The sequence below is a fragment of the Eschrichtius robustus genome, chromosome 6 (genome assembly GCF_028021215.1).
Source record: "Eschrichtius robustus isolate mEscRob2 chromosome 6, mEscRob2.pri, whole genome shotgun sequence".
In the NCBI taxonomy this organism is placed as follows: Eukaryota; Metazoa; Chordata; class Mammalia; order Artiodactyla; family Eschrichtiidae; genus Eschrichtius; species Eschrichtius robustus.
In genome coordinates, this window is record NC_090829.1 from 130,339,153 (window position 1) to 130,411,241 (window position 72,089).

Sequence of the window (72,089 nt, forward strand, 5' to 3'; positions counted from 1 at the left end):
GTTAATATAAATCCAAACAGAACACCCATATAACACTAGTCTGTTTCTTTCATCTCAAAAAGTTCTGGGCTTTGTTAAACCATTATGAGTGTTTTGTACATCAGCTGTACTCATGTTAACTCATGGATATAGTGAGAAACTGAGCATTTTTTAGTTACTCAACTAGGATGTAAGGGGATTCTTCAAAGACTTAGTCAGAATTCAGAGACTGAAGAGTGAACACAAGCTCAAAGAGAAAAGATAAGCCCCCATTTTTCTTTTTAATTAAGTTGACCTCACTATTAGAATAGGTAAAATTGTATCATATTAGTTACTGATCTGCAAGATGTTAGAAAACATGTTCAAACAGTTAATGTGGAGACATGACACACCTATTTTATTGTTTTCCACCTTTACTGAGATATATGTAATTGACCTATAATGATGTGCAAGTTTAAGAGATACAGTGTCTTGATTTAACAGACATATATTGTAAAATGATTACCACCACAGCATCAGGTAACACCTAAATCATATCACCTAAATACTATTTCTTTTTGTGTGTGTGGTGAGAACATTCAAGATCTACTCTCCAAGCAACTTTCAAGTATGTAAGATAGTATTATTAACTATAATCACTATGCTGTACATTAGATGCCCAGAATCTATTCATCTTATAACTAGAAATTTATACTCTTTGACCAACATCTCCCATTCTCCCTACCTCCCACTCTGGTAACTACCATTCTACTCTTTGTTTCTATTGGTTCAGCTTTTTTAGATTTCACATATAAGTGTTATCATACAGTATTTGTCTTTCTCTATCAGACTTATTTCACTTAGCATAATGTCCTCAATGTCTATCCATGTTTTCCCAAATGACAAGATACCCTTCTTTCTCATGACTGAGTAATATGCATACTACATACATCTTCTTTATCCATTCATCTATTGACACATTCATCTGTTGACAACATCTGCTGTTTCCATATTTTGGCTATTGTGAATAATGCCACAATGAACATGGAGGTGCAGATGTCTCTTCGAGACACTGTTTTTAATTCCTTTAGCAGTAAGATTGCTGAATCATATAGTAGTTTTATTTTTAATTTTTTGAGGAACTTCCATACTATTTTCCATAGTGGCTGCACCAATTTACATTCCCACCAACTGTCCATGAGGGTTCCCTTTTCTTCACATACTCACCAACTCTTGCTATCTCTTGTCTTTTTGATAACAGTCACTCTAACTGGTAGGAAGTAGTATTTCTTTGTGGTTTTGATTTGCATTTCTCTAATGATTAGTGATATTGAACATCTTTTCCTGCACCTGTTGGCCATTTGTATGCCTTTTTGGGAAAAAAAAAGTCTTTTCAGGTCTTTTGCCTATTTTTCAATTGGATTCTTTCTTTCTTTTTTTTTAAATTAAGCTTATTTTAAAATAAATTTATTTATTTATTTATTTTTGGCTGCATTGGGTCTTCATTGCTGTGCGTGGGCTTTCTCTAGTTGTGGCAAGCGGGGGCTACTCTTCGCTGAGGTGTGCGGGCTTCTCATTGCAGTGGCTTCTCTTGTTGTGGAGCACGGTCTCTAGGTGCGCGGGCTTCAGTAGTTGTGGCGCACGGGCTTAGTTGCTCCGTGGCATGTGGGATCTTCCCGGACAAGGGCTTGAAACCATGTCCCTGGCATTGGCAAGCAGATTCTTAGCCACTGTACCACCAGGGAAGTCCCTATTTATTTCTTTGCTATTGATTTTTATGACTTCTTTATATATTTTGGATATTAACCCCTTAACAGATATATGATGTGCAAATATTTTATCCCATTCCATAGGTTGCTTGTTCATTTTGTTGACGGCCTCCTTTGCAACACCCATACTTTATGCCTAGAGAGATACGGGTATTGTTAGTGTTATCCTGGCCCACACTGTTTCCTCTCACCTAAAACCATTTCCCTCTCAGCCACTGACTAGAAATTCTGCTAATGGAGATATATTCATTTGTGTAAGACCCAACACACGTGAGAGAGATCATGATTTTTATACCATCAACATTAATGACCATAGAGTAGGCTTTTTATAATATATTTTTAAACAGCAGGTGAACACAGGAAGGAGCAAGAAAAATCAATAAGCTAAAGTCCTACTTATAGAGACCAAACCGTTGTGGGCTTCATGATGGGACTTCAGGGAGTTATTGTGAAGCTATCACAACATAAAGGGAATGAAATGAATAGCATAGTTTGTAGAACACGGTATATCCTCAAATTCTAATTCTCTTTCTCCTCACTTAAGTCCTTCACATCCCACAGACCAAATGGCAAACCACCACATTGGTATGCATAAGTACAAATTCTCCTTTGTTAAAAAAAATTAAAAAAACAAAGCTATCAGTTCTCTATGTATGATAGTCTACATACAGGTATCCTATACTGACCACTCTAAATCTATCTTTCAGATATTCTGACCTTTTATCCCCACCATAAATCATGCATTGATTAGACTAAATCTATCTTTCTAAGTACATTATATTTGATTTTTTCAGATACTCTCTGATTATTGACAGACCCAAGCAAACACATTATTTCTATCTCATGTAGCTGGGGATGAGGGACAGGGGTAGGAAAGTGGAATTGCCCCCTCTCAGGTGTTTAAGGGTATTTGTGAGCAAATGCCAACATCAAATGGAAGAGCTTTCCTCTCTCCTGGGCCAATATGGGCCCACAGAGGCACCCTAAACTTGCTTGCACAGGTGGGGCACTAGGAGGTCGTGTCCTCTCTTAGTTCAGACTCTTCTTCTATCCCTTGGTGATGGGGGTAGAGCTGCAATAAGTGGTGGAAAGAGGAGAGGTTGACAGAAGTAACCCCTGCCCATGTGAGAATATGGCCAAAAGAGGTCCCAAACTCACTGAACAGGCTGCAGGGTGGAAGAAAGCACAGTATCTTTCTGTGATCCCTGCTGTGTAAAGCAAGTAACCTGATGCTGAGGTAAGAGGTTGGAGACTGCCCATATTACCACCTCCAGTGCCCTGGAGAAGTCAAAAGTCAAGGAAGTAGTGGCACTTCCCTGGGGGACCAGTGGTTAAAGACTCTGCAGGGGGATAGGGTTTGATCCCTGGTCAGGGAACTAAGTTTAAAAAAAAAAGAAGTCAAGGAAGTAGCTGTGGACCTGCAGAAAAGAAAAATGCCCTGTTGGTTTTCCCCAATAGTTAGGTGAATGTTGTGTGGCCATCAACCACCTTGAGGGAAGTTGCTTCCTGTCCCAGAACGCTGGGTTTTGGTGCTCCCTGGAGCTCACATCACCTAAAGGATTGTCCAGGCCTGATGGACACCGTCTCTTCACACTCCAAAATTGAGGACTTGAGAGCATTTTTTAGGTCTCAGAAATTTAACCCTCTTTATAGTCTTTAAGTTTATTCTTTGACTTCCAATAACATTTCTTTAATTTTTAAAAATGTTTATATTATATTGAAGTATAGTTGATTTACAATGTTGTGTTAGTTTCCAGTGTACAGCAAAGTGATTCAGTTATAAATTACATTTTCATAAACATTCCATGTGAAAATAAAATAGGGGCTGTGTATAGCTCTTCAATCAGAGAATTTACTTTTTCAGGATACTGTTCATACTAATACACAAATTCTGACAATCTCTGCTACAATATAAAAATTTTAAAATATTTTACATGGTGGTATCTGATAAATAAACTTATTCATTTAACGCTTTCAGATAAATTTAGGAAAACGCCCTTGTGTCATATCTACTAGAATGACTAACATTTATTATAGATTACATAATTCTCAAATACTGATGTTTGAAGGTGTATGGTCCTCGCATCATATTGTGTTGTTATCTTTTCCATAATTATAAGATGTTTTGATATATTTGTGTAACAAACAAAATTTGTATTTTTAGGTAAGAAAATCTGGTGTCAATATACATTTTAGACTTTGTATGAAATTTCACCTAAAATTATACACTAAAATGATACTTCTTGAGTATACCTTTTCTAACTTTAGAACTTTGCATTATTGCAACTCATAAAAAAACACAGGTAGTTGTTAAAATATGAGAATGATTCACTGTGAACCTCTAGTAACTTACTAAACATGCTTTTTAAAAATAGCTTACCATAACATATTCACTTTCTTTATGTAAATTACAAGAAGCTAGTATAATGTGTTTTTCATATTACATTTTTTCTTTTGTTACATGTATCATCACCTTAAAGTTTGTGGATATTTAGTGTCTCAACAATTGTTGCTCTTTACAAAATTTTCCAAATTTTGATTCGGGGCAGAGACTTGAAAAGAGCAATTCTGCCCCCTGGCGTTCTGTAAAATCCAGGGTAGCTGCTTGTTTCTGGGAAATCGCCAGTACTTTCTTGCCAACTTGAAAGTTGTAACTCTGAATCAGAATTCTAGAATAATCAGCTGTGCCCCCCCAGCCGGTTCTTTTTTTTTTCCAAGTTTGCACAAACCAATCATGGAAGCTGGTTACTTTATCTGTACCTGTGCCAGACTTAGAACTCATTCCTCAGGATTTTTACTAAGATTTGTAGAGCCAAATAACAAAACTTTAATTGAAACCATGTGCTATTCTGCTTGAAATTTTATTTTATTTTAAACATATTTTTAAATTTAGGATGTATTTATACATCTGAATTGCTGAATTACTAGTTGATAACTTAGACCACAGAGATTATATTGTGCTATATTTTTAAAAACAATCATAAGAACAATAAAAGAATACAAGTTCATAATTTTAAAAAATTACATCTTTTAGGACCTAGGAAAAGTTGTGTGTGCTTTTTGAATTCAGATAATTCATAGAAGGAAACCACCAAACTTTTGTAAAATGATCATTTATGGGATTAAAAAACAAACACACAAAAAAGAACCCATCAATAACAAAGAAATAATCACCAAATTAATTGATGTGTCTCTACTCTTATAGTGGAAAGTGCTAAGAAACAATACAAATGTTTAGAGGTTTCCAGTTTATCAGTCTTCCGTAGAAAGACAGCACAGAAGATGAAATGCTATAAAAGTTGGCCTGGACTTCTGAGTCTGTTTTCCCTTGACACTTAAATTTCTGAACATTTTGTATCGTTCTGTTCCTTTTGTGTATTTATCTTCAAATTGATGATATGTTAGTATTCATAGAACCAGACTTATAATTGGGTATTTTTATCCTTAGGAGTCTATGGAAGAGCCTCATCAGAAATTTATATATACATACATATACAGTGGTTGGGATGGAGAGAAACCATCATTTATTTTCATCTGATTCTCAAAGAGGTCCATGACCCGCCCCCTGACCCCCCAAAAAAGGGATAAAAATAACCGTGAAAAAATACTTCTGATTTCTAATACAACTCTAACGCCTGAGAGCAAATCATAAAGGTTTACATGGTATGCTACTGCCATCTTGTGTCTGCCTAGTATCTCTCAGTTTTCATCAAGAGTACTAGTTGGAGGGATGAATCAGAAACATTCTGAATCCAGCCTGGAGGGTTCTGCAGAGACTTAAGGGAACGGAACACAGAAAAAGAGTGAACTTCAGGCTGTGGGTCCCTTAAACCATCACTAGAATTCTAACACATAAGTACTTTAATGAAGTATAGGCTACTCAGAATTAAAGATTTATCCTCAATAGTTTTACTCTTATGCGACTCTTTCATGCTTGGATCAGAAGTTAGTCCTGACAGGGTTCCCATAGAACATCTAGATGGTAACATGTTACAAGTGAAGGCAAGAAGACATCACAATCTCATTGAGATGCTGCAAGGAATTTTCAAATCTTGGAGCCTTGACATTTTCTCTATCTGGGAGAGTCTGGATATTCACTCAACATGAGTCAGTTTTCAAAACTATTAAAATTTAGGCATTTCCGCTTGAAAAAAAAATTAAAAACTACAAAGAGGAAAAAAATGCTCTGGTTTATTACACAAAATTAAAAGAGTTTTTAGGCCCTGTGATTTCTGGTTATGTGGCCAAATTGATATGCATTGATTTCACTACTGCATATGTGTCCAAATGTGATTTTAGCTCTTAAATATTCCTGTAATCTAAGAAATGTAAGATTAATCATAGAACATCAGAATGAAAATACAGAAGTTCCCACTGGTAACCTACCAATTCAATGTTTACCTGCCAATTCCACAAACGTATGGCCCTTTATACATTTTTTTTAATGTTATCAACTTGTCAGCTACATGAGAGGATGATTAGAGAGAGTTGGCAACTGCCCTGAGTAACAAGTGTATTCTGGACTCAATGAAGGAATAAACTATTAAACTTCTTTCTCACAATTATGACTACAAAATCATCTCAGGAAAATTTATAAAGGCAATGGCAGATATTGTAAGGTTATTTCCAGCCAGCACAGAATTTCTATTTAAGAGGAAATTTGAAGTAGCTCTTTGATTGAAAAGGGATCCTGGGAACTAGACTTGAACCTGATTTGGGATAGCAAGAACAGTAATTGGGGGGGTCTTATGTGGAGGGCATCACTCAGTGTACTTATACTAGATTACAAAGAGCTCTTCTAGAGAGGTAGCATTTGGTCTCATGCTATATAGCACTAGAGTCAAAAGAATAAGCAGAAATATTTAGTATCAAAATAAGCACAGATAAAGTCATCTTTTCAGGAGAAATTTAACATCATATTGTATTTTTACCTGGGGGATGGTGGAGACAGATGAGTGTAATTCAAAACTTCCATTTGAAAAGCATTACTCATATCCTCTGGATCAAGTCACCCTTCATCTGAGTCTTTGATCCTATAATTAATTGGCTTCCTCTACATGATAGGACTTCTCAAGGCATCTAAGAATTATCTCCAACAGGAGCCTCAGTTAAAATAAAACATGCCAAGATTCAAGTCTCTGAACCACTCAGGTTCTTCCACTAACAAACATCTCTGAAGTCAGTGCCATGTACCTGTTTGGGGAATCTCTTGCCGGAGGGAAGGCTAGCTCTCCACGTTGGCAGTGCTATTGTTGGGATACTGTATTGCTCTAGGCTTGCCCATCTGATATGTCTGTCCCGGAGGAAGAGCTGCAGGAACTGATAGATGGTTTCCTTCCACTTCATGCTTCTTGACCAATGAAAACAAAGCGGAAAAATCAGTAATCACATAACAAAAGACCTCAGGCATAAAAATCTTTCATTTTGGACAGTGGAAACTTGATTTTGTTACATCCTCCCTGAATTTTGCTTAGAAATCAAAAAATAGTACTGGAAAAGCCCTCAAAAGACCACGTTTCCAGTGTCCTGCCACCAGGGGCCTGTTTTATGTGCCCTTTGTTTCCCTGGCCACACCAGACTAAGCACATAGATGTTTTCTTTAGCAATCTTTGCAGTGCTTTCGTTCCAGGGTAACTGGGCTCTCTACTCCACTTTCTTATGACCTGATTCCATAGCTGCATCCCTTTTTCTCCCAATGACATTGGCTGGATTTTCACTTGAAACTTCCTTTATGCCCACAGTGACCTTTGATGCTAACCTGTTAAGTCCTCCTTCTGATGTGGCTCCCATTGAGCTTTCAGTTGCTGTTACTCTAAACTCCCTTGAGTACCACCCTCAGTACCACCTTAGTATCAGTGCCCTACACGCCAGCCTTGCAAAAAAGATAGACTTCTCAAGGCCTCTTTCAGCCTCACTCTTGGTGACTTTTGCATTGTTTTCCCAGCAGCTGGACCAGGCTACATTAAGCAACACTACCAAGAGTCCATTCCTTTTCCTCCAGTGCTACCCAGCGGTCAACATGAAATCAATTCACCTCAGTTCCTTTGTGCCTCAGAATAAGCTCCTTGGTGTATCCAAAGCACCTTGGAGGAGTTAAAATAACCTTTGACCCCACTCTGGGTTACAGACAAAAAAATGTCAGTTCCAATGTTCTCTGAAGTATTTCTCCCAGAACAGCGATTAATTTTTCATGGAAGTCTTAGTGGCTTTTATTCCTAAACTGCAATCAGTAAAAGTAATATGCAGAACAAGGCTGTCCCCATGGGACCTTTGCTCACTAAAATGTATGAACATCAACATGAATGGTAAAATTGTACTTTTCTCTGAATTGTTGGAATAAGGAGTAATTTTTGTTTAAATAGGTCTCATGCTCATTCCAAAGTAAATGAGTGCACATGGGTATTTTCTAACTACCTTGTGTTTTTAAAGAAAATTTCTTTTGTTGTTACTTATTTACCAAAAACCACATTTTATGACTTCAAACCTTCTTTATTCTTTAAAGTTGACATGAATTTGGCTCTTTCTGATTGATCTCGATGCATTTCTGACTGTGGTAATATCAAGAGCCAATATCAATTTCTTTCAAAAAGGATCAAAGAAAGATTCATTTTCTGTTCCCACAAAAACAGTTTTTAAAAAGTGCTCCCCTCCTAGCATTTATCTTAAAGGAAATTTAAATAAAAAGTAGAGCAAACATCTTCATCCTTAAATACAATTATATTTTTACAATTTCAAAGAAATTGAGCTTTTTTCATGGTATCTGTATTCTACAATTAAATTAACATTTATTGTCATTTGCAAGAATGTATCTTGTAAAATAGGTTTATTGTCATTTACCTTCGAAATGTGTGATTCTGTATGGATGTGTATATGTGTGGATTTGGGGGTGAAGTGGGGTGTTAGCATGCTTTCAGAATTTTTGAAAAGAAGCCTTAGGAAACAGGGTCTTAATCTTCCTGAAACGAACAAGTTAGGTGCCCATTAGTATTCTTTCCCCGTAGATAAAAGAAGAAACCTAACGATGTTTTGGAATGCATTGGAAGGGGAAGGCCCACCTCTGTCTCATATTCCAACCCCACAAATTCATTCAATTGGTTGTATTTCCTTGTGATGTTTTTATAGGTCTGTAATCATTTATTTGCCATTCTGAAATCTAAGAAACTGAAAGTTTGGTTTTTTTCCCCAGTTCATTTGGTGGCAAAATCTGAATTGAAACTATGCACAGTCTTTATTAACTTTATCCCAATTAGTTGTTACATTTCACTGTAAAAATATGAGTATATTTGATTACAAGTTAGGGGTATATGTACCATAACACCTATCAGAATCTGAAGTTGTAAAATTTCTGAATTCCAAAACTTATCTGGTCCTAAGGTTTTTACATCATAGATTTGGACTTATACTAGACAACACAACCACTTCTGGAAGAAGAAATGCCCTCAAAGAAGGGCCTTATTGGATCACTGGTTCCTAACTAGCAATAAAGGTGGCATGAAAACTGTTTAGGGACAAAGGTGGGTACTAGAAATGATGAGGGGAGTGAAAAAAAAAAGAAAGAGATGGACTTCAGGTGACAAATATTGCCTGTATCAAAATACGACATAATTTCAAAAGAAACTTTGCTCCAGATCACCATCCAAGAAGCAAAAGTAAGATGCTCTTCTTCTGGACCATTCCAGCACTCTAAATCATTGATTCCACACTCTTGTATGAGGTCTTGGTGCATTTCCTTCAACATTAAGAGGGAGAGAATGGATTCCACTGCTTTTTAACCCTGTAAAAATATAACCATGATTTATCCTATTCAAATTTGAATTAACAGATTCTAAAATAAATTCTAAGGATAGAGTTTTAAAAGTTCAGGAACTCTTTTAGACTTTCCAGATATAAAGGTTCTCTTATAAAAAAAATAATAATAAATTTATGGCTATAGTAATATTATGGCTATAGTAAGAAAGAAAATGTCAAATAAGTTACTGAAATCTATAATGGTGGAAAACTTGATGGCTAGCAGGTAGCACTGAAGAAATAAATTCAGATTTCTGAAAATTTGGCCAAATATTTATTTCCCTTTCTTATATATTATACATCTTACATATTATATATATTTGAAATGTCATTTTGAATAGCTGACTTGTTTCAACTAAACATTTGGAATGCAAAAGAAAGAAATTGCTTAAAATCAGTATATAAGTCTTTCAAATAATATAAATTTATTCTAAGTTGTGCTCAGCATCTACAAATGTTCTGATAAATTATTTTAAATATGCCCAAAGCTTAAGCATATATTATCAAGAAATATTTTAAATAATTGAGACAGTTTCTTATGCCCTGTTCTTCAAACATTTTCTAATTTTTGGTCTAAGTGGAAAGTTTCATATCAACTATAAACAACTCCATTAAGAAATCAAAAATGCCTAACTTGGAATCGTATAATATACCTGATTTACTAGTAACTTGAGACACAGGTTTTTAAAGTATAGTTAGAAGAAAGAGCCTTTCAGTTACAATTTGACTATGCACGTAAAATTATAATCAAGCCCTGGTAGCACTCTGTTACTTTTTTTATTTTCCAGACACACATAGATAGGGTTTTGATTTGATCACATCCTCAGGAATTCAGCATGGCTCACTGTTGAGTGGAATCTTGGATTATGCTCGTTTAGAGCTGGAAGGGGAAATGACCAACAAGAGATCTAACAGAAAGCAGACTTTGCCATATGGCTCCTAACCATTTGCCCTTTGAAGCTCAGTAAAAGAGAGCTGAGATATGACAGGGATGTTTTTCCTTTGTCATGAAAGATTTGTCTAGGAAGACAGCAGAAGCCATGAATTTGACATGTTGATCAAAATACAAGAAGTCCAAGCAAACAGATGGGAAAGCAGAGGGCCTACAGCTGCTTCAAATGAATCCCTGCGGTGCTGAACATCTTTCAAAGGGGGTCAATATCAAAATAAAGCCTCAGAGTTCTTTTCCCCATCACTAAACAGCCTTGTAGGTCATGGCTCATGAGACCTTCTATTTGCTTCCATTCTGATAGACTCTTATTAGACATCAATGTTTGGTCAGTAATCTCATGTATAAAAGGAATATAATCAGTGCTGTATGAAAATTGGCTAATTAAACTTTCCTTCTTTGGCCTATTATTCCCAGAATTAGGCAATAATCTTTCACTTTTTTCTTCTATTTATTTGTTTAAAAATTCTGACAACTATGTATTACGCTATCCTGAACCTGGGATTTTTTTAAATGCATAATAAAATACATCAAGTCCGACCACTACTTGACTAAAATTTAGTAAGCTTTCAAAATTTCATTTTGAGCTATCACATGCAATCATTTTTTTAAGAAAGAAAACTCAGGAAATATTAATATACCCATATGCCACATTTTTTTTCATTCATGAGTTATATATTGTGATAAGAAAAAGGAATACACTCCTAAAACACAGGAACATACTTTATGAATAAAAAAATGTCAATTAGAAAATTGACACTTGTTGTTGGATTTTTTAGGCATTAAAATCATTGTCTCCCAACTCTGAATGTGTCATATTAAGATAATAAATGGTAATTAAGATAAAATGCTGGTACTACCATGATATTTGAAAATTATCATCCTGATGAAATTATACACTGGACCATATTGTAGAAGCACCCAACCAGAGGTAGCTCATCACAGATATTAACACATTTCAAATCTAACCCTATACTTTAGTATCATTGAATTAGGATTATCAAAGCCCTGTCTCGAGAAAATGTGAGATGAATTTATAGTAAATTACCAAAAAAATCAATAAGCAGTGACATGAGAAGGGTTAAGACAATTTAGAGCCCAAGAAATATAAGAACTAAAGGTGACTTAATAAGCAAACTTCTTTCTATCCTCTTTTTACCTGCTCTTTATGGACTACTGTATATATGGGAACAATTTAGGATTACAATGCAATACTTGGGTGGTCCTGTATCTATCATGTTTAGGTGCTAGAGGAGTTCCTGAAAGAGAAAGTTAGGGCTGATCCAATGGGGATGAGCATGGGTCAGAGGCAGGGAACAGCACATCAGAGAAAGAAAGAGCGAAAAGAAGGATGGCACCCAATGCAAGTTTTCCAGGTTGAGTCTTGGTTTTATTCTCATGACTTTTGAAAGTCATCTGCTAGGCTGACTTTGGGTTATAATTTGTAGTTTCAGCAAAAGCTAGAAAGTGATTGGTAACAGGACCACTGCAACACAATGGATAACAATTTAAGGCTAAAAGGGGACACCAGTTTTACCATCCTCATATCAATATGTATATCCTAGAGAGAGAGAGAATTACTTTTAAGTACTACAAATCCAGCACCTTTCACCAAATTAATTCATTGAAAATGTGAGAAAAACATATGACTTTTCTTCTTCAACTTTGTTCTGAACTGACTTGAGTTTTCCTACCCATGGAGCAATTCAGGAAAGATTCCTGTTGCCAACCTTTCAGGGCTAAATTTCTTAAGCATGACATACGAGGCAAGACCTAGGCTAGCATCTTTAAGAGTAAAGTTGCTTCAGTCCTGGGATGGTTGCCCTTTTTTCATTTATCAATTTAACTTTTTGTTTCATCTCTGCAGGAAAATGTCTGTGTCTCTCAGGGGAGAGAGCCAAAGAATATCTGCTTTTTCTGATATTGCATGGTCTCCTAACTATGACTTTGTCACTTTAAGATGAAAATACTGACAACTAGAGAGGAGAGTCCAAAGAAATAAATTAACACTCTTGACTGGTGTTCAAAGCTGTGACTTCATATGAATGTTACAATGATTATTCCATACTAAAGTAAAGACCCAAGCTGATGAGTGGCTTAATAATCTCCAGGAACTACATAAAGTTGTTTTATTAAAGATGGTGACCTGCTGTTCTCTGTCTCTTCTGAAGATAGAATGAGAATAGAGAGGCTCAGATTATACCCTCTGTAGAAGAGATGTAATTAAGATATTCAGGATTTCCTAATTAGTGGTTGTTATAAAAAAAAAGTTGATTTCTAAAAACGATTGTGATCAGCCACCTAGGAAGACGGCATCACTTTGGTTAAGGATCAGTTTCCCTTAGTGAAAGAAAAATACACCTGATGATTGGAATCTTCCACACTGGCAGCTACCATGCTTCATAGGACACAAGCCTATGACACTACAATTTGCCTCTATTGCATTAAGAGCTATAGGTTCCTCTTCCAGTTGTTTGCATAGAAAAGAACTTGGAATTCCCCACATTTATTTCAGATTCAGAGAGCAAAAGAGTATACATTGACATTTGTTAAATAATGTGTGTTATGACCTCTAATAAAACTCACAGGTTGTGCTAACCATACTCACAGGTTGTGCTAACCATCATGGAGTAGCTATGTCCTCTGAGATGACGGTAAAATCTAGAATCGTTCTACCAGATTTGGTATCAAAGCGCACTCCTGAGCTTTACCCTCTTCTCTGTCCTTCCTTGGCCACTCCCTCTCCTCTCACTGCCCTTTCTCATCCACAGCCAGCTGTGTGCTTGCACTGCCAGTCAGCCTGTCAGCAATGGAACAGGGATGCCTTCCAGGGGGCTTTACAAGAGCCCCTGAGTGTCTGGGAAATGCATCCATTGCCTCACTGCAGAGAGCCCCTTCCTACCTCCTTTTGTGGAGGGAGGGCAAGGATCCTGGGGTTCTCCATTCCCATCAGTCACAAATCATTTCATCACATGTGCTCTGGATGAAGCTATAAAATCAGACATACACTCAAGAGAAATGGTGTAGGTATTAACTCTGGGCTGGTTTCCGGTGGTATATACTCAGCTCCTTGCTTCATTTCCTCTAGTGCTCTGTCATAGAATTTAAAGGATTTCTAAAGACAATAAAGCTGAAAGCAATGGAAAGAAACTTGGCCAGGAAAAAAAGAGAAAATAAGCCTTCAATATTAAAATCCTTTAAAAGGGGATGAAAGAATTATATTAAATGGCAATTATAGTTCAGTAAGGAAATGACTCCAGGGCTGGTAAGTTCATCATGATGGGGGGCGGGGGAGAATTCCATGGTAGAGCTGTCAAAGAAAGGCAAAGCTTTGGAGCCAGAGCATAGCTACCAATATGGAATGCCACTAGGGCAAAATCATTGAGATCATAGTCTGGGGGAAGACCATCACTGAGGCTTCTCTTTCACCTTCAGTGGTCTTTCCCTTCCAGCACTACTCAATTCACAAAGGAGCTGAGAATCATTATGGTGACTTAGGAACATCTGGCCAAGTGTTTGATTCATTCAATGGCTTTCATGAACCTCACTGGACCTCTCAGGTAGGGTGCTTAGAAATGTTAACAATGGAAGAATTACCATTCTCAGTTACTTGTTGAGGGTTAATTACAATTCAGTTAATACATTCTCAGTCATCACTGTTCAAATGTCACCTGAACCAAACCAGCCCAGCCCAACAAAATGTTAATCACTCTTTACACAAACTACTTTTACTTTGTAGATAGCTTTTTGTGTTGATCACTTAAGTCTCTTGTCTTTCTTTCTTTTCCTTTCCTTTTCTTTCTCTCTCTTTCTCTTTTCTTTTTTACACTTTCTTTCTTTCTTTGCTACTCCAACCCTCTAAATTATGAGTCTCTTAAGAGAAAAGTAATTGTGTCATCTGTAATTGTGTTATATTATAAGCATCTGATAAATATTTGTTGAGCTGAAGAAAACTGAAGGTTGTGGGAGTCATTCTGAAGGTGAGAGAGAGAAGGACCAAGGGAACAGAGGAATATAGTTCCTCATCTGTAAAGTGTACACAGTATCCATTTCTTAGAGTTAACTGATGAATTTTGATATCATGCCACATGTCTGGTATTCTCCATGGCCTCAGTTAAGTAGTTATTGATATACTAATATTATTATTAACAGTTATGGTATTATCGTCATTACTTTTAACAATGATATTGTGTGTATTATTGAGTTCACAGGTGGCCCTGTGGTGACTTCAGCTGCAGTGGTCTTGAAGTGACTGCCTTTGTCCCTAAATAGAGTATTGACGACACTGGGAAAGGCTTTGCCATGATCCACCACTCCTCTTTTCCATGTTTGTCTTTTTCCAAGCATGTTCTTGCTTATTCTTTCTCTGCCTTTTATGTTTCATAATTTTTTCAAGTTTTCTTAAGGGGACTTCTCCCATTCTAATGGTTTTACTATTAAATTTCTAAATCTGCTTTTAAAATGAAGCCAGTTTGCAAAACAGAAGAAAGAACATGCAAGCAGATGAAGCTGCTGTTGCAGAAGCTGATAGATAAAAATAACTTTTTTCAATGTGGGAACTCCACAAATTTGTGGTATCTGTGGTCAAATGATTCTAGTCTATTTTGTGTCAGGTAAATCCATTCAGTTCATTTGGGAGATGGATTTAGTTTTCGGATGTTTCCCCTTATAATTAACAATAAACTCTGGTTCAAATAATAAGAGGAAAACAGGAAATGGAAGAAAAGAATCTTCACTCTGCTATGCATAACAGTTTTGGATAATAATTATTGCCACATTTTTTTGTATTATTGTGAAAGTAAAATATCAGACTAACATTTAGATTGTTTTATGAAAGGAAAAAAGGAATATCATTTTGTGCCAGATCATTGGCATTTATACTTCTATATAATATAAAAAAATAGCACTCATCTATTTACTGCAGTGTTCTGTTTTGAACAGATTGATTTTAACATTCTGATAAATGACCAACATGCAGGTACTTGGGTATTCCGATACCTCCCCAGGGGAGTAGTTAGAACTTAAATACAGATTTTAGAGTCATTCATTTTTAGGGAGTATTTAATTAAAGCCATGAGTCCAAATGAAATTACTTAGGGAAAGAATAGAAATGAAAAGATATTACTTTGTTATAATTGTTCTTAGCTGTCAATCATTGAAAAAAATGATATATTATCAGAGTAAGTAACTGGTGATCAATATCATCATCACAGAGAGATAAACAACTGTGGAAACCGTAGGGTATACAGGTATCAAAGTAAAATCTTGTGGCGGGGGGGGATCAAGGAGATGTCACTGACCTAAACCCCTAAAAATGTTAGAGGTGCTTTGAGACCCATTGTACTTTATTGAAGACAATCGTGGTTGTTTTACCATTTACATATTTACTATTTATTTAAGTGCACTTCCCTAGAAGAAAAAAGAAAAAAAGAAAGCTTTTTATTTTGCCTTTTCTTCAAAATAGTTAAATTCTAAAATAGGTTTATAGTTTTCTAACTCGAATTCTAATTCAAACGGCCAAATGTAACTACATAACTTCATGACCCTGTTTTCTGGTCCTGTCCTCTAGTCTGACCTCCTCAGTCTGGTTTCTTTCAGATTAACATTCTCAACCTTAGAGTAATTCCAAAAGGAGGTTAACATTCTCCACTTAATGTACAGCAAAATGCCAATAAATTTTATTTTTCTGCAATAATATATGTCCCTAAATACAAATCTATAAGACTTTTTTAATTGATGGAAATGTTAAAGAAGCAGGGCCAATAAATTGTAAACACTTTTGCTGTTTTGACATGTTTCTTTCTTTCTTAGATCTATTGATACTGATTTCATTTTGTATGGGAAGACAGTGTAAGTTTTTTACTAGTAGATATAATGGTAGAAAATCATACTAGTAGAAAAGATAGTGTATTTAGGTATAATGTGTCATGGTTCAACTGAGAATTGGTGAGGTTATCTAGGAAACACAGCCATGAAGCTTTCAGGAGTCATGGTAGAGAGCAGAGGTAAGCACAAAGCAATGTGGAGTCTGTACTTTTGACTGTACTTCTATCCGATTGAATACATTTTATTCAGGTCTTTTAAATCTTTAGGTCTCATCTCTGTTACTTAAAGAAACAATTTAGTCAATCTAAAAGAAGAGAATGTTTCCCTTACAAAATTGAGGTTCAAGGAGTTCAATAATCTGCTTACTTGTAGAAGAAGAGAAACCCAACTTTCAGGACATCCAGTTCAGAGCAGTTCCTGCCATGTCATCCTTACCACAAGCAATCTGTCTCCTTTTTTCCTAATGAGAAGTCAATGTAAGAATGAGTTCAGATGGGAAAGGGAGGCCAAATTGAAGATGTAAAAGCCAATTAATTTTTTTATTTTTAAAAAAAAAATCTCTGTTAGAGTATAATTATTTTACAATGGTGTGTCAGCTTCTGCTTTATAACAAAGTGAATAAGTTATACATATACATATGTCTCCATATCTCTTCCCTCTTGCATCTCCTTCCCTCCCACCCTCCCTATCCCACCCCTCTAGGTGGTCACAAAGCACCGAGCTGATCTCCCTGTGCTATGCGGCTGCTTCCCACTAGGGATCTATTTTACGTTTGGTAGTGTATATACGTTCATGCCACTCTCTCACTTTGTCACAGCCTACACTTCCCCCTCCCTGTATGCTCAAGTCCATTCTCTAGTAGGTCTGCATTTTATTCCCATCTTGCCCCTAGGTTCTTCTGACCATTTTCTTTTTTTTTTTAGATTCCATATATATGTGTTAGCATACGGTATTTGTTTTTCTCTTTCTGACTTACTTCACTCTGTATGAAAGTCTCTAGGTCCATCCACCACACTACAAATGACTCAGTTTCATTCCTTTTTATGGTTGAAAAATATTCCATTGTATATATGTGCCACATCTTCTTTATCCATTCATCTGTTGATGGACACTTAGGTTGGTTCCATGTCCTGGTTATTGTAAATAGAGCTGCAATGAACATTGTGGTACATGACTCTTTTTGAATTATGGTTTTCTCAGGGTATATGCCCAATAGTGGGATTGCTGGGTCGTATGGTAGTTTTATTTTTAGTTTTTTAAGGAACATCCATACTGTTCTACATAGTGGCTGTATCAATTTATATTCCCACCAACAGTGAAAGAGGGTTCCCTTTTCTCCACACCCTCCCCAGCATTTATTGTTTGTAGATTTTTTGATGATGGCCATTCTGACAGGAGTGAAATGATATCTCATTGTAGTTTTGATATGCATTTCTCTAATGATTAATGATGTTGAGCATTCTTTCATGTGTTTGTTGGCAATCTGTATATCTTTGGAGAAATGTCTATTTAGGTCTTCTGCCCAGTTTTAGATTGGGTTGTTTGTTTTTCTGATATTGAGCTGCATGTGTTGCTTGTATGTTTTGGAGATTAATCCTTTATCAGTAGCTTCATTTGCAAATATTTTCTCCCATTCTGAGGGTTGTCTTTTCGTGTTCTTTATCGTTTCCTTTGCATTGCAAAAGCTTTTAAGTTTCATTAGGTCCCATTTGTTTATTTTTGTTTTTATTTCCATTTCTCTAGGAGGTGGGTCAAAAAGGATGTTGTTGTGATTTATGTCATAGAGTGCTCTGCCTATGTTTTCCTCTAAGAGTTTGATGGTATCTGGCCTTACATTTAGGTCTTTAATCCATTTTGAGTTTATTTTTGTGTATGATGTTAGAGAGTGCTCTAATATCATTCTTTTACATGTAGCTGGCCAGTTTCCCCAGCACCACATATTAAAGAGGCTGTCTTTTCTCCACTATATATTCTTGCCTCCTTTATCACAGATAAGGTGACCATATGTGCGTGGGTTTATCTCTGGGTTTTCTATCCTGTTCAATTGGTCTATATTTCTGTTTTTGTGCCAGTACCATACTGTCTTGATTACTGTAGCATTGTAGTATAGTCTGAAGTCAGGGAGCCTGATTCCTACAGCTCCATTTTTCTTTCTCAAGATTGCTTTGGCTATTAGGGGTCTTTTGTGTTTCCATACAAATTTTGAAATTTTTTTTTCTAGTTCTGTGAAAAATGCCATTGGTAGTTTGATTGGGATTGCATTGAATCTGTAGATTGCTTTGGGTAGTAGAGTCATTTTCACAATGTTGATTCTTCCAAACCAAGAACTTGGTATATCTCTCCATCTATTTATATCATCTTTAATTTCTTTCATCAGTGTCTTATAATTTTCTGTATACAGGTCTTTTCTCTCCTTAGGTAGGTTTATTCCTAGATATTTTATCCTTTGTTTTGCAATGGTAAATGGGAGTGTTTTCTTAAATTCACTTTCAAATTTTTCATCATTAGTGTATAGGAATGCACGATATTTCTGTGCATTAATTTTGTATCCTGCTACTTTACCAAATTCATTGATTAGCTCTAGTAGTTTTCTGGTACCATCTTTAGGATTCTCTATGTATAGTATCATGTCATCTGCAAACAGTAACAGTTTAACTTCTTCTTTTCCAATTTGGATTCCTTTTATTTCTTTTTCTTCTCTGATTGCTGTGGCTAAAAATTCCAAAGCTATGTTGAATAATAGTGGTGAGTGGTGGCAACCTTGTCTTGTTCCTGATCTTAGTGGAAATGGTTTCAATTTTCACCATTGAGGGTGATGTTGGCTGTGGGTTTGTCATATATGGTCTTTATCATGTTGAGGAAAGTTCCCTCTATGCCTACTTTCTAGAGGGTTTTTATGAAAATGGGTGTTGAATTTTGTCAAAAGCTTTCTCTGCATCTATTGGGAGGATTATATGGTTTTTCTCCTTCAATTTGTTAATATGGTGTATCACGTTGATTGATTTGTGTATATTGAAGAATCCTTGCATTCCTGGGATAAACCCCACTTGGTAATAATGTATGATCCTTTAATGTGCTGTTGGATTCTGTTTGCTAGTATTTTGTTGAGGATTTTTGCATCTATGTTCATCAGTGGTATTGGCCTGTAGTTTTCTTTCTTTGTGACATCTTTGTCTGGTTTTGGTGTCAGAGTGATGGTGGCCTCGTAGAATGAGTTTGGGAGTGTTCCTCCCTCTGCTATATTTTGGAAGAGTTTGAGAAGGATAGGTGTTAGCTCTTCCATAAATGTTTGAGAGAATTTGCCTGTGAAGGCATCTGGTCCTGGGCTTTTGTTTGTTGGAAGATTTGTAATCACAGTTTCAATTTCAGTGCTTGTGATTGGTCTGTTCATATTTTCTATTTCTTCCTGGTTCAGTCTCGGAAGAATGTGCATATCTAAGAATTTGTCCATTTCTTCCAGGTTGTCCATTTTTATTGGCATATAGTTGCTTGTAGTAATCTCTCATGATCCTTTGTATTTCTGTAGTGTAAGTTATTACTTCTCTTTTTTCATTTCTAACTCTCTTGATTTGAGTCTTCTCCCTTTTTTTCTTGATAAGTCTGGCTAATGGTTTATCAATTTTGTTTATCTTCTCAAAGAACCAGCTTTTAGTTTTATTGATCCTTGTTATTGTTTCCTTCATTTCTTTTTCATTTACTTCTGATCTGATCTTTATGATTTCTTTCCTTCTGCTAACTTTGGGATTTTTTTGTTCCTCTTCTTCTAATTGCTTTAGGTGTAAGGTTAGGTTGTTTATTTGAGATGTTTCTTGTTTCTTGAGGTAGGCTTGCATAGCTCTGAACTTCCCTCTTAGAACTGCTTTTGCTGCATCCCATAGGTTTTGGATCATTGAGTTTTCATTGTCATTTGTTTCTAGGTATTTTTTGATTTCCTCTTTGATTTCTTCAGTGATCTCTTGGTTATTAAGTAGTGTGTTGTTTAGCCTCCATGTGTTTGTATTTCTTACAGAATTTTTACTGTAATTGATATCTAGTCTCATAGTGAAGTTTTTGGAAATAATACTTGATACGATTTCAATTTTCTTAAATTTACCAAGACTTGATTTGTGACCCAAGATGTGGTCTATCCTGGAGAATGTTCCATGAGCACTTGAGAAGAATGCGTATTGTGTTGTTTTTGGATGGAATTTCCTATAAATATCAATTAAGTCCATCTTGTTTAATGTATCATTTAAAGCTTGTGTTTCCTTATTTATTTTCATTTTGGATGATCTGTCCATTGGTGAAAGTGGGGGTGTTAAAGTCCCCTGCTATGATTTTGTTACTGTCAATTCCCGCTTTTATCGCTGTTAGTAGTTGCCTTATGTACTGAGGTGCTCCTATGTTGGGTGCATAAATATTTACAATTGTTATATCTTCTTCTTGGATTGTTCCCTTGATCATTATGTAGTGTCCTTCTTTATCTCTTGTAATAGTCTTTGTTTTAAAGTCTATTTTGTCTGTTATGAGAATTGCTACTCCAGCTTTCTTTTGATTTCCATTTGCATGGAATATATTTTTCCATCCCCTCACTTTCAGTCTGTATGTGTCCCTAGGTCTGAAGTGGGTCTCTTGTAGACAACATATATATGGGTTTTGTTTTTGAATCCATTCAGTCTATATCTTTTGGTTGGAGCATTTAATCCATTTACATTTAAGTTTATTATCGATATGTATGTTCCTATTACCATTTTCTTAATTGTTTTGGGTTTGTTATTTTAGGTCTTTTCCTTCTCTTGTGTTTCCTGCCTAGAGAATTTCCTTTAGTATTTGTTGTAAAGCTGGTTTTGTGGTGCTGAATTCTCTTAGCTTTTGCTTGTCTGTAAAGCTTTTAATTTCTCCGTCAAATCTGAATGATATCCTTGCTGGATAGAGTAATCTTGGTTGTAGGTTTTTCTCTTTCATCACTTTAAATATGTCCTGCCACTCCCTTCTGGCTTGCAAAGTTTCTGCTGAAAGATCAGCTGTTACCCTTATGGGGATTCCCTTACATGTTACTTGTTGTTTTTCACTTGTTGCTTTTAATATTTGTTCTTTTTATTTAATTTTTGATAGTTTGATTAATATGTGTCTTGGCATATTTCTCCTTGGATTTATCCTGTATGGAACTCTCTTTGTTTCCTGGACTTGATTAACTATTTCCTTTCCCATATTAGGGAAGTTTTTAACTATAATCTCTTCCAATATTTTCTCAGTCCCTTTCTTTTTCTCTTCTTCTTCTGGGACCCCTGTAATTAGAACGTTGGTATGTTTAATGTTGTCCCAGAAGTCTCTGAGACTGTGCTCTCTTCTTTTCATCTTTTTTTCTTTATTCTGCTCTGCAGTAGTTATTTCCACTATTTTATCTTCCAGGTCAGTTATCCATTCTTCTGCTTCAGTTATTCTGTTATTGATCCCTTCAAGAGAATTTTTAATTTCATTTATTGTGTTGTTCATCTCTGTTTGTTTGCTCTTTAGTTCTTCTAGGTCCTTGTTAAACGTTCCTTGTATTTTCTCCATTCTATTTCCAAGATTTTGGATCATCTTTACTATCATTATTCTGTATTCTTTTTCAGGTAGACTGCCTATTTCCTCTTCATTTGTTAGGTCTGTTGGGTTTTTGCCTTGCTCCTTCATCTGCTGTGTGTTTCTCTGTCTTCTCATTTTGCTTAACTTACTGTGTTTGGGGTCTCTTTTTCACAGGCTGCAGGTTCGTAGTTTCTGTTGTTTTTGGTGTCTGTCCTCAGTGCCTAAGGTTGGTTCAGTGGGTTTTGTAGGTTTCCTGGTGGAGGGGACTAGTGCCTGTGTTCTGGTGGATGAGGCTGGATCTTGTCTTTTTGGTGGGCAGCTCCCCATCTGGTGGTGTGTTTTGGGGTGTCTGTGACCTTATTATGATTTTAGGCAGCCTCTGTGCTAATGGATGGGGTTTTGTTCCTGTCTTGCTAGTTGTTTGGCATAGGGTGTCCAGCAGTGTAGCTTGCTGGTCTTTGAGTGGAGCTGGGTCTTGGCGTTGCGATGGAGATCTCTGGGAGACTTTCACTGTTTGATATTACATGGAGCTGGGAGGTCTCTTGTGGACCAGTGTCCTGAACTTGGCTCTTCCACCTCAGTGGCACAGCCCTAATGCCTGGCTGGAGCACAAAGAGCCAGTCCTCCACACGGCTCAGAATAAAAAGGAGAAAAGAAAATTAAGACAGAAAGGAGAAGATAAAATAAAATAAAATAAAGTAAAATAAAATAAAGTAGATTTATTAAAATAAAATTTTAAAATAATTATTAAGAAAAAAAATTTTTTAAGTAATGAAAAAAAAAAAAACCGACAGACCGAACCTTAGGACAGATGGAAAAAACAAAGCTATACAGACAAAATCACACACAGAAACATACACGTACACACTCACAAAAAGAGAAAAAGGGGAAAACATATATATATATATTGTTGCTCCCAAAGTCCAACTCCTCAATTTGGGATGATTCGTTGTCCATTCGGTATTCCACAGATGCAGGTACATCAAGTTGACTGTGGAGATTTAATCCGCTGCTCCTGAGGCTGCTGGGAGAGATTTCCCTTTGTCTTCTTTGTTCGCACAGCTCCTGGGGTTCAGCTTTGGATTTGGACCTGCCTCTGCGTGTAGGTCGCCTGAGGGCGTCTGTTCTTTGCTCAGACAGGACGGGGTTAAAGGAGCAGCTGCTTCGGGGGCTCTGGCTCACCCAGGCCAGGGGGAGGGAAGGGTATGGAATGTGGGGCGAGCCTGCAGCGGCAGAGGCCAGCATGACGTTGCAGCAGCCTGAGGTGCGCCGTGTGTTCTCCCGGGGAAGCTGTCCCTGGATCACGGGACCCTGGCAGTGGCGGGCTGCACCGGCTCCCGGGAGGGGAGGTGTGGAGAGTGACCTGTGCTCGCACACAGGCTTCTTGGTAGCGGCAACTGCAGCCTTAGCGTCTCATGCCCGTCTCTGGGGTCCACGCTGATCGCCGCGGCTCGCGCCCGCCTTTGGAGCTCATTTAGGCAGTGCTCTGAATCTCCTCTCCTCGCGCACCAGGAAACAGAGAGGGAAGAAAAAGTCTCTTGCCTCTTCGGCAGCTGCAGACCTTTTCCCAGACTCCCTCCCCACTAGCTGTGGCGCAGTAGCCCCCTTCAGGCTGTGTTCACGCCGCCAACCCCAGTCCTCTCCCTGTGATCTGACCGAAGCCCGAGCCTCAGCTCCCAGGCCCCGCCCGCCCCGGCGGGGGAGCAGACAAGCCTCTCGGGCTGCTGAGTGCTGCTCAGCACCCATCCTCTGTGCGGGAATCTCTCCGCTTTGCCCTCCGCACCCCTGTGGCTGCGCTCTCCTCCGTGGCTCCGAAGCTTCCCCCTCCGCCACCCGCAGTCTCTGCCCGCGAAGGGGCTTCCTAGTGTGTGGAAACCTTTTCTCCTTCACAGCTCCCTCCCACTGGTGCAGGTCCCATCCCTATTCTTTTGTCTCTGTTTTTTCTTTCACTTTTACCCTACCCTGGTACGTGGGGAGTTTCTTGCGTTTAGGAGGTCTGAGGTCTTCTGCCAGTGTTCAGTAGGTGTTCTGTAGGAGTTGTTCTACATGTAGATGTATTTCTGATGTACTTGTGGGGAGAAAGGTGATCTCCGCATCTTACTCTTCCGCCGTCTTGAAGCTCCTCCAGCCAATTGATTCTTGAAGGTAATGGCCTCATCAAATAATATTCACTCAAAAAAAAAACTTCACTCTTCCCAAACCAAGTGGAATCATTAAAAAATATTACTGAGACAACTGAAAATATTCAAGGTCCATCTCAGATCATTTCACTATTGGAGGTTGATTATTCAGAAGTGGAAATTTTCCTTGAGAAGGAATATTAACCACTAGTACAATCATCTAACATCATTATATTAGATTAGCTTTCAGGGTAATAAAACCACCTACACCTGTCAATTTAAAAAGGCTACCTTTAGGAAAATTTTGAAGTACTTGACATCATCCTTAAATAGAAAATAGGAAGAATTATGAGAATTACACTTTTGACGTCTTTGTTTTACTCTAGCCAGTATGTTTTGTCTCACAAGGTCACAATTCTTGATATTGTGAATATTTTATTTTCCTAGTCTAAGCTATTTTGTGATATGCTACATTGTGTTATTATTTTGAAAATTGTAGAGTTGAATATATTCTTCTTAGACATGTTGTCCAGGCTGTATTTATTTATTTATTTATTTTTGCATTTAGCATAATTTGAAGTCTGGTTTAAAGTACTTTTAAAAATTTGTTATTATATGGGCAATTAATGTCTTCTATATATAGAGAGAAATTTGTATATTAACTTAAAATTGAAAGTATATAACACTATAGCTTATGAGTAGGAAATCTCACTTGTTTGTATGCACAAGTAAATATTTTCATGTTGAAGTCAAATGCATTTGCATGTTCAGAGCTCTATTTGCATGTACAATATGGGATTCAAGTACCAATAAAATTAACTGACATAAACACATGTACTAATACAACACATTATAGTCCTCAGATTCTTCTCTAGATAAAATATCAAGAAATCAAGAATGAATGAGCTCATTAGTTCCACTGTAACCAATTCTTCCCCCCTCAAAGTATCTTATTTTAAAATACTTGGTTCCTCCAAGTAACCTATTGAAATTAGACACAAATAAAAGAAACAAAAACTTGAAAAAATATTTTTGGATGGCAAATATCACACAAAATATTCACTTTAGCTACAGGACGAGGAAAATAATATTAATTGCTGTTGTTTTAAGAAAGATTTTCAATTCCAAGAAAGTAATATAGAAACCTATTAAGCAGCTACTGATTTTGGTACTAAATTAATCATAACTACTCCCAGAAAACAAATGTGATTTTTCTGGGAAAATATGTTAGTTCTCTAGACCATGGAATTAATATGCAGACTGGAATCTCACCCAGTATTTTGTCTCTACCTGTCTTAATGTTTTAACACTTTGTTGGGTAATTTTTCTCATTTTCTCAGATGTGGCATTTTAGGCATTAACTATAATTGAATGTTCAGAAGGACAAAACTGGTTCTTCAGTGGGGGATAATTTTTTCCAATGTACCTAAAAAATAAATGTTAGGAAAATATCTTTCTTCAATCACAACTTTTCCTCATTAGTAGTATCTTTCCAAAATTATCTTCAAAATTAAAATTTAAAAATGTCTTTAAAGTAATTGAATCAATTCTAACGGCTCAAAATGATGATTTTTATTAAGGCCTTGGCAATAGATAAATCAATTCATGTCTAACTTATTTCTTTATTATTTTCTAGTAACAATCTCTGAGCTAATGACTTCTCTTAGATTCTCAGTCAGGGATATATAATCATTGAATACATGTATTCAGGAGCCCTCCAAAATAAGCAACTGTGAAACTTAACAAGGCTTATTTGGGCTCACAGCATCATTTTCTTCAGAAAGTTTTCTTATTCTTTTAGACTGTAAACAATGGATATATAAATAATTTGTATTAATTCATATGCATTCCCACATCCTACTTCTATTGCTATTGTTCTTTATAAAATACTAAAAATTATACTAAACATATCTGATTCATTCACCATGCAATTAGTGTGTCATCCTGAATTAGGTGGCATTCACTGTGCACTGAGGAGGAGAGAGGGGATTGCAAGTCTCAGGACCTGTTTTAAGGACACTGATACCTGGCTGGGAGGAAACATGCACAAAATGACCTATTACTTCCAAAATGGTAAATAAAAATCTTGCATTGTTCATCTTAACAAATGTCAAGAACTGATCAGATGTGAATGACACTTGAAACACTGGACTTGGAAGGCACTTTCATTGTCATGAAGAAGCACAAATTGGCAGAGGAAGGGCAGGTGTTTTAGATGGAAGGGAATGATCTCAGCAAAGTAGTATAGTAGGAATTAAGACACCTGGACAGAAGTCAGAATGCAATAAAAAGCTGCTATAAGCTTGTTAAAAGAGGACTAGACATTGAGAATGTGTAATGCAAAAGAAAAATAGAATCATGCCAGCTGCCCATCACACCGAGGACTGTCACACAAGGCAGCTTTGTTGGATTGACTAGCTTTTGTAATCACAATAGGGCTACAACTTTGTTGTGCATCACATTTTTTTCCCATATAATCTCATGTGTATCCCACCGTTGTAGAAAACTCTATGAGAAGCCACCTTGTCCTCATCCTAGACTTAGAGTCAGAAGGAAAAATAAAGTCAAGCAGCATCTAAATATGCCCATAACAAAATTTCAAGACATGACTCTGATATGTCCCCAGCTTGATTTAAAATTAATGTTGGCCCAAGTATAGTAATGACCTTTGTATTCTGAAAAACACCAGAATCCTGATGACCATGAAAGAGATGGTTGTCACTGTTTCATTACAAAAGAGGCCAGGTAAAAAGTACTGAGAGATGGAGAAAGTCTGGAAGAGAAATATTTTGGTGCAAACCCAGCTTCCCATTCAAAGAGTTTTACAGTGGCCAGTGGTCTCATCCCCAGGAGCTATTATGGCCACATTTAACTTCTGGCCAGAGTCCTTGCATTTTTGCTGTTCTTTGATTTTTCTACTGGTCCACAACAATGGAAATTCACACATGAAAGGATATTTAGAGTAAGTGTGTACAAATATGGATATTTTCTATTCACCCACTAAAGGACAAGAACCACTTCTGAATACTTGCTTACTATTTCCACCCAGGAAAAAAGTAAGAAACACAAAAGATCTATTAGATCATCTTGTCAACTCTTTCTCTCAGTTCTCTCAACAGTCCAGGGTGCTGTCAAATGAAACTCTCCACTGTAGCGTGTTTCCAAGGACAAAGGCAAGGAACGCCTCTGGAATTTACGTAGATGCCCAGTCAGCCTGTCAGCCCAACAAGGCTCTAAGATTCATTATTAGAATGATGAAAAAACATAATATCCTTGGTCATCATATGTCACCTCCCAGTGTTTCTTTCTTCTAGGATTAATAAACACGACATTGAATCCAAGGGAAAAAAATTACATTTTTTTACGCATTCATATGCAATGATTCCTTCCCTTGCTATTAATAAACTGGAAGACTCATCCAGCTGAACTCTCTCACTGTGTGTGTGTGCCTGGACTGGAGGAAAATCTCAGCAGCATCGACATCTCACAAGCCTGCTGCTCTGTCCTAATAAGCCTTAACGGTTTTAACATATATCCTCCATGGCTGGCCTGCTTGAGGCTTATTCCATCATGGAAAAAAAAAGTTCAGGTTTATGGCAGAGCTGGATGTTAGGATTGCTTGAAGTGAATAGAGTCTGTTGATCTGTTCAGTGTCATAATCAGAACTCTGGAAATGTTTGGCCAAATCCTTGTGCTCTTCTTAAGAATTAGAAGCTTTTCCTTTCTTTAATAGATATGAAACAGATCAGGCAGCATATTAAGTAACAACAGGCTGGTGCAAAAAAAAAGGAGTCCAGTGGGGTAGCCACACACATATTCCCTTTACTTCTGGGTTGGCAGACATTGGAAGATTTGGAATGTACACCAGAAAGGAATTCCTCCCATCTCTTTCCATGGAGCTAGCTCACTGATGGCAAAGTTATGTTAAAAGTCTTAGAATTCTGGCTCTGGAAAACGCTAAAGGTATCAAAAAACACTCAGAGATTTCCTAGTGAATCCAAAATATATAAGCGTTATCCAAGTGCACCCTGTGTCTCAGTCTTGATTAATAATTAGGTAGTTGAAAGTGTTCTCATCTCTAACACGTAATGCTGTGATTGATGGTAAAGCATTTGCAACCTCAGAACTACATCTATGAGGTGTGTTAGGGCCCAAAGCACAATATGTTCTCAACTCTGGCTACATTGCTCAGAAAGCTCTCACTAAAACCCTACACCCAGGGCCCCATCCCCAGAGATTTTGACTTAGTTGGCCTGGCGTGGAGCCAGGCACTGGTTTTCTTATAGCTCTCCAGAAAATTCTAATATGTAGCCAAAGTTAAAGCTGATGAACAATAGCCTAAATTAGCAAGTTGAATCTGAAATGAATTATAGGTGTATTGGTATATTACAGAAGTGTGTAACCCCTTGTTAGAGGATTTTCAGAAACTTCTGGAAAGAAATTGTTCTGGCCTAACAGGACTAATGGCTCACTACTCTACTTACTGTCTCCTGTGCATCTCAGATCACGAGCTCCTTTGCATAAATGTATATGTGAAAGGCAGCCCAGTATAATGACTAAAAGGATAGCTTTTATATTGGATTTGAATCTTTAGTCTTATGTAATTTAGTGGTGTGATCTTGGCCAAGCAACTTAGTCCCTCTCTCCCTAGACTTTTCCTCCTATAAAGTGGTAATAATAGCTCCAGTTGGAAGGATTAAATGCCTCAATGTGAATAAAATACCTACATTGGTATTTTATTCATGGGAAGCTCTGCATAAGTACTGGCTATTACTACCCCTAAGCTGTCATTATGCTTAATGATGAAAAATAATGATGCACAAAAATTCAAATCCAAAGTAGTGAAGTCAGGAACAGTATTCTAAACATAAAGAGTCGGCTTTTGTTTTCTCTCCACTGTAGACCTAACCATTCAATGATCTTTACAAATCTTGGGATTCTACACAGAACTCAGCCACATGAACAATTTTCTTTCATCAAAAATCCTGCATGTTTTTTTGCCAGCATTTGCAAATTTGGGGTCAGTTATAATTGTATGTTTCCTAACAGCATTGTTGCAATACTATGAAAACTATAGTTTTTAAAACTGTTCTGTATTCCCAGATGTCTTGTGTACTTCTATGGCAGTTATGGTGATATTTAGAGGGTAAACATTATGTAAACCTGAAATTTAAATTTCCATTTGTACAGTAACAGACTGACATAATGTGGGTCCAAAATGCTAGTTTAAAAAAAAACTTTTTTAACTAAGAAGACTTTTGTGTAAGCACAAACTTCACTTAGCTCTTTACTTCATTGCTTTGCAAAATATCATTGGGAAACTATGTTGGTGCATGCCATCAATTCAGCTTAGACATTTATACTCTACTGACTCTAAATTAGTGTTTTGCTTTTAATCCCCAAGGGATATTTTCTCCAGTGGGTCAAAATAAAGATTTCAGTCACATGAGGCAGCAGAAGAAAATCTTCCTTTGCTTGAAGACCCTGCCTTTGTACTGTATAGCAGAAGGTGAAGAGAACTTTGATTTATTTTAACTTTGATGTAATTAGATTTTGACTTAATTACTTTCCCTCCCAGGGAACAGTAATTTTTTTATGTCAGAAATTCCTCTTCCCTCAAGGAAGGTGCTTAATTTTTAGAGTGAGGGACTGCAAACTTTTTCTGTAAAGGGCCACGTGTAAATATTTTAGGTCATGTGTTCTCCATTGAAAGTAGTCAGTTCTGTTGTTGTAGCAAGAAAGTGTCCATAGACAACACATTAACAAATTAACATGTCTGATGTGGTGGGTCCCCAAAGATATCCAGGTCCTAATCCCTGGTATCTATGAATGTAACTTAATATGTCAAAAGGCACTTTGCAGGCATGATTAAATCAAGGATCTTGAAAAGGGGGATTACCCTGGATTATATGGTTGGGCTTTAAATGTAATCACAAGTGTCCTTATAAGAAGGAAGCATATACAAATCAATTTTCACTGCAAAGTAAAGGAGACGTTACAGTGGAGGATTACTGGACTGAATGTCAATATTATGACATAGTATGAGTGTGTTTCGTGTTTGGTAATTGCAATCATTGTTGCTTTTGTTGTGGTCATCCATTTACAATGCTTGGTGTCAGTCTATTTATCTCTTGTAAAAATAAAATACAGTGTGTGTGTGTGAAAAAATATATATATATCATATAGCACAGGGAATTATAGCCATTATCTTGTAATAAATTTTAACAGAATATAATCTGTAAAAATACTGAATAACTATGCTGTATACCTGAAATTAATATAATATTGTAAATAAGTTATACGTCAATGAAGAATAAAACAATTGGATAAGAAAAAAAAGAAAATAAATGTATGATAGTTGTCATGGAGAATATAGAATAATAAAGTCATGGAGTTCTGCAGTTATCAAAAAAAAAAAAAAAGAAGGAAACAGAAGGACATTTAACCACAGAGAAAGCAGAAGGTAATGTGACAACTGAAGCTAGATGTTACAGTGCTGACTTTGAAGATGGAGAAAGGGACCACAAGCCAAGGAATCCAGGGCATGTAACTCTAGAAGCTGGAAAAGGCAAAGAAAAGGATTCTCCCCTAGAGCCTCCAGAGGGAGCATGGCCCTGCCAACACCTTAATTTTGTCCCAGTGAAACTGATTTCAGACTTCTGGCCTCCAATCCTGGAAAAGGATAACTGTATGCTGTTTTAAGTCACCTAATTTGTGACTTAGAAAATAATACAACTGAATTCCGATAGAATTTTATTTACAAAAACAAGAGGCAGGCCAGATTTGGCCAGTAGGCGGTAGTTTGCCAACCCTTATTCTTTGGATATGCCTTACACCACTTATCCCACTGTATTCTGCAGGTCTCTAGTTGAGTACCTGCTTTCCCCAAATTGAATCTCTTCTACAGGGGCCATGGGTCTGGATTTTAATTCTGGTTCTTTCCTTACTAGCAGTGTGACCTAGTCACTAACCTCACTGTGCCTCGGTTCCTGTTTGCAGCGTGGTTGCCTGGAATAAATCAGACAATGCATGGAAAACCCTTATATAGGAATGCTTGACACAGTGATCAATAGAAACCACTTTGCCCACATCCATACTCCACTATCGTTTTACTCTCTTCTGTTTCATTTTTCCTTAGCCCTTATCTAACATGCTGTAAAATTTGCTTATTTACTATATTTAATGTTTGCTGTCTGGATCCCCATATTAGAATAAAAGTTCTTAGAAGGCCAGGCACAGAAAAGTTACTGAATATTTATTGAATTAATTAAAGTGCACTGAATAAATAAGTGTGTTGAATAAATGACCTATCAATTCCTTAAAAAGTGAAAAACTTTCTTCCAGCATCTGAGAGTAGTACCACTAGATAAGAGTACAAGTCCCATTTAGTAAAGGTATCTAGATATCAAAGCAGTCTGAGGAATACATTCCAGATGGAGACAGATAATTTAGATAACCAGGATGAAGAATACACAAGTGGCTTCCAACTGCCTCTTCTACAGTTTTCCCCATGCACTGGGATGCAGGATTTCCTGCTTGTAAACATAGATTCTTTTACACTGTCTTCTTTTCCTCAGGCATTTTAGAATGGAAAGAACCTGTAGGGTCCTTGGAGGGTGAGGTTTCTCACCTCTGGCCACATTTTCCTGGAAGCTAAGGGGAAAGTATATTCCCTTCTGGAAATAATTAATTAGAAATAAAAATTAGAATTTTGATAAGGTATTTAGTGTTATTGGAATCAGTTCCTTTCATTAAAGGGAATATTACTAGAACGTGTTCCCATCTTATTTTTGTCTTAATTGAATAACACCGAATGATGTCAGTAAATGAGAAAATTGATGAATCGTTGTGAAGGGTATCAGATTTAAAAAAACAGGGTCTAGTTTCATGATTTCCCAATAATCAGCCTTATGATTAGACATGTGTCCTCTCTGGACCTGCATCTCTACATTTCTTAAAAGGAGTACACACACTATAAAACTCTTAGAGGAAAACATAGGCAGAATACTCTATGACATAAATCACAGCAAGATCCTTTTTGACCCACCTCCTAGAGAAATGGAAATAAAAACAAAAATAAACAAATGGGACCTAATGAAACTTAAAAGCTTTTGCAATGCAAAGGAAACCATAAACAAGATGAAAAGACAACCGCCAGAATGGGAGAAAATATTTGCAAATGAAGCAACTGACAAAGGATTAATCTCCAGGATTTACAAGTATCTCATGCAGCTCAATATCAAAAAGACAAAAAACCCAATCCAAAAATGGGCAGAGCACATAAATAGATATTTCTCCAAAGAAGATATACAGATTGTCAACAAACACATGAAAGGATGTTCAACATCACTAATCATTAGAGAAATGCAAATCAAAACTACAATGAGGTATCACCTCACACCAGTCAGAATGGCCGTCATCAAAAAATCTACAAACAATAAATGCTGAAGAGGGTGTGCAGAAAAGGGAACCCTCTTGCACTGTTGGTGGGAATGTAAATTGATACAGCCACTATGGAGAACAGTATGGAGGTTCCTTAAAAAACTAAAAATAGAACTACCATATGACCCAGAAATCCCATTACTGGGCATATACCCTGAGAAAACCATAATTCAAAAAGAGTCATGTACCACAATGTTCATTGAAGCTCTATTTACGGTAGCCAGGACATGGAAGCAACCTAAGTGTCCATCGACAGATGAATGGATAAAGAAGACGTGGCACATATATACCATGGAATATTACTCAGCCATAAGAAGAAACGAAATTGAGTTATTTGTAGTGAGGTGGATGGGTCTAGAGTCTGTCATACAGACTGAAGTAAGTCAGAAAGAGAAAAACAAATACCGTATGCTAACACATATATATGGAATCAAAAAAAACCAAAAACAAACAAAAACATATGGTTCTGAAGAACCTAGGGGCAGGACAAGAATAAAGACGCAGGCGTAGAGAATGGACTTGAGGACACAGAGAGGGGGAATGGTAAGCTGGGATGAAGTGAGAGAGTGGTAGGGTCTTATATATACTACCGAATGTAAAATAGATAGCTAGTGGGAAGCAGCTGCATGGCAAAGGGAGATCAGCTCGGTGCTTTGTGACCACTTAGAGGGGTGGGATAGGGAGGGTGGGAGGGAAATGCAAGAGGGAGGAGATATGGGGATATATATATATGTATAGCTGATTCACTTTGTTATAAAGCAGAAACTAACACACCATTGTAAAGCAATTATACTCCAATAAAGATGTTAAAAACAACAAAAGGAGTAGCTGCACTACTAGGTATAGCTTTAAAGCCCTTTCCAGCTGAATATTTTTTTTTCTTTTCCATAAGTTTATTACAGGATATTGAATATAGTTTCCTGTGCTATACAGTAGAACCTTGTTGTTTATCCATTGTATATATAATAGTTTGCATCTACTAATCCCAAACTCCCGATCTTTCCCTCACTCACACCCGCCCCATGGAGACCACAAGTTTGTTCTCTATGCCTGTGAGTCTTTTTCTGTTTTGTAAATAAGTTCATTTGTGTCATATTTTAGCTTCCACATATAAGTGATATCATACGGTATTTGTCTTTCTCTTTCTGATTTTCTTCGCTTAGTATGATAATCTCTATGCCCATCCATGTAGTTACAAATGGCATTATTTCATTCTTTTTTATGACTGAGTACTATTCCTTTGTATATATGTATCACATCTTCTTTATCCATCCGTTGATGGACATTTAGGTTGTTTCCATGTCTTGGCTATTGTGAACAGCAGTTCAATAATTTTTGAAAGCACAATAAATTTAATGTTATATTCCTTATTCTGCCTGATCTACATAAACATAACACAGAGAAAACATTATAGAAAGTATCCTGTCCTCATGGGGATTTTTAAAGTAGTACAAACCCCTAATGTTTCAACATGGATTTGAAAATTTCAAAGTATTCTCATTCTCTCTCATGTTATCCTAAATTCATATGGTATTAAGAGGAACAAAGTAATATTCACCATAAAAAGTAAGGACCACATCTCTAGAAATAAGTAGAAGAGACTATAAACTAGAGATTACTGTTAACAGAAGTTTGCTGAATGTGAAATATTTTAAAAACTACTTACTTTATTGACTACATTATTAAAAGAAAGGAAAAAGAATACTAAGATCTAACAGTGAGATTTAAAATATTTTGTGCATTATAGAAATATACACGTGTGATTTCTAAATCACTACTGCTTATACACACACACACACACACACATTATCAAACAACGAAGGAGTGGAGGAACCAGCTACTCTATAAACTGAGCCACACTGTGTATTTAAAATCTCTTGGCCCTTCCTGCTTCAAGAGCACAAAGTGTGACTCATTCCACACTTAGTTCCATGAAAGAAAATCATAACTGTCAACCAAGTTCAGTTTTGTACCTATTTAACTCTTATGCATCTTTTAAAGCTCAGTCCAGGTGACTTTTCCACTGGAAAGATTTCCCTGAAGTCCCCATCTGCCACCTAACCTATGACTGCCCTGCTTACCTTCTCACCAACCACCTTCCATTAGAGATGTCCATTAATGGCACTCTGTCCATTTACTCAACTGTTTCCTCTTCTGACCCTTCACCAGGACAAGTCTCTGCTCCTGCTTTATTCCCATCTTTCAGCATGGTGCTTGAATGTGTTAAGCACTTAGCATATGTTCATGGAAAGAATGAAAATGACAAATCTCCATACATTCAAACTTAGGGTAAAAGTGCTTTCTAATTAATTATCTAGGAGACAATAGTTTGCAATTTAAAAACTAAATAAAGGCTTCTGGAGATGATGATCATTCAAGCAAAAGCATTAACAGAGGGCTTCCAGAAAGTTCAATAAAGTGTTCCCATAACCCCTGAAATAACAAAAGGAATTGAATATGAATTCTTTATAGACTGCATTTAGAAGGCAACACTGTAAAATAGAATTTAAGCACTACTTTTAAAATCTCTTTTACAGACTAGAGTAAAATTTAATCAGGAATTGCTAATTAATTCAGAGTGTTTATCTATTGTTTGTATGAGTAAAAAACTGGAAGCAATCTAACAGCACAAAAATAATGAAATGATTTCAAATCACCTACAAAATCATTACATGAGAGCAAACTATGTAGTCATTGAAATAGCATTACGGAAGTGTGATTATTTACATGGGAAAATATTAACTTAAAGCATACCTACTCCAACAGCATGCATAGAGTGTTCTTACTTAAACATGTATATATGCAAATATACGTATATTTACACAAACACACATATTCTAATGCAAGGCATAGTAATAGTGGTTTTTGTGTTGTAGAATTCAGGCTGCATCGTGATGCTTATGTGCGTGTGATTTTTCTAGTGTTTTGCAATTGTTCCATAATGAACACTTATTAATTTTGTCATCAGAAATAAATTATTTCAGTACAGTGCCAAAAGGTCTATGATTTGAGGCGTTCCCTTGGCCTCTGTCCTCAGGCTAAACTAAAAATGTGGAGGATGTTTGTATTGGCAGATTGAGATCTGAACTGTGCACAAAAAGGTAGGAAAAGGTAGAAAGAATGTTGATCCAAATGTCTTTGTGGCAAAGGGATAAATTGTGGTGTGAGACATGCCTTCAGAGTTAATTACATAATTATTAGTCTAAAGAAGCAAAAGGTCAAAGTTAAATGGTTTTAGAGATAAAGCTTGAAAGACTCATTAAAAGGAAATGAACACAGGAAGTTCCAGAGCTAAACCACAAGTTCCTTGTTCTTATAGCTGGAAAGGTCATCTTCTGATCATTTTAACTCATGTTTCTCCATCCACGGTGGTGAGGAAGAAAAGTCAGTTACTGCCTCCCAAAGAGAAGTAGGAAAGGTAATGTTGGAGTAAAGAGTTTTAAAATTGACTAACGTTTCCTACTTAGATCTAGTGAAAATCAGTTTTCAAAATCGAAGAAACAAAGGTAGAATGCATAAGAATTTGAGACTGATTGAAAAGGAGAGTGCTATCAAAACCACACTGAATCCTCTGGCTGCGTGAAGAATGGTAGTGACAATAACAAAAATTAATAATGATAGTACTTTTAAAAGACAGAAGTGTCAAAGGCAGAGGTCATTTCAAGAGAAGAAATGATGAATGTGGTTTGGTTTGTTGATTAAGAATGACCATAAAGAAATATCTAAAAGGCACCTTAAAGTTAGAGTTTAGAGGAGATATTAGGGCAGGAAGCTAGCCACACCGACCTGATCACTTAAGCAATGAACATGAAGAGAAAAAGTGTGGAAAAGAGAAGAGGGTCAAGGACAGACTGACCTGAACTTCGGCATACTCTTGAAAACGAATGGATCAAAGACTGGGGAAGCTTCAGAGAGTTTCTAGAGACAGAAATGAGGGAAGATAATTTTAGAGAATATAGAGCTGGTTTGGAATAGAAGAGAAGTTTTTGAAAAAAGTAAGCATAAGATGAAGAAAACTATTTTGGAAAAACAATGAGAACCCACGTAAGAGATACGGCACAAGTTTGTAGAGACCAAATCAAGATAGCTTTAAGATAGTTCCTGGCAAACTTTGAAACTCACAAAAAAGGAGCAGATAAATCAGGTTGAGGGATTATCCAGGACCAAATATTGGTAAATGAGGAGCAGTAAAATGTCAAGGAAGTTACATGATATTTTAGAAAAAGCAAGCAAATATACATACTCAAATACTGACCTGGGTGGCCTTGGACCCCTTATCTTTTTGAGTCTCATGTTTCTTTCATGTATTATAAAATAGGGAGGACTGTAGTCATTTCACACATTTGTCTTGAAAGGTTAATGGAATAAAAATACTTAAAGTCCAAAACATGCTGTAGGACACATGTTATTATTCAATAAATGTTTCTTCTCTTTGAAGATATAGGTACTACTGTCAGATTAATCACAGATAAGGAAATTGATTAAAACATCCAATGCTTGTTCATTCATCCACCCAACAGATACTTACTGAGAACATACTCATTATGTGGCAAAGTATGGTCAATTAGACAAACAAGGCAATGACCCTACACAGCTTCTGGTGTGTGAAGGCAGATAATAAATAAGTAAAGACAAATATCATGTAGAGATAAGTACAGTTTTAAGAAATAGAATAGGGTGGGTTTCTAGAGTGTGTCCTGGTGACTAGTTTAGATTGGATTGTCAGGAATGCTTCTCCAAAGAGGTATAGGAAGAAGGAATCAACCAGCCATGAAGAAGGAATCAAACAGCCATATGAAGATTAAGAGGAAGGTTACTCCAAGCAGGGTCAACAGCCAGATTAAAGGCTCGAGAAAAGTGATTAGATTGGCGTGTTCAAGGAACCCAGAAAATGACTAGTTCAGCTAAGAGTGCCCAGTGGATGAGGTGAAAAATGGTATCACGTGAGAGAAGTCAGACAGTCTGGATCATGTAAGCTTGGTAAGCCAGACAAAGAAGTATAGGCTTTAGTCCATGTGAAATGGGATATCACTGGAGTACTATAAGCAGTCCAGTATAATAATTTGACTTGCCTTTTCAAAAGATCACTATGGCTACTGGGTGAAAAACGGACTACTAATGGGCAAAAGTAAAAGCAAGAGCCAAATCAGGAGGTCATTGTGATCATATTCAGAGCAATGAAAGCTACTTGAACAAAAGATGGCAGAAGGAAGGATGAAGACGAGTAGATGAACTGAAGATATGTCTTTGGGGTAAACTTAATAGCACCTGCTGCCTGATGGTTGTGAGAAAAAGAAGAGAGTCAAAGGTAACACTTGGATTACTGTTGGATACAAGTGGATGCATACATACGTGCCAGTTAAAGAGATCAGAAAGCCTAAGGTTGGGGGTGCAAAGGAGAGGGTGGATGGAAAGAGAGAAGATTGTTAAGTAATAGATGGATAAATACAACTTGAAAATTTGGGGGGAGATTTAGAAATGGTCAGCAATTTAGATAGAATTTCAAAGCAGAGGATTAGATGAGATCTCTGGGGCACGGTGTGTAGAAAGAAGAGAAACAAGATCCTAGTATTCCCCCTGGGACATGCCGACATCTTAAGGTCACACAAAAATGGAGGAGTCTGTGAAGGAGATGAGAAGGAAGAGAACAGAAAAGGAGAAGGAAGCTCATAAAAATGTGGAGTCAAGCAAATCAAGAGAGGAAGATGTTTCCAGAAGGAAGAAGTGGTCACTCTTGTCCAGTGTTAGAAGTAAAGTACCTAAAATAATTTTTTTTTTTTTAAAGTGGGTCCATTGAAAGTGACAACATGGAAGTCAGGGGTGACCTTGATAAGAATGGTGTCTGTGGAAGTTAGGGACTGAAGCCCAAACAGAATTTTGTATTCTTTCATCATACATTCACATAGTAAGCGTTCACCATTGTATTAAATGTCATCAAAAGAGTAAGTGAAAATATTGTATTATTTTCTTTACGCAATTAACTAAACATGTATAATTTTGCTTAATGTTTTAAAATGTGACTGTTTATCTAAGTGTTTTTTCTTTTCCTTTTTTTTTTTTTTTTGCTTTCTTACCTCTCACTCACTATCAGCTCTCCTCTGCCATAAAATAATTCACAGTGTATCTCAGTAGTTATCTCTCTTTATCTTTTCTGTGCCTACATAATCCTATTTATGCACATAGATGTATCCGTGTATACAGAAATATACAGGAGTTTTTCCTTTGAGTTGTTTTACCTAGAGAGAATCCTACCATAAATATGTTCTGAATTTTGCTCTTTACCCAACATCTCATGGACACCCCGAGTCAACTGGTATAGCTCAAATATGTTATTTTTTAATACATAATATTCCAGATGTAGATTTGCCATAATTAATTTAACCATTCCCTTACTGATGGACATTAACTTTGTTTTCAGTCAAACAAATGGATAATTTACTATTATTCACTCTTCCAGAATCGTATTATAAAGATAGGCAGGCAGCATAGTAGATACCTGAAAAAGTGTTATTTAAATGAATAAAGGAAAATATTAATACAACCACAGTTTATAAGTTGTTTTCACTTTCATTTCTCAAGCATCTATCTTTGACAGGTAATGATGATTAATAGTGGCAAAAATGCTCCAATACCATTTTATTGTAACTCCCTTTATTTAAATTTTCAAGTTTTTTCCACCTTTTTATTTCTAAAAATATTCCTCTGAACATTTACATGTGATCACACCTTTCATATGTCTCTAATTCTTTGATTAGGATAGAATCTTAAATATGAATTTACCTGGCTAGGAGTCAGAAACGTTTTAAGAAATCTTGATAAGTAGTGAGACATTTCTTTCCAGAAAAGTGGAAATTTTTATCTCCCCAGAGTATATGAGAGTGCCACAGTCACTGCACATTAGCATAAGTACTCATTTGAACATTATCTGAAGCAATTACGCAGCCAATAAGGGAAGAAGACTCATAACCTTAATAGAGCCCTGGCTGTGAAGTGCCAGAGCCAATTTGAATAAAGCCATCAGGAACATACTGGCTAGGATTCTTCTGACCTATTTTTGTGTTGACATGGTTACTTTTAATCAATAAATGTCCAGAAAAGTAACCAAGACACTTGTGCCATAGTTCATTGGATGGCAACAAATTCTTGTTGAATAAATTAATTTTTGTCCAAATTAAGAGTCTTTCCCATTTCCCAGCACATTTCCAATCTGCAACAAGCATTTCCTTTCTAAGCACTTATAGACTGAAATAATGTATGTGAACTTCAGTTGGAAACAAAATTTTTGAGAGTTAATTTATAACCTCTTGCATCCAGGAGAAAGACAATTTTGATTCCTACTCATCACTATCCTATGGGCTTTTTGCTTAAAAGGCATTCGTTTTGTTTTCCAGCCTTATACCCTCTACCCTAACCAAAATAGACTTTTTCCTCCATGTCTGTGAAAGTCTGTAAAGAAAGCATGGTTATGTGTCTTTCCTGGATGTTGGGCTCAGAATAAGTTTTCAGCTGCTAAATCTCCTTAAAAGATAGCACGCTAGATGAACTCTGCAGGAAAGTTTATGTTTTAAAGAGTGTTGTGTGGAATTAACAGGCAGTTATTCAGAAGGCAAGATAAATGGCATTGAGTTAGGCATTTTGAACTTTCTGATCATTTTGCAGACTGTCCTTTCAAAATTAGGAAATCTGGAAGTTTTTCTTTCCTGTGGCAAATAATATTATGCTTAAAGAAAACAGAGAGCATATCTGCATATGTAACATGATTCCTTAGTTGAAGCAAAGTTATTTAATAATCGCAATCTGATTTTAGACAATTTCTGTGTTTGAGAAAATGCAATTCAGAGATCATCAGAGCAATTAACTCAGGGGTAAACCTTAGAATATTGCATTTAGCTAGACCAGTTGTAAAATTATGAGAGAATAAACATAATCGTGTTCAAGACAAGCCCACTACTCAGACATAAGGTGACTTTTACATCAATAGATGACATAATGATAGGCCTCATTTAAAAAGAGTAATAACTTACTGAAAACCGCGTGTACTCCTGCTATATTATTTGCATTGTACTAATTTAATCTCACCCATTAATTGATGGTGCTGACATTTTAGCCAGTCTGAGCACAAGAAACAGGTGACGTATGTATGATCTAAATGCATCACATCAAAATGACTACTTGAGTTGTATTCAGAGGAGTTGAAATAATTTATTATTATCCACTATTCCAGAATCGTATTATAACAGGCAGGCAGCATAAAGTAGATACCTGAAGAATTTTATTTGAATGAATAAAGGAAACTATTAATATACCAACAGTTTATAAGTTGTTTTCATTTCCATTTCTCAAGCATCTATCTTTGACAGGTAATGAACTAGACTTTAAGGATGCCAAAATGGATGATACAGTACCTCTTTTCTAGGAACTAAAATAATTCTTAACTCTGTGATACAAGAATAGCAAGTATTATTAAGCTATTTGCACAAGGGCTGAAAAGAGGTTGACTGTGATTAAATGAACTGTCAAAGTCACAGAATACTAAGTGGGATCTTAGGACCAATATCCGAGCACTGAAACTAGGTCCAGTATGGTTTGCACCATCTCTTTCTTATAGTCTTCCAAGTGACTGTCTCTTTTTATGAGGCCAGCCCCATCTGACTTAGTCACAAGCTTAAAACAGCTTTTCCAAGTGTTCTTTCCAATTCATTAGTGATTTGTCCATTTATCCATTTATATGCATGCATATGTGTTTATATGTGTGTGCCATGTATATACATATCTATGAATCCAATTCTGTACGATGCTAATACAATGCTTGGAGAGTGAAAAATTCTGCTACCTGTGTGTTTGGTCTACTTGAAAACAAATAATCAGATTGACCATATTTTGCATTAAATTTGCAAGTTCTTTTGGTGAACATATGTAGCCTAGCTGGTAACTCTAAGCTACATAATAAGACTTTTTTTTTTGATAAGGACATCTACATCCAAATTGCAATTCCTTTCAAAGAAGTTGCCACCAAAGGCTATATCATTGCATGCCATGAGTAATGCCATTACTCAAAATATTGTTAATAAATGTTTTATTTCTAGTTTTTCTCATCTTATCTTACATTTTGCAATTTGTCTTGATGTTTTACAAAGTCCTTTTTTTTTTTTTTTTTTTTTTAGTAATTGTCTCATTTAGTCCTGACCATAATTTTTTCAGTTAAGTTCGGGGTAGACATAATTTTCCGTTTTGAAAAACTAAGAAATTAAGGATTGGAGAATTTAAGTGACTTGCCTAAGATCACAAATCTTATAAAATAGCACAAACAATGATTTTTGGATGGTTTTTTAACTGCAATTTGAAGACATTATATCATAAAAATGAAAAGGATAGGCTTTAGAACAAGGACAGACTTGGGCTGGAATCTACTTCTCTTTCTTACCAGCTATTTATTTTCTGTGGTTTTCTCACCTGAAAGATGAAGATAATAGTACAACTTCACAAAATTGTTGTTAAGACTTGGATGAGAAAATACATAGATCCTGGTTTATGACCAGCATTAAATAAACAGTAGATTTCATAAATTATGAAAGTGAGATGTTTTTTGCATTAAACCACCCTAAAATGAGTCTCAGTGCTTTATAATCACACTATGTTTTTTTCACCAAACTCACCTTATTCACTATTTGGAATAAAATATTTTTGGCTGTTGCAGAAATTAAATCCATTGTCCAAATTATAAACATAACAATAACATCATCGATGATGGCATTTAAAAACAAGACATTGAAAGATCCAAAGGACTTCAAGGTATTGATTATTTATATTTCATTATACTGAGAGGAGATGAGGAATTATTTTTTAACACTTTTTAAATTTCCTGCTTCTTTTATTGAATCTTTTTTATTCCTTTCACATGTAACCATATTAGAATAAAAATAAGCTATTTCACAATCTTTAGAACTAGGGAAAGTGTTTGTGGTTCTAAGTAAGAGCACTTTATGGCTATAATTTAAAAAGAGATAATCTTGAAATTATTTCACTGTACCTTGCCATATCATAGGATTATCTCTATTAGCTACACCACTTTATCCAAGTGTTTAACTGCTTACAACCTGGCCTTGGTAATTCTCTGTGCTTTTTGTGTGCATTTTCTAATTCACTAGACTCAAGCACCCAAATACTAACACCATGGATCAATTTTCCTTTGCACCTCCCATTGCTCCTGGCACAACACCATTAGTTACTCAATAAACACATGGTAAGTGAGATCATATAGGAAGGTTAATTTTAAATATATTGGATAAATGCCAGATGGCATATAAAGAAAAGCAAAAGATCCCCATCATCCAATTAACACATACAGTTAAGACTGCCTTCCACTATAAAACTCATAAGGTCAATGTACATTTGTCTTTTTGTAATGAAGAACAGAATTTAAAATAAACAGAGGAAGTTTGTCAGCATGTCCAAAATATGTATAAAATAATTTTACATTGGCTGAGAGCTTAGATCATCTCAGATAATTATCACAGGTTTACAAACCCAGAGCGCAAGAGAAATTTGATGTTGTATAAGCAGAAATTTTTAGAAAGAAAATGTAAAATACAACAGGAAGTTTCAGCCCACTTGCACTGAAGCTGTGACCCCATGTCACGAAAATACACAAAGAAAGAATTATCAAAAACCATGGAAGATGAAGAATGATATTGGGTTGATTTCCTTTTAAGCCACTTTCTTTTAAGACACATAACCAGGTGTCTATATTGTAAATAGTCAGAAATGATAAAATGTAAAATGAAGAAATAAATTAATGTTTGTATTTTGAGGGCATTGGCAAAGAATAAGATGCAGTTCCTTGAAATTTATTGCTTTTCAGACCTTAAACATCATTCAAGTGCCCAATTTTTATTATCTCATAGCCATTTTGATGAGATGAATTCACTTTATCAACCGAATTCAACCCTCATAGACAGTGTTTACCAAACATAAATTATACTTTTATTGATGGCAGCAGCATAATAACAAGCATTAACTCTTATACTTTTTCTTCATTTTAAATCACCCCTCTTCCTCTTTGAAATCCAGCTCTTTCTTCTTGACTTCTTCATGAGCCTTCCTCTGGAAACCCTTTTCTATTTTTACTTTTCCATTTCTTATCTGCTATTGATTGAGAAAAATATGATTATAATTCTTTCAATTGTGAGTTAGGTAAAAGTAGATATACATTAAATAAAGATTTCAATGAATTTCCCATGGAATAAAACAAATGATTTAAGCACATGAAAAAGTGTGTGCCATTTATTGAGAGGTGGAAGGTTGAGTAGGAATAAATTTAGAGAAGATTAACAGTTAATTATTTGGTTTTGGACACTTTTATCCTTTCATATCCAAGTGGAGATGCTGACAGGGCAGTCTAGGAAATAAATCTTGGATTTTAGGGGTGACATCTGGACTAAAGATGCAAGTGTAGGAGCCAATAGAATTTTATAAAGCTGTGGGTGAGATTATCTGGGAGTGGTGCTAGATACATCCTTTTAAGAAAAGAGTACTGAGCAACCATAAAAAAGAATGAAATAATGCCATTTGCAGCAACATGGATGGACTTAGAGACTGTCATACTGAGTAAAATAAGTCAGACAGAGAAAGAGAAATATCATATGATATCACTTTTATGTGGAATCTAAAAAGAAATTATACAAGTGAACATATTTACAAAACGGAAACAGACTCACAGACTTAGAGAATGAAATTATGGTTACGGGGGGGGAAGGGTGGAGGGAAGGGATAGTTAGGGAGTTTGGGATTGACATGTACACACTGCTATATTTAAAAAGGATAACCAACAAGGACCTACTGTATAGCACAGGGAAATCTGCTCAATGTTATATGGCAGCCTGGATGGGAAGGTAGTCTGGGGAAGAATGGATACATGTATATATATGGCTGAGTTGCCTTGCTGTGCACCTGAAGCTATCACAACATTGTTAATCGGCTATACTCCAATATAAAATAAAAAGTCAAAAAAAAATTTTTAAAAAAAGAAACAAGTACTGAGGTTTGAGGCTCTCCAACACTGAGCAACTAAGAAGAGGAAGGGGATACACAAAAGACACTGAAAGTTTCATGGAGGTTATTGGGGCTTTGATCAGGGCAGTTTGGGTGGAGGTTTGGGAGAAAAATCTGACTTAACTAAATTCAAGAGAATGGGAGAAAAAGTAGAGTCAGTGAGTAGGTATAACACCCATAAGGAACTTTGCTCTTCAAAAAAATTTGAGAAATGGGTCAGTAATTGGACAGAAAAGTAGAACCAAGGGAGGATTTTTTAAAAAATGGGAGTGATTCCAGGATGTTTGTATATTGATAGAAATGACCCAGTAGAGAGGAAATATTGATGATACAGGAAGAGAGGAAATTATTTTATATGGGGAGTGAAGAAAGGAAGATGCCAAGAATGACTCCTAAGTTTCTGACTAGTGTACTTTCACAGATTATGGAAATCTTTACCAAAATAGGCAACGATGGAAGACAACAGATTTGTAAGAAACTCCATGAGTTCATTTTAGGAAATGTTAAGTTGGAGGGGCTTTTGAGTCATCTAAGAGTACTAAGTAGGGAATATGAATTTTCAAAGAAATATAAAACATAAAGAGATAAACTTTAAGTCATACCTACAGGGTGATAATTTAAGCCAAGGATGAAGGCAAAATACACAAGTTCCTCTTAATCATTTGAGATTAGAAGATTTCCTACATCCATGCACTTATCATTCCAACTTGATAAATAAGAAACCATATTTTAAGCACCTGTTTTTATGCTCAGTACATGGCATTCTTACATACTCTGAATGTTTTTAAATTCTATGAGTAGGCAATGTTAATTAAACATTTATAGATGAGGAAATTAAAGCTCAGAGAAATTAGTCTTGGGCCATACAAAGTCCAAAGTGGTAGAGATGGTATTAAACTCAGGTCTATCTTGACCTAATATCTATGCTTTCTTTCCTCTATACAAGCTGTGGGGTGTTTTTGTTACCCCTGAATATTTTAGTTACTTCCTAAATGGTCTCTCCACTTCCCAGCATTTTCTCTTCTATTCCTGTAGTTCTCAAACTTCCCTGTGGCTAAGAATCACTTTCAGAGATAAACCAATATAGTAGATAATCTGCATATTTAATAAGCATCCCCATGTGATCCTGATGCAGGTGGTCTGTGGATCATGATCTGCGTCCCAGTCTTTGAGTGTTGGCCACATTAATCCTATTAAAGGAAAACTAACTCGTGTCACTTGTTTGATTAATAATTGATAAGTACTCCAGGCCCTTTGTGACATGTCCTGGATATACTTTTCAAGCCCAATTCTCTAAGCCAGCCATATTATTTTTGTCCCTCTTCCTGGATAATATTTCTCCCACCCACATACATTTTCAGCTGCCTTTCACAACTGTTAGGCATCGTCCTCTTGTTCCCTTACTTCATATTTACTGAGGGAAACTCTAAAGGCACGCTTTAATTCAAATTTACTTTAGTTAGAAATAAGGCTTTCTCCTCATTTCTCTAGTTGTATCTACTACATGATTTGTCATCTCTTGAGTTATAGTTTACATCACTGTTTCAACCAACATGTTTCTTTGAATTTCCCACAGCGGTTTCCCTAGCACAAGTATACATTAGGGATGAGCATTTAGTGTTTACTAAATTAATAAGTAAGATGGAGAGTAAGCTACATGAAGACCTTACTCCCACTAGGAGTTAGGGAGCAGGTTGACTACTGATAAGGAGCCAAAAAAAAGACTGCATCTACTTCACAATAGGGTTTTACACAATACTCAACATCTAGATACAGATGTATTAGGAAAATATCTGTTCACTGTAAACTAATATTAAAATCAAAGTCATAACAAAATTTTCCTCTGATTTTCTCCCAAGTTTCATTGTTGCAAATAAGCAATTAAATTGGGTAAAACTACTAGAGATGGTACCTGCCAGATCTCTTTTAATACAACCTCACTGAAGACCAAGGCATAAAAGCAGAATCAAAAAAAGATGTGAGGATAGTGAAGATAAAACCAATAGCTGAAAGCATGTAGTTACAATCCAAATACAGATGCACAGTTTAGCAAATTAGTTTTGCAGAAGAGTTCAAGTTTTCCAATTTCCTTGGCAACTGAAGAAGTTTGTGATGTTAACTGCTTAGACATCTGCATTCTCAGAACAATCTCTTTCTTTAGAAACTTGAATAAACACTGCAATACTACTATGAGAGGGCCAGAATACACTATTTCTTAACAAAACCAAGTGAAAGCGATGAAACAAAGGTTTTAATATGTGAATTATCTAGAGTTTAATAGTTGGAAAAAAATTAAATTTTTTTATTGTTCTTTTTTTCTTTAGAAGAAAAGTGAAAAGACTATGTTGATGGTAGGAATTTCCAGAGGTTTCTACAATGTGGGTGTTTGGGGCCCTAGAATTAATCATCACAAACTATCTCTACGCCCTTAGGAGATCTTTATTATTGCTGTTCTTAGGTTGAATTGGCACTTGATTAAGAACACATTTTGCTCATAGCCTGTAGAACATGGGCATGAGTACAGAGAAACAGCCAAAATCAAATTTCAAATGATAAAACACTACTATTTCCCCCACTAGAATGGTTTTAAACTGACCAAAGACAAAAGTCAGCCATGTAAAATCAAAATGAAAAAAAACCACAATGTATTTGATATAATTTAATACTGAGTGATTCTAGACATTTCCATTCTTTTTTTTTTCTGCCCTTTTTTGTAAATCTCCAAACTGGGGTATCTTTCACTACCCAGGAATCATTATACTCAGTCTGCCACTTTTCAGTATGTGCCTAATCTGATTTAAAAGTTTAGTTGTTGTTTTTTTTTTCCCAAATGCTAAGTTTTATTGTGACAAGGTGAGAATTACTTATGTCTTGTTATGCACATAGGTACAGGAAACTGCATATAAGAATTGTCCAATTATTTAATGAATTTCAGTTTTGGTTGTTATATATGATACAAGACAAAACTTATCTGAAAGTTAAAAAAAAATAAGGCAGTAATGGAAGAAGTTCTCCTCTTTAAGCATAATGCTGTGGTTGTCTTTTAAAGAGCATCTCCCAATATTTATTCATTCTCTCTCTCTCTCAGAAATAAAGGGTGGGGTGGGTCATTGCAAGTAACTCAATGACCTATAGACTCTTGCAGAGGCTCAAAGTTAGCCAAATAACTTTATTAATATTACTGTTTACAAATTACTGTCTTGGGGTGAAAATGTACTTTCCCACTCACAGACAATAAAAGTGTATATTTATCATGTGATTATCTGTGAAACATTTGACATCTAAAAGAAAACCTCATCCTCTTGAAGGGCAGCCTTGGAGCAGATGACAAATGTGGTAAATTAGATATTCAGATTCATACTTGTATAGTATCTCAACTTGACTTCAGCATTTGCACTCGCCTAGATAAATTTCTTACAGAAAAGTGTTTCTAAAAATTCATAATAGCTCAGGAATTGCACATGGCAAAATAATTGAAGTCAACAAGCATTGGATTGCCATTCGTTTCCTGAGGTGGCTGCAACAAATTGGGACAAACCTGGTGGCTTAAAACAGCATGTATTCACTCACAGCTCTGGAGGCCAGAAGTCTGAAATGTTGGCAGGGCTATACTCTCTCTGGAAGCTCTAGGGAAGAATCCTTCCCTACCTCTTCCAGCTTCTTGCTACTGTCAGCATTCCTTGGCTTGTAGCCACAACTTTCTCTGTGTCTTCACATCTCCCCGTGTGTGTCTGTCTACTTCTCTGTGTGTCTGTCCACTCCTCTGTGTGTCTTTCGAGAACACTTGTCATTGAATTTAGTGAACACTTGGAGAATTCAAGATGATCTTCTCATCTCGAGATCCTTACCCTAATTGCATTTGTAAAGACCTCTTTCCCCAAATAAGGTAACATTCACAGGTTCAGGGAATTAGAATATGAACATATCTTTTAATGAATCACCATTTAACCCACTATGAAGTTTGTATTTCAATGCAAAAACCATTTTCTAATAAAGGTTATAGATTTGTATATAAATAAATTATCAACAATTATGTAATTCTTCCTTCAAATGAGAGAACAAAATTACTGATACAATTATTATTTCTTATTAGACTTCTGTTGGAACCATACTATAATGCTGCTTGCAGTACAAAGGAATGCTGTATAATATATATTCCTACCCAAAACAAGTGTTATTTAAATAATAATACATTCTCCTCTAAAGAATAGCAAGGCCTTGATCCTGTGAATTCCAGCTAATGAAGCTTAATAACAATAATAGAAAAAATATTAATAATAATAAATTTAATTTGTCAGACACCATAGTAAGTGTTTCACACTGGTTTTCTGGTCTAATCCTCACAACCACCCATAATATAGAGACATTCTTTCATTCATTTTTCTGATTCTTTCTTGCTATAATTTTTCTTCTTTTCTAACAAAACTTACCTTTTTTTCTAGTGTCCACTATCTTCCAAAGATCTGGGACTTCATTCATTTAGTTATGATAATCCCACCAACCTTGCTAGTGAGTGAATTAGAAAGGGACACGTAACACAATTGTGGCTAATGATTTGTGAGGGAGAGTCTAATAAAGTGGTTTCTGGAATATTCTCTCACGCATTATTTTAGTTTGTTAAGCCTACCACAACAAAATACCACAAACCAGGTGACTTAAATAACAGAATTTTATTTTCCTTCATTTCTAGATCTTAGAAGTCCAAGATCAAGGTGTCAGCAGCATTGATTTCTTCTGAGGCCTCTCTCCTTGGCTTGTAGGTGGCTGTCTTCTTGTGTCTTCATGTGGTCTTTCTTCTGTGTGTCTGTGTCCTAATTTCCTCTTCTTATAAGGACACCAGCCATATTGGATTATGTCCACACCAATGACCTCATTTAACCTTAATTACCTCTTTAAAGACCCTATCAAAAAAAAAAAAAAAAAGACCCTATCTCCAAATAAGGTTATATTCTGAGGTTCTAGGGGTTAGGACTTCAACCTATGAAGTTTAGGGAGACACAATTTAGCGCATAACACACTTAAAAGGAGAAACTCAGAAAATGGTCTTCTCGACTTCATTATTTAAACATTGCAATGTCCAAAGGAATAAAACCCTACAGATGGCAGAACAGTGGAGAGAACCTGGGATCAGAAGGATCCTGTAACCCTGACTGAGGACTTCCTATTACAAGAGATAGTTACTGTTCTTATTTTTAAACATTTCAGGTAGCTTCCTCTGTTATGGTGTCTATTTGACATAAGTAAATACTGCTATTTTCATTGCCATTTTACAACTGGAGAAACCTAGGCTTAAAGAAACTTGTCCTTAGTCACATAGCTTGTAAAATGAAAGCTGGAATTCAGATCCAACTATCTCCTGCATGACTGACCAGAAAGAGTAAGTCTCTGATGTAATAATATTCTCTCTGATATCTTTCATTTCTGTTCCTCTTATGGAAATTTAGATAAGCAAACTTTAGAATGTTACCCACTGGATATTCTAGAGAACTTGGAAGCAAGGAACTGTCTAAAGAAACATAAAGCTGACCACAAGACTATTTGGGGAAAGACAAACTTCCTCTACTAAGATACATATAAAGGGTAAGAAAGATGCACTCAGTATAAATACAAAAAATCACCAAACTGCTTAAAATGAGGTCATCCCATGAACTAACTGCCTGATACACAAATTGTTCTCTGTCTACACAATCTCTGTAGACATTTGAATCTAGTCTTTCATCCTCTAGTGCCAGGGATTTCAAATTTACCTTTATCTACATGTTCCATTGTTCAATTGGTTTTCATTACATAGCTTGCCCTGACTCTATATTTTCCTTATTGCAGGTTGAGCCTATCTCTTTCAATTCTTACCTAGGGAGGAAATAAGTGTTTGTCTTTTTTCAAAACTTCCTTTACATGTTTGTATCACATGTCCTTTGTTCACTTTTCTGGAATAAGCCCATTGACTCTTCATGCCCACCAATCTCTCCTTGTCCCATCATCACAAATTCTTCTTAATGTTTTTATGTCCTTTTTTAAAAAAAGATTTTAATAACCACCTGACTTCCTTTTTCTGAAATGGAATAACAGAAAGACACATGAAAAGCCTATTTCTCAGCTTTAAAGAACACATTCCTTATAATTAGAGTCACTATTTTCCTCCCCCCTTTCTTTTGTATCCAAATCCTTCAGATTAACACCTTAGTTTGACTCAGATCCAGAATACCTAGCCATGTGAAGTCAGTGTTAACACCAATTTCCAACTGGTACTGAGAAGCACAGCACCTAATGCAGCTGTAATTGATGAATCACACCTAAAGCATCAGAAACCACTTGGTCGCACATCACAGTCAAGCAATGTGTTAAAGGGGTTCTGTTCTAGTGGAAGGACTCTGGACTCAGCTCACAGTCTCACTGTCCAATTTTCTAGAGATGTGTGCTTGGTTCTGTTTTCTAATTTACTTCAATCCAATTTGATTTGGGGGGAACATCTTTCCCCAGTAACTTTTTACTTTGCAATTGATTATGGGATGAATACTGTGGTGTATTGTGTCATTAACCCCGATTAATGGCCTCCCTTGACCTGTACCCATCATAACGTGATTTTTCAGCTCCTCCCAACTATCATGCTGCCTATTCCCTTACTACTTAAAGCAGAACTGGCCTTGTAACTTGTTTTGGCCAATTAACAGCATATAGCAAAGGTGACAGTGGGACACTTCTGAGCCAGGCCTCAGAAAGCTTTATACACTGTCACTTTCTTGGAACACTGTCTTTGCCAGGAGAACAAACCCAGGCCTGCTGGAGGATGAGAGACCACATGAAGCAGAGACCAACTGTATCAGCTGCAGACATCTTCAACCAACCAAACCCCATTTGACCCACCAACTGACTGCAGATGAATGAGTGAGCCCAGCCAAGATCAGCTGAGCTTGGCCCAGTTGAGCCAAACTACCCAGCCAATCCTAAAAGTATGTGCAAAAATAAGTGCTCATTGTTATATATCACTGCAGTCCTGTGGTTGTTTGTTGTACACATTGGTATAGCATAAATAACTGATACAAGCCCATTTCTGACTACTGATCCTTGACTTGAATACGAACACACCCAACAACAACCAGCTAGGCTCAAGTGAGTGTCTACGTAAGACATTTACTGGATAATTGCCAGTTTTCTCACAGATTTACCTCACTTACTATATCCACTCTGCTTCCTAACCTGCTAAATTTGTCAAGCTCCACTCTGTCACAAACCTGATCCATGAAACCATGACAAGTACTGTCTACACTTTGACCTCAATCGATTTGTAGAAACATGTGCTGTTGCCAAGCCAAGCTTTGATCTGGAGGGATGTTTCTTAGCAAGAGGAATGAGAATAATCACTATTCCAGTAACCACACAACTGGTTGACAAACAAAATTTGTCTGCTGATTTGAAGCGAGAGCAGATTTTTCCTCTCAATTTTGTATTTCAAATAGATAAATAAATAGGCAAAAGTAAAAGACACTATAGACTCCTGTAAAATCAAGTTTTCCCGAAATATGAAAGTTTTATTCACTAGTTAAAATAAGTAGTTACCTCCATTTCTGAAATTTTTCATGGAGGCCAAAAATCCAAGGTGCTGGATTGTCCAGATTTAAAAATTGATCACTAAAAACCTAGGCTTCAGAGAGAGAAGACAAAAACAAACAAACAAAAAAAGAACCTCTTTCATTTAAGATGGATGCAAGTTAACCACCTCTGAGACTTGCAAACAAAGGCCAATCTATTCGGCTGAGGTATACAGGTCATTTGGATAAAAGCAGGACTAGCAAAGGCTGAGCTGAGGGGAGTGCGAAGAAAATTCAGGGAGTCTTCATTTCTGCCAACTTGGTGAAGGATTTCTGACATAGCACCAGTGTGTGCTGATAGTGAATTTCTGGGAAATTAGAGTCAGTGGGGAAGAGAAAAAAAAGTGTATAGACAGAAGACATGATCCAAAAAGGAAGAGCTAGGTGCAAGAAGCATGATGGGTTAAAATGGGAAAACAGGAATGAAGACAGAGAGGGATGTCAAGAGATTCAGAATGCAGGACCTGACTGGGGTGAGGAAAAGGAAGGCACTAGCATAGCCCACAGATACCAGAAAGTGAGAACTTCAAAGACGTGAGGGCTGGGCATAGGCATCTGACTGAGTTTATGGAACACCTGTAAGAGACCCAGGTGACTTCATCCCATTATCTGAAAGTAGGAAAAACACTGAAATGAATAAACCACGAAAATTAGATTTTCTGAAACAGTTGAGGACAACTACTGCATAAATATATCAGAGATACACTAAAATCAGAATGTAAATGAAATGTTTAGCCATTTAGGGAAGAAGCCATCTTCTTTAAGAAATAGTAAACTGTAAGCTCTCCTACTTGCCCACTAAACTCTGGACTATGGGAGGATTGCAGCCATGAGACTATGACAGCTATGAAAATAATGCAGTGTGCAGCTTCTCATCATTACCAAGGCTCCCAGGTAACTTGCACTCTGACCTACCAGACCTTCGCTCACTATACAAGCCTTCGCTCACTATAAGTTGCTTGCTACAGAAAGCAGGACTGAGTCCCATCACCGCAGGGTGTATCTGTTGCTATTTCAGTGTCCTTTCTGCCATCTGCTAAAGATAAAACATAATCTATCTAGCTCACTCTCTGGTTTTCTGCCTTAAACCTGGGCCATGAGTTACATGCACGAATAGAAACTATTTCTCAACTGCTGGAAACTTTGTAAATTACAGACAGTGAACTATTTAACATATTATCTCTAAATACAGTTCATCAAAGGTATAAAATCTAAGATATAAATTCAAGATCTGAAATTTTATTTGAAAGATGTATAGCAATAGTACTATACCATAATAGATTTCATTTATTTCATCTTTTTCCTTTTCCATGGTAAATAGTACCTTAAATATTAAACATGGACTTTGTCCAGTTTTTAAAAAAACTTATTTATTAAAAAACTTTATTATAGAACTGCAAAAAAATAGAGCACTATATTTCATGCATATGGGGGCATGTTTAGGTCTACAAAACTAGAACCATAATTTTTTGAGAAAATTTATAAGTGGGTCTTATGAGATCTGACTTAAGTATAGTTCTTCTTACTGACATCGTGCATAACTAATTCTGAGATCAGAATTTGTATTATTAATTTTGTGAAAATTATCTGGTTTTGTTAGTAATATCATTTAAAAATCTTTTTTTTATTCACAGTATTTCTATATCCTCTTTAAGAATATTCAGTTTCTTTCAGTAAGAATGTATCTATTTGACTATGGAAGTTAAAGCAAAATTATTTTCCCTTGTTGAGCAAAAAAACATTTTTTAAAATAGTGTTCTTCTCTGTGTGAAGCCCTTTTGATTTTTACTCAACAAGAGAGTTCAGCTGCTAGATACTAAAGAGGAAATTAAAGTTTCACTCCAGTGTTTTGTTCATGACTTGGTTCAATCGACCACCGAATAAACAACCATAATTCCCAAAGTAGGTGTTAGGTCATCTCATATACAATAATGAGAAGTTGTTTTAGAATCCCATTAAATTTAAAAATTTGCCTGAGAATGCTCTAAAACATACAGATGAGATGGGCTACAAAACGTTATCTGTGTGACGAGTTCTTTATCCTTTTGCAGTAAAAGTGTAAGCACTCTGAAAATTATTAAAAACACTGACGCACGGCAGCAAATAAATACATCCAAAGCAATTCGGGTTTCTGTGCGGTCCTCCACTAAGCCAAAAAACTTTCATCAACGCAGTGGTCTGGGTAGGAACATGCTTCGCTTAAAACCTTTGTGGTTAATACTATGCTTTAATAAAATTCTCCAAAATTATTTCTCCAGAATTAAGTCATCTAAATAAAAGAGACAAAAGTTGGGTTGCAAGTTGACTATTACATCATTCATTTCTCTATTGTTAAATAAATATTTCTTGACTTCATTTATAGAATGATAGAATTTTCAAATGATAGAATGATACAAAAGTACAAATTTGATAGAATGTACGAATAAATTTTTGCAAGATATAAGTTCAATTCAATTGATGTATTAAACAGCGAATATTCATATCTGAGTGTGTGATTGCATGAAAGATGAAAGAAGACTGGATAATTTTTTAAATTCAGGAAAAAATAAAGGAAGCTAATATTAAAAATATTTTCTGAATTATCTCAAATGGATTGAAATTACTTACATTGTAGATGCCACATTTTCTGTTTCAATTAGCCTGCAATTGAAAATTGAGAAAGAAAGCCAAAAGTGACATTATTTCCCAGGGAGTGATACACTTTTCTAAATGCCTGAATAGTTCTTATTTGTATAACCAAATGATAAGAGAAAGTCTTAACCATCTCTATTTTGTTTAAGATTAAAAGTTTGATTGTGTGGCTGTTTGGTTAGTGAGAATGGCAGATGATAGACAGATGGTAGATGGATGGATGGATAGATAGATAGATAGACAGATAGATAGATAATAGGTCATATTAAAGTAAAACTTAAAATATCACAAATTCAGTTTCTGTAAACCAATAAATTATATAACATATGCCTTCAAAATAGAAATTTGGGTTTATATTACCCACTTGTAAGCATTCTATAGTCCTCAATTCAATGGCTCACTCTCAATGTTTCTTGTCTTCTTGAGGCTGCTCAACTAAAGTGTGAGTTTATTTCTATTGTTTAATCAAGAATAACTAATCTGAGACCCTTGAAGTCTTCTCCCTGCCCCAACTCCTGGCCCTCTAAACACACATACAAATCGTCATAAGTAAAGAACCAGAACAGGAGCCCCTTTCTCTTGTTTCTCTCTTAGCCTGAAGTGACAATGAAACTTCCACTCACTCTAACTTTGATCCTTTGCTTTCTCAGTCCCGTGGGCAGAGCAGTTGTTAATCAGATTATAGGAGCCAGGACATCACTGCACTTTATTTCACTGGAAGGCAAGAGGTGTCAGGGCTGGAGGTTGTTGCCCTAAAGGAAGAAGCTTCTCAGGCTTCACTCTGCCTCTTGAGTCTAAAAGGACCAGAAACTTTACCCACAGTCTTAGTGGGAGGAGCCCCAATTATTCTCCTCGAACTGCTTAAACTGTATGTCTCTTCCATATGGCCTAGAAAATATTCCTTGCATTTCTGGGCAGGCTGAAACATTCCTACCTGGCTCCTAGCTATTCATGTAGTAGGATACACTGGCAATATCCAATGCACAGTTTATAACATCATCCACAAAAAGGCCACCATGTATTCTTTGCACAAAATTTCCACAAATGCTAAACAATAAGTATTTCTAGTTGGTTCAAGTGTTTTACCTGCATGTACACTGTAATTTTTTAGATCTCTCAAATTCCATGTGATTACTTTTCATCATAACATCCACTGTGTATCTTGTAATAGATGTTGGGAATATGAGGTAGGGTTTGGTGCTCAGTCCCTAAAACTCACCTGCCTTCCCTTGCAAATTTGCAATCAAGGATTGCAATCTGTACTATAAGGCCCTGTGCTGGGCTTTCTATCCACCCTCTTCTCAATTAGGAATAGCCCCGCTGCAGAGCAGACCAACCCTGGCATACCCACAGCCTCTGAGAAAAAGAGAATAGTACAGAGAGGGCAAGCCAGGTGACCAGACAGTCCCCAAAAGAGCCCTACATGGCCTGTCTTTTTTCTAAATGAAGATCACAACCACCATTTGCAAAATTAATATTCAAAAAAATATACTATAAACATCCAATTGAGATTATTTTGCCAAATCATTGATAGCTAAGATGAAAAAAGAGTTATTTGTAGACAAACCTTCCCTTTCAAAGTGCAAAATGTGTATATAAGCGTGATTCGTGTGGTAGAGAATATCATGAGTAATTCAACTTTTGTGAAGGAAAATGCCAACTCATTTTCAATAACAGCAGATTTTTGTGCAGGTTAGAACTATCCCTGAATAAATTATAAAGAAACAAGCTAATTTTTCAGGGACAAATACTTTTTTCCAGAATAGAGATGTTGGAAAATCAGAATGCCATCTTTTAGAAAGTGTTTAAATTTCAATGGAACATTAAAGTTCTTGTTTAAGATATATCCTTATAACAGACCCTGTTTTGATATAATTTAGGTAACTCTATTGTTCAGGCTGTCTAAATAAACAGCATATATAGCAAAAGGATGAAGTTAGGGTACAGAAATATGTAGAAAAGCACAAGCCAATGGGAAGGTTAAAACAGGCATTGAGGGCTTCAAAAATATTTATGATCACAGAAATTTTGGACAGAAACAAATCCATTTTTCTTTCTTAAATATCAGGAGAAAAGGAGTATCTGTTTTATGTTATTTTTCTCTCAACATGTATTTCATACATTCTGTAATGGCTCTGGTATGAGAATCATCTGTACACAAATTAAAGTAAATTTAAGTTAAATGTTTCAAAACACAGGAATAGAGAAGGAAAAACAGGGCAATCATTTTTTGAACTTCATTCTGGTTTATATTGTGGTTATTATTTTTCCAGAAAATTACTAACAAGAATCTTAATTCAGAAAATAGTGATAAGCAAATGTAATCAATAAATCAAGTATGCATCAAGATTCTGCTGTGTAGGATATTCTACATGGGCGTGGTGCACTGAAAAGGTGGAAATACAGAATATTTTAAAAGACCAGCTGCCTGCAAGTAGCTATCACAGTTTAATTCAGACAAAAAGAAATAAGCATGAGAAAAATGATGCCTAATTCAAGATAAAGGAGATAAGGAACCCCAAGGATGACACCCAAGACAGATTTGGGTCTCTTCAGTTTTTCGACATGGGAAAATTCATTCCAGATGAATTCTAGAGGACATTTTAGATGTCCTGTTTAGATGGTTGTATTAGATTTTTACTGCTGGTATAACAGATCACCACAAACAATGGTTTACAGCGACACAAATTCATTATCTTGTAGTTCTGGAGGTCAGAGGTGCAAAATAGGTTTCACTGGAATTAAAGCAAAATGTCTGTAGGGCTGGTTTCTTCTGAAGGCTGTAAGGGAGAATCTGTTGACTTTCTTTTTCCAGATTCTGGAAGTTATCTGCTTTCCTTGGATCATGATCCCTTCCTCTATCTTCAAAACCAGCAGTGAAACGTCTTCCAGTCTCTCTCTGACCCGGACACTCCTGCTTCTCTCTTATCAAGATCCTTGTGATTATAACTGGCCTAACTGAATACTACAAGGTAATTTCCTCATCTCAGGATCCTTAACCTAATTACATCTGCAAAGTCCCTTTGGCCAAGAAAAAGAACATAGTTACATGGGTTGAGATTAGGATGTGAACGTTTTAGGGGGCAGGACCATTATTTTCCTACCACAATTGTGGATTAGCTTTTTGATTTGGAAAAGAAATTGAGAACTTAATAAAAAGAAATTTAGAACTTCATTCTGTACTATAAACATGTATATATATGTGAACATTCTGTATCTACACACATGTATATATGTGTAAGTATGCATACATACATACAACCCGATCCACATTATATATATATACATATATACAACCAAATACAATATTCTTTTTCATCTTTCAAGCATCAATATAGGGTTTGACCTAATAGTAGAGAAAATTTTGCTTTTCAGGGAAGCATAGCTTAGGTAAGTAGTTCTAAAATTATGGTCAGGGACCATAGGTTGTTTCTGAGGGTCTTGCTTACAGTCAATACAGGGTTTAAAAAAGAAGAAAGCATATACTGTTTACTCTGAACAAGTTTATGATTCCACTTGTTTTTATAGAGCACAAAGAAAATCACACCTTTTTTTGAGAGGCAGTATCATACACGGGGTAAGAATACAGATTCCGGAGCCAGCCTGACTTCAGTTTAAACCCCAGTTCTACCACTTACTAGTGATGTGACCTTGGGAGAGTAACTTAACATCTCTGTGCCTTAGTTTCCTCTTCTGCGAAATGCTAACAATAATAGCACCCATTCCAGAAAGTTATTGCAGTATTGTAAGTAAAGTCTTTGACAAGTCAAATAATCAGATTACCGTAAGGATTTTTTGTTGTTATTTTTCTTACGTTCTAATATTGAATGACCAATGGGTTCTTTAACATTCCCTTAACATTAAGACTATCTAATTTAATGGAGTTGTGATCACTATTTAATGGCATTTGTCCCTGGGTGGTGGTGGGAAGAAACTTAGCTTTAAAATACTCTCGCAATATGAGGCTATTGAGGAAGTTGCCACTAAAATTAATAACAATTAACCTCTAGGCAAAATAACTTTTAACTACATGAAAAGGACTCATGCAAATAATGTATTTTATTTTAAATATTTTTGTCAGGTCTGAATGAAATTTAGTCAAAGGTGTTATCTACCCTGGGGCTAAGACGTGATAACATGGGTGAGATAAGACAAATATAGGGTAATTCTGTACATAGAAAGATGGACTCAGCCACCACAAGCTCAGCTGGCTCAATGATAAAACATTCAATACATAGATTAACTGAAGAATGAAAATCCCCACAGAAGTGGTAGTTCTCATCGGAGCTTGACATCTCAGGTGAAATAGAAGAATTAATATAAACCACCCAGGGCATTTTAAAAGTGGATTCAGTCAAAAGTTACATGACTTTAGGAAATAATTTTGCAATGTGGGTAAGAAGAATCCCAAAGTAATTTCTGACCCCAATGTATGAAGTTTGAATTTTGTTTGAAGATGGCTATTCATGGCACATATTTAAACTGATGAAACTCTCCAGAAGAAATAAAACTAGATATATGTGTTTCCCTATTACCACAGAAGTGAGTTAAGGAACTTCTGCTCTAAACCAAAGCCGTGATAATTCCTTCTTTAGATATGATAATAGTCTATAGAAACAGCATATTAATGTAAGATCTGCATGCATGGGTAGGGGTAGCTTACTCTAAATTTAGGTAAACCACTTGGGTAAATGTGGGTCACTGTATTAGTTACCTACTGCTGCATAACAAATTTTCCTGAAATTTAGTGGCTTAAATCAACAGGTATTTATTATTTCAGTTTCTATGGGTCAAAAATCTGGAAACAACTTAGCCAGGTGGTCTCTCAAGTCTGCAATCAAGGTGGTGACTGGAGTTACAGTGGTCTCCAGGCTCAAGTAAAGGAGAATCCACTCTTAGGCTCACTCACATAGTAGTTGGGAGGACTCAGGAGATTTGTTTTTGAGTTCTCCCTCTGGAGCTTCTCAACAGGGCTGCCTCGCTGACTCCCTCCAGAGTGAGCCATCCAATAGACAACAAGAGAGCTTCCTAGGTGGAAGACTCAGTCCTTTATAACCTAATCTCAGAAGTGACTTCCCATCACTTATTCCATTTTCTATTTGTTAGAATCAAGACAATGTATCCCAGCCCATATTCATTGAGCAGGGATTACACAAGGTTATGAATACTACGACAGTGAAGAATACTGGGGACCGTCTTAGAGGCTACATAATACAATCACCCCAAAAATCTCTCCTCCTAAATTCACTTTCCTGAGCATACAGACTTTGGTATTTGGTTGTTTTAAAGCTAATTTTTTTAAAGATTAATGTTTGTGTCTGTCAAAGATAAACAGTCAGGTACTAGTTAAAATGATAAGGATGGATCTTAATTCAAAATATACTATTGATATAGGGAAGAGGGTTCAGAGTGAACTGAAGTCAACTTTGATGTACACAGGTAACTGGGTGTTTTAAACGGAGAATGAGGAAGTAGGGAGGGGGTGAGTGGGGAGCTCAGGAGAGTAAGGGAAGTGAAAACCTACAAATGGTTGGTCAGTGTAAATATCAACTAAGCCAACTGTTTCTGCTAGATGGCAATTGTCAAAGTTAGGATTCTGTCTTCCTACAGAGACTGGGAAACATAGGCCCCACCCTTCCTGGTGACTGCATTTTAAATGAATGGCATTCAGTTCCTTGAGGACTCCTGCGTTACAGGAGATACACACACATCTCAAGGGGACAGAGGAAGGATTCACAACTTTTTATTAAATGCTCTAAGAAAGGGTGATCAGAGGCCTATGATCAAGTGTTGACTAGAGCAAATAGTAGATTATTTTGGCAGCCTTGAGCTTCCTAAGATAGATACTTTAAGGGGGGCTAGGCTCCCCCTAGGGATTCAACCTTGAGCTTTTAGAAACTATGTGTTTGTTTAAGTCTTTCAATGTGGGGATAGAAGGTGGATGAAATCATTTATGTTCAGGGTGTGTAGTTCTTATAGACCAAGATTGAGGCTTACTCGAGAAGAGGGCTCAGAGGAGCCCGGCTAGAGTTTGGTCAAGGAGAGAAGCTTTGTCACATCCATATAATGAGATTTTAAACCCATTCATTCTTTAAGGAGACCCAATTACCAAACTCATTAACATAAAATCTAACAGTACCTGAATCACAGCGGTGAAAACAAAATCCTTTTACGTTACTCAGTTCTCCCCTGGTGAGTGGAATCCATCAGCTAATTTATCAGTTTCTTGCTCATTCCTGGATTTGCTGATCATGAGCCTCTCTGACTCCTGGTCCCCCAAAGGTAGAATCCGTTCATCTGCCAACTTGGCCAGATGTAGGAGCCAGCTGGATATGCTCACTGTTCTCTGGACCAGGGAGAACCCAGAGCACAGCCTCTCCAAAGCCAGCCAGCCAGGCCCCAACAAACCAGCCAGAAATCTCTGAAAATTTCCAGAGCTGGCCAGCTATGCTAGACATCTGAGTTCCAGAGCCAGGGACCCTTGAGTTACATTCTAAACCCTCAGAGCCAACTATTACTCTAAGATGGAGCTCCCATTTTCCATTCTCAGTCTTCTTCTGATAGTTCTGCATGATCAGGGCCGGCCAGTTGTAATCAATAGAAACAGATTTTGTGATGTTCAACCTTTTCTAGCTACGTAGTTCAGTGCATATTCCAAACCAGAAATTTTTTATTAAGAGCAGTCCAGCAAGATTCTGGATTTTCCAGCACTTAGCTCCATATAACTGAAAGAGAACACACGTAGGAAAAAGATCGATCTGTAAATAGTTGGAGTACCATGTGATAAAATGAAATATAAGTGGCATCTTCATTAGTATTTGTGTTATTTGTTGTTGGTATTTCTAATATTTTTCATAATGTGTTATCTCACAGATAGCTGTCTGGTTTTTGGTTTGTTTTGTTTTTAGTTTTTAAATGCTTACAGTGAGCAGTCATTTTGGAAAAATCAAGTTTTTATGCAAACTTTGGGACAAAATGATTATGCAATATAGTAATGTTAATGGGGAAGCAATATGTGTTAAAGATCACTTGAGACCTGTTTCTACACACCTCTGAGCTTCAATTTACTCATCTTTGAATTCATACTAATATTACCCTTCTTCCAGGATTGCTGTGAGAGGGAAATGAAATAGCATACATGAAACTCCTATCATAATGTCTGTTATATAGCAAATACAAAATTAATATGTGTTTCTGTTATTGGAAACTTTATTAATTTTTTAGTTCTAGATGTTTCTTTAGAAGGAATAAAGGGAAAATTTGGATCTTTCATGTCTTAACCTTTTTGTTTTTCATGTCTTAATCTTCAAAGTGTTATCCTAAGACATTCATAACTCAGAACGTGAATTTAATCCCTTTGAGTAGGTTGTGAAGGGTGAGTTGTTTCTCTTTGTTTCTTTGTTCAGTGGATGATTTGGCCTAAAATTACAGTTGAGTGTCTCCCACAGAAACTTGCAGGAAAAAAATTCATTTATGCCTTTAATATGATGAGGTTTGATGTCTCTCCTGTGTGAGAGATCTGAAATGCTTATTCTTTCCAATATGCCCTTAATCCTTTTTATTCTTCTGTCTCCTGGAACTGGCTTATATTAGCAGAATCTCAAAACACAATGAAGCAAAGAGGAAACTGTTCAATCAATTAAATACATTGAACACTTACTCTGTGCAGGACATCATCTTAAACTGAGTGAGTAATACACTTTGGATAAAAAGAGAGGAGGGGCAAAAATAATTTAAGGAGCTGAGCAGTAGTTCAGAAGAGGAAATACCAAATACACATTCAGGGACAGAGATTAGATGATTTGGGCTGAAACACATAGTTTATGTATAACAGTAAATGGCAACATGCTTCCTCACTTAGCTATCAACTCTGCTCTCTCTTTGGCCATTCATTGCCAGGAAAGAGCTCTGCCAGATTTCTCAAATGAATTTTCTACACCCATTACATCTATTTCCTCTCCACCTACTTCCCCATTCACCCCCTGTGGTTTACTTTCTATTTCCAACAACAACGTGCCAAGTTTGCTCTTGTAAAGGTCACCAACGACTTTATTGCTGCCATATTGGGTGACCTCTTGGTTTTTGTTCTACAGGATCCCTTCAATGTATTTGACACTTTCTCTTAATGGCCTTTTACCTTGGCTTCTATGACACAGTCTTAACAATCTTTTCTCTTGCCTTCTCTCTGCTTTCTGACCATTCCCAGCTACTTTTCCTGGTTTTCTTCTCCAGCAGTATCTGTGCATATTACTTAACTCTAAAGGTCTGTCCCTCAGATATTTTCTCCATATAGTTTTCTGTCTTAGAATGCAGCCATTCTCCAAGCCTTAACTATACTGTATCACATATTGCTACTGTGTGGCTCACCCCCACACTGATGTGTTGCATCCTCATTAACCCTTCATGCACTAGCCCCACTATATCTTTCTGACAGCATTTTCACTCGCCTGCTGCTCTCAACCTTCCGTCCTATATGTAGTTCTCAACACACATAAAAATATGCTGAATAATTTATGTTCTCTCACAGCACACAGATTGTTTTCCAAGTACTGCCCTCATCCTGTGCAGCTCTTTAACATCTCCTAGTCCTTTAAGACTCAGCTCAGTTTTCTTAATATGTACATATTCCTATATCTCCATTTGAAGTCTAATGCTCCTCTTTCCTCTATGTTAAGAGTTGATTTTGGAGGCTCAGCCTCCCCTTTCAGTTTGTGGATACTTTAAAAAAAAAAAGTCATTGTTTGTCTAGTTCCTTTGCCTCCAATGCCCAACATAATTTGTGACCCATCACATGTAATCAACACCTCATTGTTCAATGAAAGAACAAATAAAGCAAGCAAGTCAGTAGCCCAGCCCACCTCTCTCATGAGTTTTCTAGTCTTGTGTGCACAACTCTTTTCTTGCCATGTCCATTTCTACTAATCTCAAGTCCAATGCTTTCAATACTTGAAACAGTACCTCACCTCACAACGGTGACCTTCCAACTTAAATTTTACTCTCTGAGCATTTCCCTTTAAGACAGGGATTTTCTCCTCTGATAAGCTGCAAGCTTCATGAACGTTGGGCTCATTTCCCCCAGCACTCAGTAAGAATTAATCCACATATGCACACACATTTAACTCATTGTCTAACTAAATGACTGCATAGATAGTAAACAGCAGAACTGGAAATGTAACTTGGGGTCAATTGATAGAGAACTAAAACCAAATGTTTGCTGTGTCTAGAAGGCTTTCTTCTTGTCTTTGTCAATATCCTTCTCCAGTGTCAAATTCCTCCCTCACACTTCTCCTCATATTCCACTTAGCAGATGGCACTTAGTAGATGGAGATCTATTATTATAGCTTTTTGCAATGAGTTTTTCCCCACTCGATTCTCCCTCAACAGTAATTAACTGAGGTCAGAGTCTTATCTTTCTGTTGCTTTTAGAAGGGTACCTTGCCCAGGGTAGGCATTTATGGCTGTTAGGTTGAATTGAGGCACCAAGAGTTGGGGCCCATAGACTCCATCGCAGATGTTAGGCATTCAAGACAAATGACTGGAGACACAGAGAGCTATATATCAACAGAGAAGCCCCCCAAACTGACAGTTTATCCAACAAGGTCTTTCTCTTTTTCAGAAAAGGAGATGGCTTCTGAGATGTTCAAAGTGTCCATTTCTCTCCACAGGAACGCTGCTACATCATCCGCTCTGAAAAAGGGAAGAACCAGATGAAAATCTGGCTTCTGCCAAGAAACCTCAGATTCACTTACATGACTAAACTGTTGAGCAGACATTCAAATTCAAAAGCCCAGGGTAACTTGCCCTAGCGTTTCTTATGAGAATATGTATGCTTAATAACAATGTAACAGAGGATAAGATCACCAATCACAGAGAGAGCTGGTTCAGCCCATGTTAAGGGTTGATAATTACCAGACTAAACAAATCATTAGAAATATGTTCCCATCTCCAATCTGGATTTTAAAATACTTAAGAGAGCCTGGAAACCGAGTTTCACTTTTAAAAGCACCAGGATAACTAGCACCAATGGTTTGGTCACTACTGTCTTTTATAAGGGTTTTTGGATTTTTTTTTTTTTTCTCATCAGAGTAGAAAAAAAATGGAGGAAACACAGATTTGATTCCTCCTGAAGTGTCTCTTAATTATTTGGAGGAGGTAAATAGAATGAAGCGTATGTATCAGCACACGTTAGACACTTAGCAAATTCGTGGACAAAATTCAGACATCATAGGTGAAAAACGATTGGCAATGTTTTAAAATAATTTTTCATTTAAGAAACAAGGAAAAACATATATTTACTGGGGGAAAAAATTGACCTATTCCTCTTTTTGTTTTTTTCTTTTTCAATATCTAAAAATGTATTCATAAAATAGGGAGTAAATTTCCTAAATCTGGGTAGCAATAATTTGTAATTTAGTCTATCCATCAAGGAAATTGGTATTCTCAACTCTCTTAAAAAGTGGTGGTGAGTAAAATTAAATATAAAATGTTTCTAAAACTGGGTGGTATTTTTATCACCAAAGAGATATAAAAGAACTATTTTTTTTCATGAAGAATATTTCACTTTGAGACTTCCATTTTTGCCCTTTCCATAACCTGTACAATGTGTTTTTCCTAATGTCATTTTTCCTGGCTGAGACGCACATTGACAAGAATAGAGGGTTTTTTTTTGTTTTTTTGTTTTTTTTAAGTGGAGGTGGGAAGACCATGAGTGTTATGTCACCAGTGAATTCAAATGGAAGAAAAATACTAATTCCACATTTCATCCTGAAGAGAGAATGGAAATTTAAAGACCATTTTCACTAACTTTCCCTTTGAGCTCACAGTTAAACAAGGATTTCTGTGTTTGATTAACCTAGCATTCATCCAACTAAGAAACAGTTCCTTCATAGAAAATAAGGCCTATTCCAAGACAAAATGAAGCAGTGTGAATTCTTTATCTTTTGCCATGCTGGATCTCATGAAAACTTGCAATGCTGACGGATTGAACTGCTGATTCTTTCCTCTGAGGACCATTTGAATAAAGTAACCATCCATCATGCTAACTAATATGCATAGATTCTTCCAAATTTCCGGGATTTTTATTATTTATTTTCCAGCTTTATTGAGATATGATTGACAAAGTAAACTTGTATATATTTAAGGTGTACAACGTGATTTATTTGTTTTTTGTGGGTTTTTTTTTTTAGTTTTCAAATTTTATTTTTATTTTTCGTCATAAACGGTTTCTACTAAATTTTTAAACAATATTTAACTTAGGAAGTGAAAAGTCTTCTGTTTTCCCTATACTGTATAGTTGGTTATTATATATTCACTAGGTGTTAGCATTTTTCTTTTGTTTTCCTTTTTTTTTTAAACATCATTATTGGAGTACAACTGCTTTACAATGGTGTGTTAGTTTCTGCTGTATAACAAAGTGAATCAGCTATACGTATACATATATCTGCATATCCCCTCCCTCTTGCGTCTCCCTCCAACCCTCCCTATCCCATCCCTCTAGGTGGACACAAAGCACCGAGCTGATCTCCCTGTGCTATGTGGCTGTTTCCCACTAGCTATAGATTTTACAGTTGGTAGTATATATAAGTCCACGCCACTCTCTCACGTCGTCCCAGCTTACCCTTCCCCCTCCCTGTGTTCTCAAGTCCATTCTCTACATCTGTGTCTCTCTTCCTGTCCTGCCCCTAGGTTCCTCAGAACCTTTTTTTTTTTTTTTTTTAGAATCCATATATATATGTTAGCATACGGTATTTGTTTTTCTCCTTCTGACTTACTTCACTCTGTATGACAGACTCTAGGTCCACCTACCTCACTACAAATAACTCAATTTTGTTTCCTTTATGTCTGAGTAATAGTCCATGGTATATATGTGCCACATCTTCTTTATTCATTCATCTGTCGATGGACACTTAGGTTGCTTCCATGTCCTGGCTATTGTAGACAGAGCTGCAGTGAACATTGTGGTACATGACTCTTTTTAAATTATGGTTTTCTCAGGGTATATGCCCAGGAGTGGGATTGCTGGGTCGTATGGTAGTTCTATTTTTAGTTTTTTGAGGAAACTCCATACTGTTCTCCATAGTGGCCGTATCAATTTACATTTCCACCAACAGTGAGAGAGTGTTCCCTTTTAGTATCATGTCAACTGCAAACAGGGACAGTTTTACTTCCTCTTTTCTGATTTGGATTTCTCTTATTTCTTTTTCTTCTCTGATTGCTGTGGCTAAAACTTCCAAAACTATGTTGAATCCTAGTGGTGAGAGTGGGCAACCTTGTCTTGTTCTTGATCTTAATTCAAATGGTTTCAGTTTTTCACCATTGAGAACGATGTTGGCTGTAGGTTTGTCATATATGGCCTTTATTATGTTGAGGTAAGTATCCTCTATGCCTACTTTCTGGAGGGTTTTTATCATAAATGGGTGTTGAATTTTGTCGAAAACTTTTTCCGCATCTATGGAGAAGATCATATGGTTTTTCTCCTTCAATTTGTTAATATGGTTTATCACATTGATTGATTTGCATATACTGAAGAATCCTTGCATTCCTGGTATAAACCCCACTTGATCTTGGTGTATGATCCTTTTAATGTGCTGTTGGATTCTGTTTGCTAGGATTTTGTTGAGGATTTTTACATCAATGTTCATCAGTGATATTGGCCTGTAGTTTTCTTTTTTTGAGACATCTTTGTCTGGTTTTGGTATCAGAGTGATGGTGGCCTCGTAGAATGAGTTTGGGAGTGTTCCTCCCTCTGCTATATTTTAGAAGAGTTTGAGAAGGATAGGTGTTAGTTCTTCTGTAAATGTTTGATAGAATTCTCCTGTGAAGCCATCTGGTCCTGGGCTTTTGTTTGTTGGAAGATTTTTAATCACAGCTTCAGTTTCAGTTGTTGTGATTGTTCTATTTATATTTTCTATTTCTTCCTGGTTCAGTCTCGTAAGGTTGTGCTTTTCAAAGAGTTTGTCCATTTCTTCCAGATTGTCCATTTTATTGGCATATAGTTGCTTGCAGTAATCTCTCATGATCCTTTGTATTTCTGCAGTGTCAGTTGTTACTTCTCCTTTTTCATTTCTAATTCTATTGATTTGAATCTTCTCCCTTTTTTCTTGATGAGTGTGGCTAATGGTTTATCAATTTTGTTTATCTTCTCAAAGAACCGGCTTTTAGTTTTATTTAGCTTTGCTATCATTTCCTTCATTTCTTATTCATTTATTTCTGATCTGATCTTTATGATTTCTTTCCTTCTGCTAACCTTGGATTACTTTTGTTCTTCTTTCTCTAATTGCCTTAGATGTAAAATTAGGTTGTTTATTTGAGATGTTTCTTGTTTCTTGAGGTAGGATTGTATTGCTATAAACTTCCTTCTTAGAAGAGCTTTTTCAGCCTTCCATAATTTTGGGTCGTCATGCTTTCATTGTCATCTGTTTCTAGGTATTTTTTAAATTTCCTCCTTGATTTCTTCAGTGATCTCTTGGTTATTTAGTAGTGTATTGTTTAGCCTTGTTTATTTAGTAGTATATTGTTTAGTGTTTGTATTTTTTACAGATTTTTTAGTGTAATTGATATCTAGCCTCATAGCTTTGTGATTGGAAATGATACTTGATACAATTTCAATTTTCTTAAATTTACCAAGGTTTGATTTGTGACCCAAGATATGGTCTATCCTGGAGAATGTTCCATGAGCAGTTGAGAAGAAACTGTATTGTGTTGTTTTTGGATGGAATGTCCTATAAATATCAATTAAGTCCATTTTGCTTAATGTATCATTTAAAGCTTGTGTTTCCTTATTTATTTTCATTTTGGATGATCTGTCCATTGGTGTAAGTGTGGTGTTTAAGTCCCCTACTATTATTGTATTACTGTTGATTTCCCCTTTTATGGCCGTTAGCATTTGGCTTATGTATTGAGGTGCTCCTATACTGGTTGCAAAAATATTTATAATTGTTATATCTTCTTCTTAGATTGATCCCTTGATCATTATGTAGTGTCCTTGTTTGTCTCTTGTAATAGTCTTTATTTTAAAGTCTATTTTGTCTGATATGAGAATTGCTACTCCAGCTTTCTTTTGATTTCCAATTGCAAGGAATAATTTTTCCATCCCCTCACCTTCAGTCTGTATGCATCTCTAGGTCTGAAGTAGGTCTCTTGTAAAAAGCATATATATGGGTCTTGTTTTTGTATCCATTCAGGGAGTCTGTGTCTTTTGGTTGGAGCATTTAATCCATTTACTTTTAAGGTAATTATTGATATGTATGTTCCTATTAACATTTTCTTAATTGTTTTGGGTTTGTTATTTTAGGTCTTTTCCTTCTCTTGTGTTTCCTGCCTAGAGAATTTCCTTTAGTATTTGTTGTAAAGCTGGTTTGATGGTGCTGAATTCTCTTAGCTTTTGCTTGTCTGTAAAGATTTTAACTTCTCTGTGGAACCTGAATGAGATCCTTGCTGGGTAGAGTAATCTTGGTTGTAGGTTTTTCTCTTTCATCACTTTAAGTATGTCCTGCCTCTCCCTTCTGGCTTGCAGAGTTTGTGCTGAAAGATCAGCTGTTAACCTTATGGGGATTCCCTCGTATGTTATTTGGTTTTTTCCCTTGTTGTTTTTAATATTTTTTCTTTGTATTTAATTTTTGATACTTTGATTAATATGTGTCTTGGCATGTTTCTCCTTGTATTTATCCTGCATGGGACACTCTGTGCTTCCTGGACTTTATTGACTATTTCCTTTCCCATATTAAGGAATGTTTCAACTATAATCTCTTCCAATATTTTCTCAGACCCTTTCTTTTTCTCTTCTTCTTCTGGGACCCCTATAATTTGAATGTTGGTGTGTTTAATGTTGTCCCAGAGGTCTCTAAGACTGTCCTCAATTCTTTTCATTCTTTTTTCCTTATTCTGTTCTGTGGTAGTTATTTCCACTATTTTATCTTCCAGGACACTATCTGTTTTTCTGTCTCAGTTATTCTGCTCTTGATTCCTTGTAGAGAATTTTTTATTTTATTTATTTTGTTTTTCATCATTGTTTGTTTGCTCTTTAGTTCTTCTAGGTCCTTGTTAAATGTTTCTTGTATTTTCTCCATTCTATTTCTAAGATTTGGATCATCTTTACTATCATTACTCTGAATTGTTTTTCAGGTAGACTGCCTATTTCCTCTTCATTTGTTTGGTCTGGTGGGGTTTTACCTTGCACCTTCATCTGCTGTGTGTTTCTGTGTCTTCTCAATTGCTTAACTTACTGCATTTGTGATCTCCTTTTCACAAGCTGCAGGTTTGTAGTTCTGTGAACTTATTATGATTTTAGGCGGCCTCTCTGCTAATCGGTGGGGTTGTGTTCCTGTCTTGCTAGTTGTTTGGCATGGGGTGTCCAGCACTGGAGCTTGCTGGTCTTTGAGTGGATCTGGGTCTTAGAGTTGCGATGGAGATCTCTGGGAGAGCTCACGCTGATTGATATTATGTGGGACCGGGAGGTCTCTGTTGGTCCAATGTCCTGAACTCGGCTCTCCCACCTCAGAGGCTCTGGCCTGACACTCGCCCAGAGCACCAAGACTCTGTCAGCCACACAGCTTTGTTTTAACCCTGCAATACCAGTGGCTTAGATCACTGAATTCAGACTCTTTCAGATGTAAAGGGGATTATGTGGTGCTGCTCTGGCCCCTTCGTGGGCCCTGCACTCCCGCCATGGTGCATGGGTTTCTTTCCTCCTCCGCTGCTTTCCTGGGTGTCCAATGTGATGTTTTGATATATGTATACATTGTGGAATAATTTCCACAATCAAGCTCATTACCATATCCATCACCTCACATAGTTACCATTTTTTGTGTGTGGTGGCAACACTTAAGATTTACTCTCTTAGCAAATTTCAAGTATACAATATATTGTTATAACTATAGTCACTAGGCTATATATTAGATCTCCAGAAGTTATCCTGCTCATATTTCCAATACTGATCTAATAGGGCCAGAATTTCTGGATCTTTTTAATATGCTTCATTAGATGTTATGTCTGTTTTGCATATTATTATTTTCACTTTAATGGTTTTCTGCTAATATATTCCTATTTTACACTAAAAGTTAATTTTGAGTGATATGGGTTGTAAAACTCCATGTGTGAATGTTTGTGCCCTTTGCAGTTATCAAATATTAGCTGAAATATGCAGGGATAACATTTGTGGAATTTCTTAGACGCACCATCATGAGTGACGATAACTGCACAAGACATGAAAATAAAGTACAAGTTGATATGTAAAGAAATTGTCAAACTACTCGACACATAAAACTATTCAGTAAATATTAGATATTTTTATAATTTCTCAGTGCATCCATTTTCAACATCTTTGATCTCAATGTTTCCATAATCTGATTTATATACATATTCATTTCCAGTTGCCAAATAACATTCCAAAACTCAGACAGCATGTCAGTCCCACAATGCCTATCTTCTGCTTGTGTTTTTCCTCAATAAGAATTTTTTGTGTGCACTGCCAATCAATATCAATATATTATCAGTGTTAGAATTAATAATAATCTATGAAACACTTTCATCAGCTGAGAGAAGAAAGTTACACAAGATTTTACCAGTTTTTGATGGCATCATTTCTTCTCTCACAGAAGATGTAGGCCTTGATTTAAATAAATCTCCCTTAATTAGTTTCAATGACTTTTTGTTCTGATGATATTTATTTACATGTTTTAAAGCAGCACCCACTGTCAATGATACACAGTAAGCAATAAATGATACAGAAAATATTTTCTCCCCTTAATAATCACTTGCAACTCTTAGCAACATTGGCCATGAAATAAACTCCCATCCCACATATACAGGGGCTGAAAGAATTCAGGATGGACCTGATGGAAATTTCATCCAAAACCTACAAGGAATATGACACACCCAACCTCTTCAATTTCCTTTTGCTTTGGTTTACATGGGAACCTATGTTTGTAATGGAGTTTTCTGTTAACCAGCTGCAACCTCCTTGCTTGTGTTTTCCCAATGCCACATAAGTCTTTTTCCTAACATTTATTGAAGTAATGTTTCATTCTTTAATATGATTTTTAATTGATTTCATTCTTCCCCCACTAGATTTCAAGTACCATGAAGGTAAAGGCAATGTTTTCTTGTTGTTATTGTTATTGTTGATTGTTTTGCTTTTGATTTGCTTGTTAGTTTTGCTCACATTGTATCTCCATTATATCTAACAATGCCCTAGAACATGATAGGTGTAATTAATTAAGCTTTCATGCTCTCTTAGCATTCCTGAGATGACACTCTTTCATGATATTCATTTGACCTCCATCTTTCCTTTCCCTGATCCTCATACCTTACATTAGAAATGCTTTTGTTGAGTTTAACATATTTCTACAAACTGGATTTATCAGCACACCCACTCACACAACAACAGCCACCCACAGAATTATGACCACCACAGTCCTTG